Source organism: Chenopodium quinoa, unplaced genomic scaffold (genome assembly GCF_001683475.1).
Source record: "Chenopodium quinoa cultivar QQ74 unplaced genomic scaffold, ASM168347v1, whole genome shotgun sequence".
In the NCBI taxonomy this organism is placed as follows: Eukaryota; Viridiplantae; Streptophyta; class Magnoliopsida; order Caryophyllales; family Amaranthaceae; genus Chenopodium; species Chenopodium quinoa.
This window is the reverse complement of record NW_018742738.1, coordinates 4,130,918-4,203,006: the sequence shown is the minus strand read 5'-3', so window position 1 is coordinate 4,203,006 and position 72,089 is coordinate 4,130,918. Positions and strand designations below refer to the sequence as shown.

At 36.6% G+C, this 72,089-nt stretch overlaps 2 protein-coding genes and 1 long non-coding RNA gene across 5 annotated transcripts; all 3 read left to right on the top strand.

Annotated features, from left to right (window-relative positions):
- The first annotated feature begins 15,912 nt into the window (after positions 1-15,912).
- On the top strand, positions 15,913-18,696 carry LOC110724040 (ATP-dependent DNA helicase PIF1-like). Its single transcript, XM_021903438.1, has 4 exons — positions 15,913-16,833; positions 16,926-17,052; positions 17,293-17,442; positions 18,602-18,696. Exons 1-4 carry the CDS (start codon positions 15,913-15,915, stop codon positions 18,694-18,696), a joined length of 1,293 nt encoding a protein of 430 aa, XP_021759130.1.
- A 15,146-nt stretch (positions 18,697-33,842) lies between these two features.
- Positions 33,843-37,472, top strand: LOC110724152. Its single transcript, XM_021903540.1, has 3 exons — positions 33,843-34,055; positions 34,810-37,110; positions 37,217-37,472. Exons 2-3 carry the CDS (start codon positions 34,861-34,863, stop codon positions 37,418-37,420), a joined length of 2,454 nt encoding a protein of 817 aa, XP_021759232.1. The 5' UTR covers positions 33,843-34,055; positions 34,810-34,860; the 3' UTR covers positions 37,421-37,472.
- Positions 37,473-44,562: 7,090 nt separating this feature from the next.
- LOC110724151 lies at positions 44,563-48,559 on the top strand. 3 transcript variants are annotated; one of them, XR_002511868.1, is made up of 5 exons: positions 44,580-44,979; positions 45,083-45,195; positions 46,071-46,185; positions 47,603-47,893; positions 48,229-48,554. It is a non-coding gene; the product is annotated as an uncharacterized LOC110724151 (long non-coding RNA). The 3 variants fall into 3 exon arrangements; XR_002511869.1 differs by having other exon boundaries at positions 44,563-44,979; positions 45,083-45,165; positions 46,071-47,893; positions 48,229-48,559; XR_002511867.1 differs by having other exon boundaries at positions 44,563-44,979; positions 46,071-47,893; positions 48,229-48,559.
- The last annotated feature ends 23,530 nt before the right edge of the window (positions 48,560-72,089 follow it).

Genomic DNA, 72,089 nt, shown 5'->3' with positions numbered 1-72,089 from the left:
ATTGAATTGACTAGCAAATTGTTTAATTAGAAACAAAGTGATGACTTGAGCAATATACCGAACTGTCGCCAAAACGACAGGACTGGCGCCGCACTTTGCAGTGTAGCACCAGACGACAGAGCTGCCGCCAGGCACTACACTCCACAGAGTGGCGCTGCAGTCCAAATCTCGGCGCCATTACTGGAACGTTGATCTGGAACTGCTTTCGGTATTATTACTCTACAGGGTATGCCTAAAGTCGTACTAAGCCAATTCTGATTAAATTATTAGACTTTAATTACTCTAATTAATTAAATAATTAGGCAAAGTTCTTTTAGTCATTAATCAGTTTATTTAGTCTTAACACAAGTGAAACAAACGGTTAGGAAAAAACACATAGAGTTTGAACAACAAATAATGCACAATTAGTCAAGTTGGCACAATATGAAGCAATGAGTTTGCAACCTAACCATGGCTCTAGTTCTCTAAAGTTTGGGATATGGGTTAGTCAAAGAGGGTCCATGGTTAATTGTCCGGATGCACCGCGCGGAAGCCTTACCTTTAAAGGGTTGGCGCGAGTGGATGGGACACCGTGAGTTAAAAACTCACTTCCATGGTTTGGTGAATTCAACATTCTTGGATGTACCCTTTGTTGCACAGAGCGTTCAATTAGGTAGATGGAGCATGAATTCCCAGAGGGTTATGCCCATATGTAGAACACATATGGGTTTCAGAAAAGTGAGAAAAACTCAATCAGAAAGTAGGATCGAGCAAAACAGTGCTAAAAACTGGTCAAAATTAGAACGCATATTTATGGCTCGGTATTGGAAGAACTTGGCGCCAGCTAATAGAGGTCGGCTCCGCGATTTGGCTCATACGCCTGGTGACAGGAGTGTCGCCTGGCGCCAGAGTCAAATCCTCGGCGCTAGACTCTGTTTTCTGACGCTAGTTCCTACATGCCTCAGCAGCTTTCTGTGCTCGATAAAAGTTTCCAGTTTCACGCAACATTATTTCGATCCTAGTTGTGAAAGATATTCCTCAAATTTCCTACGTGTAAAAATCCTATGTTTTTAACTTATTATGGATGGTCTTTCCAATGTGATATTTTTTATGCATATGAAAATAATGTTAATCAAAATTATGCACATGAAATACTTAGAACTTTTCGAGTCTCATCCACTCATTCTAAATCATTGCCAAAATAAATTTCAGGAATTAAAATAGAAACCCTCCCCAGTGGAGTTGCCGAAAACTGTAGGGAATATTTCAAGAATTACTCAAACTTGAACCCCACTATGATCATACACTTAAGCATGGTGGCGTCCAAAGGGAAGGAAGCTAGAGCAAAAGAGTTACCAACAAGTTTTAGGAACTTGTTAACCGTTCACAAGGTGAAGGTTACACCCCTTAACGATCCAGGAGATCGTCAACCCCAGTAGGTCAGGAACCATGACTGGTAGTTCGGGGATGAAGGTACAAATCAAACCTAAAAGAGATTGAACCTGCCCTAATAATAGGCCTCTACTTTATTCTGGTCGTATTCATGTGCGCTTTCTGACTACCATGCAATCAATAGGTTTAACCCTAAACCTGTTTATCTATGTTAGTTGAATATTAATGCACAAATAAAACTATTATTGGAGATCACTTGAATTATAATCATATTACCCTAAATAAGATTATTAATTATCTTATTAATCGTGATTACAAGTACCAATTCTCTTTAAACATTCATAAAAGGCGTGATCAAGCAATAACAATAATATAATCAAGAAACATAATCATAATTAATTATAAATCATAAAACATAATAACAGTCATGTTAAAGCATAATATTAATAGGAAGATCCTAGGCATGATACTAACAAGATTAATAACAAACCCTAGCATGTCACTAAACAATAAAGATCAAATATATAGCCCTAACATGATATTAACATGAATATTAGGAAAGACAATAAAAGGCATCATAGAAATCACAATTGAGCTAAGAAACTTATTCTTTACCCTAAACATGATACTAGGAAGATCAAAACGCCCTAACATGACACTAGGAATCATAATAACAAGCTAGACATGATTTCTATATAATAATATCAACAAATCAATAAAAGAACTTACTTGGATGCCTCGAACCTCTTTCTAATAACAAAATACACACGTTAGTAACTTCAAGGAAAATAATAAAACCAAACAATTAAATTAAATAATTGAAATAGAGATTTGGGACCAAACCCTCAGAAATTAAAACCTTTCACGTCTAGGGTGAACACAACTTCGAACTTGGCTAGGTGTTTCTAGATCTTGTGAATGCGGAATTTTGTATATAAAAGGCTAGTTTAGGAAAGAGAGAGAGAGAGAGAAATAAAGAGAGTTGGATAAAAAAACTTGAAGAGAGTTGGTGAGAGAAAGAATAAGAACTGATGAGATTTGATGATTGAAAACGGAGGTTTTAGGAGGCTATTATAGAGAAAATCAGCCAGATGGATAAAAAACGAATCATAGTTTCGAAAAGAATAAAACAAATTGGCGCCAAACGCTAGAATTTAGCGCCAGACGCCAGGTCTAGCGCCAGACGCCAAGCCTGGCGCCAGGCGCTGGTCTTGTCATCAGACGCTAGAAAATAGTTTCCACGCATTTTCTTAATTTGATAAAATTTAGCCGTACAGGAGGGAAAAATTGTATTTTCCTCAAAAACACTTCTTTTATTCTGATTAAAACTCTAAAAAGTCAACTAAAGTCAATTTATCAATGCTAATTAAATTAGGAATGAAAAGAATCTTCTAGAAGAATCTAGAAGACTATAATCAATTGTAATTGCATGAGGAATGATAAATCAATATTAGGCCCTCCTCTAGATCATCGGGCTGCATATAAATATTAAATCGGGCCCAATTTAGTAATTTGGCCATAACTTCCTCATTATTCATCGGAATTGGGCTTATAATATATCGTTGGAAAACTCTTTTCGAACCCGACCCAACTACACTATTATTGGACCCTTGCCATGGAACAAACCAAAATGGATTGGCTGTTTTCTTAAAATAGGTTTTCAAAAACAGAAAGAAAGAAAAGAAATAAAAATTAACCGCAACACTAGACTTTCCACACTTTCACCTCATTCGATTATGATTCGACGTGAAAGGTACTCATCACTAGGTTTGGTTTTGGGGAGACACAAAAAAAGTTTAGATAGGAAAAAAAAAAGAGTTTACTGACCTGTTTAGCAAGATCTTTTAAAGTTGAAGTAGACAAAATAAATCTCTTGAAGAAACTATTAATATACTCAGATCTTCCTATAGTTCTCATTCCTCCAAAATAGTAGCTTTGAAGGTATGTCGGAGTCAGAAATTCTTTGATTTGGTACAAACCCTTAACATGTTTATTGTCAAGCAATTTGTATTTGTTAACAATAATGGGCCATTGACTCTCAAAATCTTCAACGGTCTCTAGCTTATAAAGCATATAAAAATCCTTACACCATTCTTGATACTTATCACGCAAAATAAATGTGAACCAACCACTAAATTTTGAAGTGATATGCCATATACAAAAATAATGTTTAGTGTGTGGCAATTCTTAAGAAATTGCTTGGGTCATCATGGATCTTGTTTTGTTATAATGGTTGTTAAGGAATTGCCACAAAAGTCTATAAGGAATAAAATCAGTTGTTAAAATAAATCCTATATACATTGTCATGAGTATATGATAAGAACCATATTTTAAATGGTGATGTCTACTACTCCACTAAACTGACGCCAATGCTTTAAGAATATCACAACAATATCTCATACAATATTGCTTATTAGTTTTTTTTTTTTTTTTTTTTTAAAGAAGTAGCGGTTAGTGCATTAATTCAAAACAAGAGTGTCCATAAGTACATACGGGGATATCTCACTAGGTACGAAGTTATCCCACCATTGTTCATTACCCGTAGGCACTAACCTAGCTAAATGATGGGCAACATAGTTCCCATTTCTCTTAACATGTGACCAGAAAAAGGAAGAAAAATAAGAGCTAGCCAAAGAAATATCCTAAAGGATACTATCTGCTGCAGAAAAAGCGAAGGAATTCTTCTTAATCTTGCTAACCAAGATCAACGAATCTGACTCAAGAATTATGTCTTGTAATCCATATTCTCTTGCTTTCTTCAATCCAAACCATGCTGCCTTACATTCTGCCACCAACGGATCCCAACGTGCTTTGACCCTCTTAACAGCAGCAAACAGCACTTGACCCTTGTAGTCACGAGCCACCGTACTCCAATCCAACCCAACCATCCTTAGCAATCGAAGCATCAACATTAACCTTCACCGCAGCTTGGGGAGGAGGAGACCAAGAGTTGTCTCCAGCAGGACACGAGGGAGGGGTTGTGCCACCATAAATTTTCTCCGTGTATGCTTCAAAATCCACAACAAATCTACTATGTCTCCCAATGATAATGTCATCCAGTTCCCAAGTTTGCTCAAAGAGCCATTTATTGCGGCGAAACCAAATAAACCAAGCCAAAAAAATGCTTCGTTGATACACTTCCTTCGAAAGGTTCTTCGCCCAGCCAAGAAGTATTTCTCCAAAAGAGGCATCTTCCCCAGTGTTTAGTGCCTCCCCGCAGCCACTTCTAGTCCACAATTGTGAGGCACAGGGGCACAAAATAATAGCATGAGCTATTGTTTCACACTCAGCCAAGCAACAGGGGCAACGAGGATCTTCAATTAAGTGTCTATGCTCAAGAACACTACGAGTAGGCAGAGAGTTAGAGCAGCATCTCCAAAGGAAGTGGCGAACCTTCGGAGCAGCTTTCGCCTTCCAAATTTCCACCCAATACTGCTCAAAGTCTTCAAGATCGCATAACAGGTCCGAGGAGATAAGCTGATTTAACTTCATAAAGTCCATCCTTCGACCATGCCCAAGAAAGAGAATCACTCGGGCTACGCTCACTTATAGGAATCGCCAGGATTGCTCTTTTATCCCTCTCATTAAAAATCCTCTCTACCTTCTCCACGTCCCAACTAATCCCACCCTCATCAAGTAATTCATGCACCAAGATGCACTCTTCTCCATTTCTCTCAGTTGTGATAAATCGGCTCACATCATCAATCGCCCAAGGATCACTCCAAATGTTGATGTTCCGCCCATCCCCAACCCTCCATAGCATCCCTTCTTTGACAAGAGCCTTAGAGCTCCACAAGCTTCGCCAAGAGTAGCTAGAGATCGGACCTAAAGCAGCCTCAAAAATAGAAGAGTGAGGGTAGTACTTAGCCTTGAAAACCCGACTGACCAAGAGGTGTTCATTTGCAGCCAGTCTCCATAGTTTTTTACCAAGCAAGGCATCATTAAAGACACCCAAATCGCGAAACCCCATACCCCCTAAAAACTTGGGTCTACAAAGACAATCCCAACTTTTCCAATGCATTTTCCTACCTCTTTCATTCGACCCCCACCAAAATTGTGCCATCAAACCATGGATTTCTTGAATCAACCCCGTCGGAAACTTGTACACCCCCATTAAGTACGTTGGGATTGCTTGAATAACGGACTTGAGTAAAACTTCTTTTCCGGCTCTAGATAGAAGCTTTTCTTTCCACCCTTGTAGTTTCTTCCGAATTCGGTCTTTAATGCAAGCAAAAACCGCTTTCTTCGATCTCCCAATCACAGTAGGCAAACCAAGGTATTTCACGTGGTCTTCAACCATTTCCATACCAAGGACAGAGCTAAAAGTGACCCTCGATGGTAGTGGAACACCTTTACTAAAAGACACCTCCGACTTCACCAAATTAATTTTTTGCCCGGAAGTTGCTTCATATTTGTTGAGGAGTGGCTCTAGTAAATAAAAGACTATCATCTGCAAAAAACAAATGAGTAATCTCAGGGCCATTTCTGCTAGCCCAAACACCATGGATCAATTTTTTCTCCGATGCCATCTGTAACATTCTGGAAAGAACATCAGCAACCAAAATAAAAAGATAGGGAGATATGGGATCCCCTTGTCGAAGTCCTCTAGATGGAGTTAGAGTATCCGACGGAACCCCATTGATAATGAAAGAATAGCTAACAGCGGATACAAAAGTCATGATAGTATCAACCCAAGCTTCGGCAAAACCCATCTTTGTCAGAAGTCTCCTTAAGAATTCCCACTCCACACGATCATAAGCCTTACTCATGTCAAGCTTCATCGCTATTGAACCCCTTCGGCTTTTAGACCTCTTCTTCATAGTGTGAAACAGCTCAAGAGCAATAAGTGCATTATCAGTAATTAATCACTTAGGGACAAAAGCACTTTGATTCTCTGTCACCATACCTTGGAGGAGTGGTTTCAACCTGTTTGCAACAACTTTTGAAGCCAACTTGTACAACACATTACACAGAGAAATAGGCCGGAATTGAGAGATGCAAGTCGGGTCTTTAACCTTCGGGATGAGAGCAACATTGGTACGGTTTACATCACACATAAAAACTCTACCAGAAATGACATTATTAACAAAAGTAGTCACATTATCACCAACAATATGCCAATATTTCTGATAAAAGATAGCATGTAAACCATCGGGCCTTGCAAGGACTCATTTGAGAAAGAGCAGTAAAAATTTCAACTTTGGGGTAAGGACGGCAAAGAGTGTTATTCATACCTTCACTAACCATAGGCGGCACACAATCAAGATCCTCATTCATCAAATTATCATCAATCACACCCCCTTTAAATAATGAGCCATAAAAATTGAGAATAATTTTCTCAACCTCCTGCTTTCCAGTTCGCCACTCACCCTTGTCATCATTGAGGCCCTTGATATAATTTTTGCTCTTTCGTTGCGCCGCTTTGTGATGAAAATACTTCGTGTTTCGATCCCCGTCCTTAATTTCTGAAACTTTCGATCGAAGGAACCAATAGGCTTCAATTTTCTCATGTAAGTCATCCAAAATTGCCTCCAATCTGTTGCATTCCTCGAATTTCGGCTGAGCTTGAGATGATTGCTGAACCTCTTTGAGAGCATCCTCGGTCTCGACTATCTTTTCCCCCAAATTATCAAAAGAATCTTTGCTCCATTTTGTCAACTCATTGGCCATTGATATCAGTTTTTCTGCCATGTTGAGTTGCTTAGCATCACTCCACGAGTTTCTCACCACCTCTTCAATGCCATCCGCAAGAAGCCAGCAGGTTTCAAAGCGAAATCTTTTTTTCCTCCTTTTTTTCTTTTGTTGCACCTTAGCTTCGGTATCCAGAAGAATTGCTGTGTGGTCGGACTTAAACTTAGTCAAGTGTGTCACATGCGCCATGTCAAACCATGTACACCATCTAGTGCAACCCACAAATCTATCCAACCTCTCACGAACAACTTCACCCGGAGGAGTACCCCTCTCCCAAGTAACCCACGAGCCCTCATAACCAAGGTCACGAAGGCTACATTCGTCAAGAACCTCACGAAAATCGTCCATGGAACGCTGATCACGCAGGGCTCCTCCTGACTTCTCATGGTGTCCAAGAATCTCATTGAAATCGCCCCCGAAGACTATAGGAAAAGGAGAGATCAAATAAAGCTCACGAACAAGAGCCCAAGTATTTCTCTTCAAAGCCCTATCAGCCCATCCATAGACCCCGATAAACCTCCAAACTCGTCCTCCCATCTCCTTAATATCCCCACAAATATGATGATCCGAGAGGGATATCAAAGTAAAGTCCATACCCTCCCTCCAATACATACACAAACCACCCGACTTCCCCCTATTATCAACACCAATCGCCATAGGATAATTGAACTTAATTTTTAAATTTTCAGATTTATGTTTACTGATCATAGCCTCCGACAGAAAAATCACATCCGGGCAAACACTACGACTCCAATAACGGAGTGCACGAATTGCACGGGGGTTGCCCGCCCCCCTGCAATTCCAACACAAGAGCTTCATTGCTTTTCAGGGGTTTGGTCCGAACCAACACCCCTTACTTGATTTACCCCGTCTCCGGCCATCGAAACACCACCAGTTTTTTGTTTTTTGTAATTTTGAGAGTCCACACCGAGAGAATCAGCAAGCCCCTCCTCTTCTAAACTTCTCTTCTGCACCTTACCATTCTCATTACTGCCTTTTACATAAGACCCACTACCCCCCGCATGGGAACCCCCAACCTTCCTTTTAAACTTCCTTTGACCCCCCCTTGTTTTCAGTCAGAACATGACTCGAATCATGTTCCATATCAACAGCCTCATCCAAAGTAATCTCAGTCTCCATCCCAGGAACAACGTCTTCAAGAGTTTTATCCAGGTCTGCATTGATGTCCTCTCCCTTATTGTTGCTGCCATCATCTCCTGCCACACTTTTCAATCTCAACACAGGCTTCGAAGTCTTAGGGTCAACAACAGAGATCAGAGTTGCTTCTCTTGGACGAGGGGAGTTGAACAATAGCTTCCTAGCCACCCCTGGAGGTCCAAGTTTGATAGCATCAGGGTCATAGTAATTCGGGGTTCGCTTCCTTCTCACCGAGCACAACTTCTCCCTAAGCAGCTTCTCCTTCTCAATCTCAGATTCAGCACGACGCACAGCTTTCCTAGGGGAAGCTCGCAACCATGGACCATATTGGTACACGATCTCAGCATTGCTTTCTCTTGCTTCATCTTTATAAAGACATCCTGTCTCCGTATGATCCAATCTCCCACAAAAGAAGCAAAAATCAGCCAAACGTTCATATTTTAGGGTCACCCACTTTTAACTAGTCGCACTTACAGCCAAGAACAGACCCCTTCGCAAAGGTTTTTCAATGTCAATCATCACCTTCATACGCATAAACTCACTCCATCCTAAGGGATCAGATTCGTCAAGTTCTAGAAAAGTTCCCAAGAAATCCCCAATTTCAGTTAAAGCTTTCTTATTACGCTTATTAAAAGGAACATCCATTAATCTCACCCACAAAGGGGCATCTCTGAATACGACTTCGGACGGTTGTTCTTCTCCGTTAAACTCCTTAAGAACGAGGAGTTTATTGTCAAAGAACCACGGGCATCCATCAAGAACCAACTCCTTATCAGACTCACTAAAGAATTGAAAAACAAAGAGGTTCATCTCCACCATCTTAATCGATACATTGTCGTGCAATTTCCATACTCCTATTAAAGTTCGTTTCATAGCCTCCACATTGAAAGGCTTTGAAGTTAACAGTTTTCCTACTAAAGACAAGGCAATTTGGTTTTTCGTGTCTTCGTCATCAATTTCATCAGCATGTGAACCAACTACCTTCGTTTCGTCCTCAGTCAACTTGATCTTCTCAAACTCGTTCAACAGATCATCAGCCATGATTAAAAGGGAAAACGAACAGGGAATTTGAGAGCAATTTGCGAGAAAATCGAGGGATTTTGAGCAAAATTATGAGAAAAACGTACGAGCCCTAGACGAGGGACATACGAACCCTAGACGAGGGACTTAATATTTTTTTTCAAATATAATTAGCAATCCAATTAAGTTTATATTGCTTATTAGTTAAGATATGGTCTAGTAATATATGATAAAATTTTATCTTAATCTTAATAAATATCCAAAACCCTTTAAAGTATATGAAGTGCTACTGTAGCTTAGCTACAGTGGTATACCCATATTGCCGCTGTTTTAAAATTAAATGGCGTGTCTGTCCTTGCTTGTGATAATGCTGTTGCGTGACGTGTGAAGCGTTGGGGAGTGCATCCGGCCTGTTTTGGGCTTGTTGGTGCCACGTGGGCGGTTGTTGGAGATGGTTGTTGCTTGAAACTGTTGTGGTTTGTTAACTCCTCCATTTTGTTAGCTACTGCTGTAGCTGGGTCACTGTTTTGGTGCTGCGGAGTTGGCAATGGTTTGCTCTTGTTTGCCGGTTTCCATGGCGTCTTTGGAGTGGTTTGGTTTTCCATATCGTGTATGGCGTCTTCGGTGTGTTTTTGGTTTCGGTTCGTTCAGCATTGGAGGTTTATGGGGTAAGCATATTTTTAGTAGTTGTTTGATTTCATGTTTTTTCTTTTTCCGGTTCATCCAGCAGGGTCGGTGTATCGGGTAAGCATTTTTTAGGCAATGGTTTGTTTAGGATTAGTAATTCAGCTACTTTAATATAATATCTATTAGGTGTTGTTAGTAAGTCTTCTATTTTAATATAATATGTACTTTATAGTATAATGTTACAATTGCTCGTGTGTTTATGTTTTAATGTTTTAATTTGGTATATATTAGGGTGTAATTAAGAATCCATTTTGGTTCGGGTTTTAGTGTGGTGTGTGCCTTGCCTGTAGGAATGGATTTTGGCTTTTTTGTGGTACTTGGATGTCTGTTGGTAAAAAGATTTATTTGTGCTTGGGAGGGTCTTTTTTTGTTTAAGCCTTTACCCTTTTGTCTTTAATAGGGTGGGTTTTGCCTTAATTTGCAGTTTTCTATAAGCCTTTGCCCTTTGCTTTACTGGGGTGGGTCTTATCTTTAGTGGGTGGCTACTTGACCTACATATATATATGTGGATTCTTATAATTTTTTAGGTTGCCTATGTATTTAGTTTTGAGCAAGGTATATTTCGGTGCCATTTATTTTGCTTGAATTTCTTATAATAGTTGTTGCTATTGGATTTCAAGTTAAAGAACAATTTTGGATATCGATCGTGATTTCTATCTAATGTACGCTACTTAAGGTATTTTATTTCGTATCTTTCTGTTGGTGTTCTTAATTATTTATGGATCTTCAGTTCTGAATTTCTTCTGTTGTATTAATTGTTCAAATTAGTATGTTTCTTGTTTTGGAGTGGAGCTTTATAATCTTTCTTCTTTTTGTTGTTGCTGTCAAATTGTGTACTTGGATATGTGGTTGTATTGTTGTGGGTCTTCTGCAGTTGCTTGCAGTGCCTGTTTTTCAGCCCTGCATTTTTTAGAATGTTGTGTGACACCTACTGTAGGTTGTTTGGTACATATTTGGATACAAATGTGGTGTGTGTTTTTTGCTTCAGGGATTTTGGATTCATGAATCTTCTGTACTGTCTGGTTTCTTTGGCTCCCTTTTTTGTTGGGGAGTAAGGGGAGGGTTGGGGGGGTGGCAAAGAAAGGCATTATATTGTCTTTTCTGTTTGATGTTGGAGTAATATTGTGGACTTGGGCATATGATTGTGTAGTTATGATGTTCTGCAATTGCTTACCGTACATGTGTCTGTCTAGTGCTGAATTGTTAGCACATTGTATGTTACTGGTGTTTCTGTGGTTTTGTTGTCGTGTTGGGAGACAAATGCAGTGTGTGTCTCAAATGCAGTGTGTTGGTTTTCAATGTAACTATTTAAGGTTACAGGTATGGCATATGAATTGAAGAGGATTTGCATTCCCTTTCAACCATTGTTGGAGCGGATAACTAAGTGCTTACAGTTCCCAAAGCCTGTTTACGGTGTTAGGCATGTGGGACACAACAGTACGTCCTTATGTACGTGTGCAGCCTGAAATTGGCCCGGGTTGCATATACTTTGTTGGTGGTGATGCCCCTTAGGTTGAGATATCACGTGAAAGGGCAGCCCTGAAAGTTGTTCGACACTTGATAAAGTGGTATGGGGTCCGTATTGATGACTTCACGTCTGATAAGGTCGACATGTGTCGAATCTCTGGTCGGTTCTTTGCTCAGAAGCGTGGAGTTCTTTCGCCGGTGACACATAATTTGTTGGATCCTTTGACAAGGGACCTTCTGTATGGGAAGCCCTTGAATGTTGTTGTTCATGTCTATATGGATTATGTGGCTTTCTTGTCAGTTGTTGCTAAGGTCACTGGTGCTGTAGTGGTTTCGTTTGAGACAGTTACTGTTGATAGTGAGGGTTTTATAGCTTGGATTATGGTAAGCTGTTCTCAAGTTGGAGGCAATTTGGAAATGTTTTTTAGTGATCCTTGTGTGGAGATGGTCACTGCTGAGCAAAAAGCTGCTAAGAAGGCCATGTGTTATTTGGCGCATTGGTTTCATTTAGAGATTATTGATGCGAATTATGGTGGTGCAGTACTTTAACACACTGCTGCTCTTATGTGGAAGGAAAGGTGTCTTTGTGCCAGGACCTCTTTTTTAGTGGTTGGGACTGTAGATTCACATATGATGGGAGAAGCTGAATCGAGGTGTTCTACTCCCACCGATGAGTGTTTGAGAATTTCAACACCGGTTGTTCCCCCTGCACTATCGGTCAGGCGCAAAGTGTTTTGCCTGGATCATGTTCTCTGAATGTAGCTTCCTCATGTACTGTGGTACCTGTGGCTGAAGAGTTAGAGGCTTTTTTCAAGCGTGCAAGGATTGCATAGCTATTTTACTGTCATGCGTTTTGCAATTGCACCATATTACAATCTTCAGTGCATCTTTAGGCACTGGTGTGCTGCGCCCATTTTTTGTGGTGGCATGTTGAAATTAACTGTCTTAGGCTTTTGTTAGTTGTTAGGCGCTTGTTCTACAGCCTTTTCCCGTAGTGCCCGGGTATGATATGTTAGTGTAACAGACAACTGTTTCTTTGCTTTTGTATTATGTGCAACAGTTGGCCTATGTAAATGCTCAGCAAATCCCTGAAATATATTAATATAATGAATTTCACTTTGGTTATTCAGTTATTGGTGTCCAGTTTAATGTTTTGAATTTTACCTAATATATGGTGCAGTTTGCCATTGTATTTTGTTTTTTGGTTTTTTTATATTTTGGAGGTGGGGGATGGGGGGGTTTTTGTTTTTGTTTGTGTATCTATTGCTGTATGAAGATCATTGTTCTTCCATTAGTCACTGAATACATTTTGGGACTACTTACGATTTATTATGGGTGGGTGCTTGGTTGCCCTGTTTGTATTTGTTAATTTCCTGTCTTATTACTTTATAGTTGTTGCAAATGTTGCTTCTTGATGTTTAAGGTAGCTTACTGAGTGCTGCAGACTTAATGCTTTTGTTTTGGGTCCTTTTAATGTGCTGGGTGTAGATGAACCGTAATTCTAAAACACGCCATACAAAGAGAAGTCCATGCTTGTGGGAGAGTCGCTGCCCCTGACAGTCAGGTATAAAAACTATTTTTTTGGTTATGTAGTGAATGCCATACGGTGGCTTGACGTATGTGGTGACTTACAGTAACTTGGGAAATTGTCGACTAAGAGCACCAAAGAGAAGGCGCACTCAGAATGGTAGATATTTCCCTTTAACTTGTGACTGATGTATCTTGGTTTTAATGCATGAATAGTGATGAAGTGTTTACTATTTTTATGATTTGTAGTTGTAGGTGTCCCGGCTGCTACCATTGGACTACAGTTGCCCTCGGAGTCTCTGCAGTTAAAGGCACCTTACTACTGCCATCATTGTTTTGTGAAGCTTTTCGCATCTGAGACTAAATTCTTTTGTTGTGGAGATGGGGATATAGAAATTGCTATGAATGAATACCCTCCAGAGCTTGCTAGGTTGTTTATGTCTGAGGAAGAAGATGCAGTCCATTTCCGGCAATATGCTCGCTTATATAATAATCTGTTTGCATTTAGCTCATTAGGTTGAAAATACGGTGCTAGCACAGAGAAGGGAATCTATGTGTTCAAGTTACATGGACAGTTATATCATTATGTTCCAGATCTGCTCTCAGGTGATGGTGGCGCAAGGTATTTACAACTTTATTTTTATGATGGACAGCAGGAAGCCAAAAGAAGAACTGATTCCTTCCTAGAGGTGCGACAGGATATAATCGATATTTTGATGCGAGTTTCTGAGGCAAATCTGTATGCCTGTTTTTTTCGGTCATTGAGAGGGATTGAGGTAACAGAAGAAACACAAATTATCCTTAATCAAAGTGCAGTGGTTGATCAGCGCGTGTACAATGCTCCAACGACTGATGAAGTTACTGCCATTTGGCCTGATAGCACTTCATCAAGCCACAGATGTAGTCCTCATATTTTGGTGACGGGAAGATCGAGAACACCTCATCGTATTTATCATCATTATGGCTGCTATAACCCGCTACAGTATCCTCTTCTATTTTCTCGAGGAGAAAGTGGCTGGAGCCAAGGGCTGAAAAAGAAGTCCTAGGTGGTCGACAACAACCAATAATACAAGTAGATCCTATGTTATCATGTGCTGTTCACACTGCTGAAGATCTATTGGATGCAGAGGCAACAAGTAAGTGTCACCCCAGTATATTTGCTTTTTGAGTTGCTATACATGCTACTACTATATGGTGTCAGCATTAGTGTTCCAGCTTTCACTTTCTCTCAATGCAGGGGCAGCTGGTAAAAGAACTAAAGCAGACCAGTACATTTCACCAAGAGAGTATTATGCTTACCTATTGCAAATGCGCATAGGTAACATGTTGTTAAGGGTCGGCAGACTTCTTCAGCAATATATTGTCGACATGTATGTGAAAATGGAAAATACTCGACTGGACTATTTTCGGAATAATAAGGCTAGCATCAGGGCTGACCTTTAGTGGAGAGACATTAGCATTTAAAATTGGTCAAAGGGTTATTTTGCCTCCAACTTTTATTGGTGGACCTCGAGATATAAAAAAACGCTATTTAAATGCTATGGCTCTGGTTCAGAGATATGGAAAGCCAGATTTATTTGTCACTATCACATGTAATGCAAATTGGCCTGAGATTAAGGCTGAGTTAGCTCCTGGAGAATTAGCGCTGCATAGGCCTGATTTGGTGGCTAGAGTGTTTCGAGCCAAATTATTGGCCTTGAAAAGGGAGATTATGGACAACCAAGTATTTGGTGAAGTTTCTGCTATGATATATGTCATTGAATTTCAGAAAAGAGGTCTCCCGCATGGTCATTTCCTCTTCATTTTGACAGGTGGAAGCAAGCTTAAATGTCCAGAAGATTATGACAGGTTTGTCTGTGCTGAAATTCCGTCGTCCAGCAATCCAGTTCTTCGTAAGATTGGACTAAAGCATATGATGCATGGTCCATGTGGAGACCTGAATCCGAAATGTTCTTGTATGCGTTAAATAGGGCATAGGGCAACTTGCAAATACTCTTTTCCAAAACAATTTACGCCACACACAACAACAAATGATGATGGTTTTCCTACGTATCGTAGAAGAGACACCGGGGATATGGTGAAAATCAGAGGGGCTAATCTTGATAATAGATGGGTGATTTCATATAATCCTTATCTTTCTATGTTATTCGATTGTCATCTAAATGTGGAGATCTGCTCTACAATCAAAGCTGTGAAATATTTATACAAGTATGTGTACAAGGGTCATGATAAGATTTCGTATAATGTGGTGCCAGCAAATGGTGAACCTACTGATGAGATTAAACAGTTTTAGTCCGATAGATGGGTATCCCCCTGTGAAGCTGCATGGAGATTGTTTGCCTTTGATTTGTTTGAGATGCATCCTCCAGTGCTCTTGTTGCAGGTGCATTTGCCAAAGCAACAAACAATACATCTTCGCCCATCTGAACGACTAAATGCTGTCATTGGAAATTCAAAGCGTTCACGGACTCAACTCACTGAATTTTTTGCTATGAATGCGACTGTACCTGGTGGGCTTGGGTTTTTGTATGGAGAATTTTGTGAGCATTATAAATGGGAAGCATCAAAGAAATAGTGGAGCCAAATATCAATAGATAGAACTCAAATAGGTCGTTTGGCATTTGTTTTTCCATCAGAAGGTGAGCGCTTTTACTTGCGATTGTTGCTTTTGCATGTCCAAAGTCCTAAATCATTTGAACATCTGGGCACTGTAGATGGGTCTGTTTGTTTGACATTTCAAGAAGTGGCTTTAAAATTGGTTTTGCTTGAAAGTGAGGACCTAGCCAACATGTGTCTCTGTGAAGCATGTGAGGTCCAGATGCTAAGTACTTTGCGCCGATTGTTTGCAACAATTTCCAGCCAATTGATCCTGCAGCACTATGGACTAAGTACTATTCCTTCTTGGCTGATGATTTCTGCCATCAGTTTCCAACAGAACCCATGAAGGCTCAACAGTTAACTGTTAGAGATATATAACGGCACTTAGAAGCAATGGGTAAATCACTGAGTGATTTTGGAATTCACGAGGTCTTTCAGCAGGCTAACTTAGAAATTCAACGAACAAAGGACATTATTGATGCTCTAGATGCACCTATTCCTGAAGAGTGTATAGATTGCATACAACGCTTAAATCCAGCTCAAAAGGAAGCATTTACATGCATTATGCAGCATGTAAATGATAAGCAACCAGGTGCTTTTTTCATAGACGGTCCTGGAGGCACGGGCAAAACTTTCCTCTATAATGCATTGTATGCTGAAATTCGCCTTGTGAATAAGATAGTGTTGCCAACAGCTACATCTGATATAGCTGCTGCAAACATTCCTTTTGGTCGTACAACACATTCGAGATTTAAGATTCCTCTAGATTCTAATGCATCGTTGGCGTGTGCTGTTCCAAAACAGGGTAACCTTGCTGCGCTTCTCCGAGAGACGACCTTCATAATATGGGATGAAGCTTCTATGGCTCATAAAGAGAATATGGAATCCTTAGATATGTTGCTGCAAGATTTGTGTGAGAATGATTCCTTGTTCGGTGGTAAGGTGGTGGTGTTTGTGGGAGATTTCCGTCAAGTATTGCCAATTGTTCCACGTAAGACACAACAAGAAGCTGTTAAGGATAGCGTGGTGACTTCGTATTTGTGGCCTAAGCTGAAAACGTTTAAGCTCACAGAAAACATAAGAGCTCGATATGATCCATTATATTCTGCATTTTTATTGTCCTTAGGAAATGGTGAATTGCAGCAAGCAGAGAATGGATATGTTCCACTTTCCATGGAAATTGTCCAGCCTCTTGCAATGGATAAAGATCCTGTGGAGGAAATCATGGCAGCAACATTCCCTGAATTTAAGGGTGGTGGGTTTGGAAGTGATATTTTTACTAAAAGGGCTTTACTTACACCAATGAATGATGATGTAGATCTTATCAACTCTATCATGATTAAAGAATTTCCAGGAGTTCTTGTTATTTATAAAAGTTTTGATGGTATCCTTGATGAAATGTGCAGTACAGTGTTTATCCAAAAGAATTCATAAATAAGTTGTGTCCTTGGGGAATGAGTCCTCATGAACTTGTGTTGAAGAAAGATTATCCTGTGATTTTGCTGCGGAATATACTTCCTTCTGCTGGCCTATGTAATGGCATGCGACTCATATGCAAAAGCTTTTTCCCAAATGTTATTGAATGCGTGATTGTTGTTGGACAATATGTTGGGACACATATTTTCATTCACAGAGTTCGGCTCAGGTCCTCTGCTTCGTCAAAGTATCCATTCCAGTTTGAAAGGAATCAGTTTCCAATCAAATTGAGTTTCGTGATGACCATAAATAAGTCATAGGGCCAGACCCTAAATCAAGTTAGTGTTTACTTGCCAGGGCCGTGTTTCTCCCATGGTCAGCTGTATGTTGCTCTCTCTCGAGCAAAGAAGTCTACCAAAATAGTTGTCTACACTGCAGTTCCTCCTGAACAATACACCGTCAATTTCACTAAGAACATTGTATCGTATGATGTTTTGCAATTAGCTGGTATCATTCATGGAACAGGTGTTGTATAGTGTAGTGTTAATTGCCAAGGGTATTTCACTTAATCAAAACAAAACAATTTGTATAATGTCTGCTATAATTCTTAATTATATAAACACTTACTCGAATTCGTGTTGCTGTTTGCAACAGGTGAATCAGCATTGGTGGTCTTTAAGTGTGAAGTTGCATGGTGGCATTAATTATATATTTAAATCCTCTTGGAACTTTTTGGCAAACTACAACCAAGGGACTTTTGTATTCAACATGCCCTATGTGCCTTTTGCTTCATGACATATCAATTGAATTATTTTGAGTAATGCCATAAATTGATGTATTATTTTGGCTGTCAGCAGGTTATGTATGTTGAAGTTCTTATTTTATTGTTATCTGCGTCAAAAAGAATGTAAAAAGGGCAGGTTTCAAATTTTTAGTGAAAAAAACATATTATGCCTAAAGCCTATTACTTATTATATAGTATTGTTGTCAATATCATGGAAAATATAATATTTTTGGTATTTTAATTAGTCTTCGTATAGATTTTTATATTTGTTCGTTTAAAATGGAATTCCAGTGGTTTGTAGTTGCTTGTTTAAGGAACTTAAAAAATTAACAATTTTATACATATTCAATAATTTTTCATAATTTTGCTCTAGTAATTGGGCTTCAAAAAAAAACTTGGCTAAGCCATGTACTTCCAGTATTATTAGGTAAAGTAACATTTGGATAGTACAAATTTTATTAAAGTTAGAATTTCACTTTGCTTAAATTTAGAGATAAAATCTCTGTATAACTACTTTGATAAACTTCATATTTTCTGTACTATATTGCTTATAAGAGAAGATAAAATCTTCCTTTGGATTTGATAGAAGCTATAGGGAATGTGGTGCTACAGTTCTAGGCACTGTTTTGGGGCTCAGAAACGGTTGTAAAAAAAGTTTTCCCTTGTACGGTCTTGCTAACTAGCTTTATTAAAGTTCTCCTTCAAGTTTTTACCAGCTCTACATCATCAAATGTTTCAGACAATAAATCCGTCTAAAGTTCTTGTTTTTTTCCCACCATTAATCAGGTCCAATTTCAAGCTATATTGATTAAGTCCACAAAAAAATATGAACATTTTAGCTAATATAAAACATCTGTAAAAAAATTGTTATTTCTACTGCAGCTCCCGACAATGATACTAAGGGTGTTGTAACCACTCCATCAATGAAAGATGCAAACAAGGATAACTCACCTCCAGCATCTCTTAATCAGGAATGATCTCCAAATAATCACCCCTAAATGCTGCATTCCACTTTTGTACATAGTTCTCTTTGTAACACTACCACCAATGATTCAGCTGCAGCAAAACACCTCACCATTGCTTTAAATGTGCAGCTGTTTTATATAAACTATGTCAGATTAGTTGTACACGTTCTTTTGGAGCCTTTTTTCACATTGGTGTGTATTGTTAAACAATCCTTATCTATGTAGTTTAGACTAAATATTTTGAGGAGTTTTAAAGGAACATACACAGCCTTGTCTTTAATAATGATATCCTGAATTTGTCAAGCCTTATCCCTTTACAGTTTCACAGCTAAAAGGGTATATAATTTCACAGCCTAGACAAAATACCTTTTAACCTAAGATTACAAGCAAATGTTACCTACAATAATGTTAATAGGCAAAACTAATCTCAAGCAGTCATTATTAAAGACATCCACATACGCTTTTATATCCTCACAATACAAAGAATTAACACTGAAACGTATTATCTATTTCCCAAATTTTGTCGGTATATTAAACATAGATTCCCTCTTACCATAGTCTATAGGAAAAATAGTTCAACAGAATCACACATCATACTAAAATAGTACTTCCATTCAAAGAATACAAAGCGAGTCACTAAAAATATACATACATTAATCAGATATGGCGAGCATGTTAAAATTTTTATACATGGTTCTCCCTAAAACACTACCACCTACATTTCATCCACATCAAATCACCGTGGCATTGCATAAAATCTTAATGATGAGGGAGAGTAAAACTACAAGGAGATTACAGCTAATTTCGTATTGAAAACTACGACATTGAGTTTGTAAAATGAAGATGACCAAACACATGGTACGTGCTTTCCACGCAAATCTGCCTAGCCCCCTGTCCTTTAGCCATTCTACAGGCAAAGCAAATTGTTTGGGTATTGACATTAAATTAATAAACACAGCCTACAGGAAATGCCACCTGGAAACAACAACATTTTTATAGTAGCTCAAAGGCTTGAAAACATTGTTTGCATCATTCTTATACAGTCGTTACAAGTCACGCGCATATCAGTACGGGTGTTGTAATGCACCTTTTGGTTTCTGCAGAGACAAATAGCCTAAGCCAAAGTCATTATTCTTATGAGTACTCTTGTATCTATCTTGCTGTCCATTGTAAGCACTGAAATTAGCCACTTTGTAAATATAATTTCTTCTGGAGAGTTTTTAAATTTTGCATAAATCATACTTCATGCAAACATGCTGTACCTCCGTGCAGTCAAAGACCATGCGGGCATTTGGCTGCAACACAGTGCCACAGCTCCCCACGTTTATATATGCACACTAAGTTCGAACATCAGTCAAAAACACACTTAATGTCATTAAAAATTCCAACTCCTTATTGACTTCAAGTGTAAAATATATATAAATTGCCCATAACTCATTATCTAATTAATCTTTGTAACTGAAAATGCTTTAATACACTACAAAACTCTAAAATATATCATATCATAGTACTAATATAGCTGATTGCATATTAAATCCATATAAAATACATAACTAACTTCAAATAAGTCACAAATTCATACAATAAAATCCATATAAAAGTCCTGACTAATAACTTAACAACATTCCATAGTTTTCCTAAACATTTCATACTAATATAATTGATTACATATATTATTCTAAATCAGCTCCTCAATAGATAATCACACTAGAACTAAATCCACATCAAACACTATAGGGTCACCTTCCTTATACTTGAAAAATGCAGCTTCATCCACTTGAACATTGTAATAATCAACAAATTCTCTGACTCCATTCGTCAAATAACACCAAATGATCATGTTCTTCTTTGTCACAATTTTCAGCTGGGCTTTAAACTGCTCATCGAAATACTGTAAAATTAGATCAGTTGATGGAGAGAGTTCCATGAAACGTGCTTTTGCAAAAGGCAATGGAACATTCTGCCAAGCACATAATAAAACAACATAAGTAAATATAGGCACATATAATAAGCTATTGAAATTATACAGCTCGCAGTAATCACTTTAGTAGCAAACTTACAATGATCCTCTGCTCAAAGTACTTTTTAGTGAAAGAGAACTTAAAGAAAGCTTCACCACAAGCATTTGCAAGCTGATCGAGCCAAGCATTTGCCTCCATCATTTTGTTTGTCCTACTTTCAATAGCTGGCTGACGCCCACACTTCTTACCCGTGTCACCAAACTCAAGAACTTGTTCTCCTGCCACACTCTGTGGAGGTCTAGTGCGATAGATAATTTTAACCATGAAAGTGTTGGTTGGTATGTACTTAAACATTAAGACATCCCAACATTTAAGCCATTCTCATCCATAAAATCTGACCACCCTATATCAAGATACATCTTCCAACCACTATCAGATTCCTCGTGCAACAAAGTAACAAACCAAGAGTCATCAGTGCCATCTAGCACCAACTCAATATTGACAAAACCATCTTTTAGCAACTCTTCTATGAAGGACTAATTAGGAAGACAAGAAAACTCTTATTCGAATCACACTATCAACCCTTATATTCTGTTACATTACATAAAAATAAAAAAAACAGCCTAATTATCCATTCTAAGTGTTAAAATTTAAAAAATGTTTCACTTTATATGAGAGTATTGTCAATTCTCATTTAAATATGGTGCAAGTGAAAGCACAATTACGTTACAGGGAAGCAAATCAACCTATATATTCTTATAATTATTCATACTGTTAGCCCTCCACCATTTCAAATAATTATAAATTACAAAACTAATTCTTTGAATCATTCTGTACTATAGCCAATCTAGAACAACAAGTTTAGAAGCAATGTAGCATATCAACCCTAGAATTAAAGATTAAAAAGGTTATTTCTAAAAATAAAATCAAGGCATATACATTAAAGAAACCCTAATTGTTCCCTTACCAGTTTGTCTCGATTTTCGGCTTCCACACGAATAGTGAATGATAGTGCAAATTCACCCATGGCTCCCGAGATAGCAATAAATACAAGTATGCGTTTTTTCTGAAAAAAAAAATAGGCCTACACAATGACAATGAATCAAGGATATATATAAAGCCATGGGCTTTTAAGCCTTTATATATAAACTTATTTAATAAGTAGTACCCTAACCAAGTAAAAGGCACATATCTCAATGCCTGTTTTTATAACGTTAGGCTCACAGAAAAAAAATCTATAGTACATAAGATTCTTTCTGATGCAATATTTCAAAAGATTCAACTTACTGATGATTAATATTCCCTCTTAGCACTGATGAACTGCAATGAAATAGAATTTATGTATTCAATTAGCAATGATGAACTGCAGCAATGTTCTGCAATATTCCAAATGAAATACCTTATAGTTTCACAACCCAAAGGGTATACAAGTTCACAGTTTACACAAAGTACCCTTTAACCTAAGATCACAAGCAAATGTTACCTAAAATAATAATGATAGGCAAGGTTATTCGCAAGCAGTCATTATTCAAGACATCCATAACTGCTTTTATACCCTCACAATACAAAAAATTAAAACTGAAACATATTATCTACATCTCAAAATTTGTCAGTATATCAAATTCATTATCTAAGTCTATAGAATAGATAGTCCATAATCAAATTTAGTCCGTATATCTTGATATAAGTTTACATACAATGTAGTAGAGGTGGCCTAACTAACTTCAATCATGCCAAGAGCATAAGCTCAATACCCCCCCCCCCACACGCACACACACACCCTTCTCAAGAATGAATGTTGTATAATCATGTGAAGCAGTCCATTCTTCAGTAGAAGTATTCTGAGCTAAGTTGTTTGTTCAGAGGGGGTGCTTGCTTTGGAGTTCTTTTGATATGATTTAGGTAATAAGTTGAGGTTTTGGGAGATGATTTTTTTCCCATTAAGAAATATGTTGAATTCCCTTCGCCATGTCTTGTAGGTTTGGGGTTAGTTCATTTGGGTCAACCTTTTTCCGAGTAATGAAGGGAACATTTTTTTGTGTTTTTTGGCAATTTCATTGTTGTTTTAGAATAATCTATTTGAACAAAGAAACCCATCTACAGTACGCAATAGAATCATCCTTACTCAATATATCAAAATATAAATGATTTCCATCATTACCAACCCATTCTAAATGTCATGGTGCTAAGCTGCTAGCCTACAGGCTACAGACACACAATTATGAAAACTTCAAGTTAGGCTTTAAACAAAACATTGGAATAGTTATCATTTATTAATGATGTTTGTACATCATTTTTCTATAACAAAAGCCTAAAAATGCTTTCAACTTTTATGACACCATGCAACTCTTTCTGAGTCTTTTCCCAAAATCTGAGTTGAAAAATTATCTAAAACTTTCACCCTTATCATTCTACCTAAGATAATTTTAAATGAGTAATATAAAAAGCAACTTCTAAGCTCCATTTATTACCAGCCCACTTCATTCTCTCCCTTCTTCTGAAATCATGAAGGTTTAAATGGCAAACGGCCTACTTGAATTATATCTATTGATCTTTGGCTCCACTGTTTCTTTGATGCTTCCCATTTATAATGCTCACAGAATTCTGCATATAAAAACCCAAGACCACCAGGTAATGCTACATTCATAGCAAAAAACAACAGTGCTGATCTGAACCTAATGGTTCGGTCATTATATTAGCAAAGCAACACCTAAAGTTACAGGCAATCTTGCTACTGGCCTTGGAATAGCATTGTGACAAACCAAGATAATAAGAAAGACGTTAAAAGTCCGTTGCTTTCTATCTTCTAAAGATTATTTAAAAAGAGAACAATACAATGTCAAGCCAACCAAAACTCCCTGATTCAACCAATTCAAATTGAATGAATATCGTAATTAAACCCTAGAAAATTAAATTAAATCAACAGTAAGAAAACTGGTATCTCCGAGAAACCTGTCATTTATTCCCAATACATGTAGATATTAATTCATCAAATGTTGGTCAACTTTTTATAGGCAGGTTTAGAAACTCTGAAGTAGTGAACTCAGTTACTTAGAAAACAATGCTGATCTTATCCTAATGGTTCAGCCATTGTATTAGCAAGCTGTGCAGCAGATCTGACATGCTTCAAATTAATAAGAATTGGCTGAACTTTCACCCTGACATAGTGAACATCAAGCTTTAAGAATTTACTTCTGAACTATTTTCTATTCTCATGAAAACGTGGATTTTCTACGATATGAATTGCAAAAACATTGTCACGGAACATAGTAATAGGAGTAGGAATAAACACACTTAACTGCTTAAGCCAAACAATCTCATCTGTTGTATAACTCATACTTCTATATACTGCCTCATTAGAACTCTTTCAAAAAACCTTAATATAGAGATATCTTCTCTTGACAGATACAAATATAACAGCTTCCCAAATAATCTTCTGTAAATCTCAGGATCTAACAACAAATCACCATCATGGACATTTAATTTTAGCCCTTTAGGTAGGGAAGAGTAACCACCTTGCAATTCTCCATCCCTGATCTCTGGGTAGATCTATTTCCTTTGATTCGATAATATTCTAGAAGTTAATCTAGAAATCTCAAACCCTAAGAAATATTACAGACTACCCAAAGCTTTAATAATAAAAGCAAAATGAAAATCTCCTTTGAGAGAAGAATAATCTTGGCATCATTACCAGTGATGAGTAAATCATCAGCATAAGCAACCACAACATTATTAATCAAATTTGTTCATAATACACAGAGAAATCATGCTCAGACTGTTGTGGTTGTTTATGTTGATGAAATCTGATTGATTATTGTTGTGGGTGCTAGGAACCATCTACTTATAATCAAACGAGAACCATTGAAAGATTATGCGCACTCACTTCACTTATTAAGAGCTTTACTGAGTCTAGAAGAAGTTCTAAGAAGAACAGAAGGTGGATTAATTATAATAAGAGAAATAGAACCTCTCAATAAAAGAATCAAAATTAGGAGAAGGAGAAGAATAGATTGGTCACCATGATTTTGAAGAAAATCAGAATGAGAATCAGAAAAATATGAACTATCAAAAGAAAAGAGCTACAAGTTCAAGATTTACAAACTATGTAATGATCATCATTTTCTTGAATTTTATGTATAGATTAAGAATTCTTTAACACATAATTGAGCTTAAATGATTTGAGGTTCATTAATTGGTAGTATCATTGAACAATAGATTAACGTGCCAAATTAGTCTATTTAGTTAGCTCAAGTTTGACTAATTAGCTAACTGTTAACTTGTTGGTGTTGCCACTACATGGTTGACACTTATAAAATATTATGCAAATAAATTATAATCGTTGTACATTATTTCAGGCATTATTAATTTGACAATATAATCAGAGCAAATGCAAACCTAGGGTATGCTTTTAATGGGTAACCCAAGATATGCTTCAATGGAAGAAAGAGAGATGGAGTTGGACTGTTGGAGTACTCAAGGACGGAGAGAGGACATGAATAAGTAAAAGAGAGGAATTATGGAAAAAGATGATTTTTATGGATGATAATTTTAACCAAATTAGCTACGAAAAAAGGACAGGAGAAAAAACAAAAGAAACAAAGGGCATTTTAGGAAGCACACTACAAATAAGCTACAATAGCAATTCTCACTTTGCTTAACCTTGTGCTTCTTAGAATGAAATTATGCCTATTTATATATAGATCAATCATAATAACTACACTTCAAATCCTTCAGCATAGACTACATAGCATGCTTTACTAATTGTATTGTTGATCTATGATTCAATTTATAAGTTATCCAATATTTATGAACAAAGGTAAACTAAGAAAATTCATTTGATAAGTCTAGAATTGACATGTTCATTCAAAGATCAATTAAACTACAACAAATATATAATGTCACAATTAAAACCATAATACTTATATTCCAACAATGATCAAAGTCCATAGATCATAACATTGATAGGGCATATAATACTGATAATACCAACAGCATAGTTACCTACATAATTAACAAGTTCCAACTTTAACCCAAAAAAACTTACATCAAATTAGATAAAAACCAATATTTTAAGCAACTAATTGGCCCCAAAATCCATATCTACTTAAAAAACAAATACTTAATTAGATTACTCAGAATCAGAATCATAACCTCCACTGTCCTCCTCTGAATCTTCGTCTTCATCATAGTCTTCCTCTTCCTCTGAATCCCACCCATGATTCATTTGTGCCTGTTGCTGCCCCTGCTGCACCACACCAACATCATCTACCCCAACATCAGGTTCCCCTTGCACTTCTTCAGCAAAAGCAGCCACCGTTGCCTCAATGACAAATTTAACATGCTCCTCACCATCGTCCATGTCCTCATTAGTGTCGCTATCAATTATAATAGGATTTGCAAAACTGCTTCCGACTTTAGGTTCCTTACCCTTTCTCTTCCTCTCGACAGCCTCAGCACAATTGGCCTTCCTTTTCTTCCTCTCGGCAACCTCGCGGCACCTGGTTAATTGACCATCGATATCTCTCATCTCCTCTGTCAAATCATTAAGATTCTTAGTCGCTTCTAACCGGGCTTCAGCAGCGGCCAAAAATTGACCTCGGAGATTTTCTTTACGCCTCTCCAAGAATTTTTTTATACCAGTCGTCGAAGATTGTATCATCATCAAAATTTATATCCATACTGATGTTTGATTTTCAATTGAGAATGCGAGACAGAGAAGATGAAAGGGGGAATTAAGACTCTTGAGCTTTCACAGGAAAAACAAAAAACTTTTGGGAAATGTGTGTTGATCAGTTCTTTACTTATAACACAGAGCAAACCGTCACTTATTAATAGTGTCTTTTCAATTGTGTATCATACCATGCAAAAGAAGAAGAAGAGTTGCACTATTACCTGTTACAGTAGTGTCTTTGTTTTTTTTTCCACACATATAAAAAAACACTTACACTAAAGCAAGTCATAATTTTTCCAAAAACGTTTAAATAAAGTGAAATTTTTGTGCGTAGCAAAAAAAAAACATTCCGAAATAGATTAAACCTTAGATTGTAAAAAAAAATGAATTTTAAAATCAAGTACTATTGTAGCTTATCTACAATGCTACACCCATGCTGCCCTTTGTTTAATTTAAAACCCACCTAGGTCCTTCTTTGTAATTACTCTGCTACCGAAATTGCCCTCTTCCTCCTTTTTTTTTAACTACAAGAATGGCCTCTAAAATGGTATTGTGTGATTCGGGTCCTTCTCGTTGGTTTAGGGTTTTCCTCCTTTTCCTCTCTCTTCTGTCAATCTCAAATATTTGAATTCCTTCCTTCACTCTCTTCTTCCCAAAAAGTTCTCACCTTTTTCACTCACCTCTTCCTCCATTTAGAACCGAATTGAAGCCCTCATTCTGTTACTGATTTTAAGTGGATGACAAAATCTTTAACTGGTAACAAAAATGGAATTGGAAACTACTGGTAAATCAAGCTAAATTTGCTACCAAAAGTTTATATACTTCGAAGGTTGAATGATTTTTACGATCCATCTTGGACCTCCAAAGTAATTCCTTTTTCTTCATTTTATTTACTAGCCACAAACAAAAATTCAAAAGCACACCTAATCAACAATACAAACTGTTTTACATATCCATACTCTCAAAATCTTATACGCTCGATAAAAACACCAAATATTCTACAAGACACGTTCAATTACATCAAATTGGGGGGGCGCCCGCGTTGTGAATGTTAAGCATGTTTGAAAATAGTCCTAGCAATGAAGATCGTGAGGTCAAATAAGCATGTCGAAAATCCTTAAGCCAAATCAACGTTTTGAAAATCTTAAGGTCAAAACAACAAGTTGAAAATCCTTAAGCCTAATTCATTTAAACGAATCAAATATCATAAACAAAACAAATGCGCATTTATATGATTGAGTTATGTGTGTCAATTTCCACCGGGAAATTTCAACCTAAATATAACATGCCTACTTTTTGGGTGTGCTCGTGTCAACTAAAGTTATTAATGAATCACAAAATCTGAATTTGGACACGTATATTTTGTGTTGGGATTGTACGGCCTTATTTGGAATGATCAAGTGCAACTATCTACACAGTCAATTTTAATTATTAAATGTGAGACTTATCGATAAGTATATTCTTGTTTCTCAAAACTATGGGTGATTTTTCCTGTGGATGAATAAATTTTAGTACGATATTTCTTTAAAATGTAAAAATATTTGCTTTTAACATTGGATTTTATTATTTAATAAAATTAATCATTAATCGTATGATAATGAATCGCACATGAGTTACGTGTTTCTTTATTTTAATAATTTAAATATGCATGTAAGTGTCATGACTATTACATAGCCTATAGTCTGAATACAAAGGTGCATGTTAACTATTCGTTTTTCTCTGCTTTGCTACATTAGAAGTAGAATTGGAAGAGCTATTTTCAGATTAGACTCATTTAAACTCCTCTTTCTCTGCATTTCTTCACATTCTTCATCACAACCTACGAACCCTAGAATTCTCAGAGTAAAGATTTTATTTGTAATTCCTAAATAAATTCAATGGCAAAAGGTTCCTCATCTAATTGTAAAGAAGAAAGTGCATGTGATCGTAGGCTTAGGGCGGTGGTGAACTTTCGTTTTAATGTGATTAAGATACTTGGTTTGTGGCTAAAAGAAGAGAAAGGTTATAGGATAATGGTAAAAAAATTAATCAGACATTAAGAAGAGGTTGCAAGATACCAAACATGATAAAGCAAGGAGGAGGGAATTGCTGGAAGAATGTGAATGGTATGTACTATACCTTCACCAAGTGGGAATTGGAATGGAGCAAATGCTAAAGGAGCTCCTGAGTCACAAGGATGACCTTGATCAAGCGCTCAGAGAAGAAGAAGCAAGAGAGAAGATGGCTGAAACAGTAAGACAAAAGGAGGAAGAAGAAAGAAAGAGAAAGGAAAGAGCAAAGGAAAAGAAAATTTTAGAGAGGAGGAAGGAGAAAGCTAGGAGAATTAAGAGATGGTATGAGCCCGATTCTCCGGTACAGCTCTCTGAGGAATCAGACTATGACTCTGATAATGATAAGCACTCAATTAATCATTTGGAAAGAATTTATGATGCTGATATCTAAGGTTGATTATGCTTAATCTTAATTTTGTACATGGTGGGTGGTTAATTTTGAACATGAATGCATTTTAATGCAATTTTAGAATATGTAATGGCCTCTCTTTTATTTATAATGCACCTTTTGTAATATGTTAAATACATGTATTCCATATATGAAATGATAATATTTTGGGTATTCTCTTAGTCTCTAATATCATATATCTTCTTCTTATTGGTTTTCTTCGGTACGGTTCTATTCTAAACTTTTATATGATATTATGATCAAATTTGGAATGATTATCAATCGCATTAGATTGTTAGTTGTTTACGATATATGATATTGTGATCAAATTTGGAATGATCAATTTCATTTTCACTTAGGAGTGATCAATTCATTATGAATAAATTTAGAGTGATCAAATTGTGACACTTATGAGTGAATAATTCCAAATTTGAGTTGTTTCACCTATGGTGTTGTCAAAATCAAGTAGCATTATTCATGTATAAATTGACATTTTAATACCATATTGTATTTGATTGTTGGGTACACAAATATAATTTAGCAATGAGTATTGTATTATTTGATGTCACGCTATAATTAAAGTGAATAACGAAACAATATTTTTACCATTTGCTGTTTTAAGAGTGAATATAAATCAATGAATGCCATGTGCTTCTAATTAGTTATGAATGAGCAAAAATTAGGGGACAAAATCAAAAGAAAAAATGTTCTGTTTCAAAGAATAATTTTCTAATAAGTTGTAATCATGTATAAGCCTTATTTTAAGGAATGTGCAAACGTTAGGGGCTGTCCTGTGCTGCTAATAAAATGTTCTGTCCTTAGACATTGAAAATTAATTAGTTAATACAAATGCTTAGAAATTAGAGGTTATACATAATTTCAAGAAATATAATAGCTGAGTTGCTAATAAAATGAAACAGATTGTTGATCATTCATCATTTTTATTCCGCGCTATTCCTGGAATATTGCTGATGGTTTGGCTTCAAACTGACTTTTGATAACTGAGTCATTTTGCTGTTGCCATGTCTTAAAGATGATAGTAATTAAGGCTTTGTAATTAGTTCATTGTTTCCTACTCATGCTTGGTAACCATCTTGTGTTGAATTTCACTTGAGGAACATGTGATAAGCTTGATATTCACTGCATCTTTAGCTATGGATCTTCCCAGCAAAATCAAAAGGCTGAACCAAGACAATGCAGCATCAGATAATGTAAAAGTATTACAGGAAAAGATAGAGTCCTTAGATAAGGAACTGAAGGAAGAAAAACAGACTCGGAGTGCTGCAGAAGAGGCACTGAAGCACTTGAGAGAATCATATTCAGAGGCAGATGCTAGAGCCCAAGAGTTCTCAGCTAAGCTTGTCGAAGGTCAGTTATTCCATTCCTTTCCTTTTTAATGAAAATAATGCATTTATGTGTGACTTGGAAGTTGGAACTGCTCTTCATGTTTAAAAACAGAGGTATGACTTAAGATGTGGGCTTTCTTATAGGGTCTGTTATTTACCCTTTGACCTTTAGATCTGAGTCATAGTATGGCAACTATGTAATATCTGAAGATAAATTGTTAGATGTGGAAGCTATATTAATATATATATATATATATTTTTTTTTTTATTGTTTCTGTTTGCAGCTCAACAAAAGATGGAAAAAATATGTTAAATTCATTGACGAAATAATATAGTTTAGCCTATAAATAGCAACAGCATTCATAGGCACATGCTTACCAACATGTATAAGTTATATTTAGGAAGCATTTTGTTTTATTTGTGGCAAAAAAATCCAAGCCAATATTCAGAATCTTCCAAAATATCAAAACCAAAATTCAGAATCTTCAAAATACCCAAGGCTAAGGTTTGATTAGAGTATTTCTGAAACTATAGATTAATTTCAAAATCTTCAAAATACCATAGGCAAATTTTAAAATCTTCAAAATATCCAAGCCAAATTTCAAAATCTCCTGCAACCTGCCCCTAAAATAAAAAAATTTGTCATTAGATCTGTAATTTGAATATTAACGAACATGGTTAAACAAGTGTGAAGGAAAAAGTGAGTGTGTAACATGCCTATATGCAGTTTGTTCCTAGATGATGCCCGCCTTTTCAAGAATGCTGAAGGATACAACATTTCTGACCATTGTTGTTGAAACCTGATATGTTGTAGGCTTAGATAAAACTTTTTCACTCACCTCTTCCTCCATTTAGAACCGAATTGAAGCCCTCATTCTGTTACTGATTTTGAGTGGATGACAAAATCTTTAAATGGTAACAAAAATGGAATCGGAAACTACTGATAAATCAAGCTAAATTTGCTACCAAAAGTTTATATACTTCGAAGGTTGAATAAATTTTACGATCCATGTTGGACCTCCACAGTAATTCCTTTTTCTTCATTTTATTTACTAGCCACAAACAAAAATTTGAAAGCACTCCTAATCAACAATACAAACTGTTTTACATATCCATACTCTCAAAACCTTATACGCCCGATAAAAACACCAAATATTCTACAAAACATGTTCAATTACAGCAAATTGGGGGTTGCGGGCGCTCCAACAACTAGTGATATGTAAATTTGCTAATATGTAATGCAAGGAAGTTGTGTACCTATATGCACAAGATATTCATAATATATTAGTGAAAAGAACTACTACATAGTAGTTTGTTGTTATCTTGTTAATGATTAGCCAAATATGAATATTGTTTGCCAATATTCGATTGATAAGGAGACACATGTTTATCAACAAATTAAAAATAAGATAGCACAAGAGCTAATATTTACCTTCATTAACCATTTAAAAGTATCAATAGTCTCGTTCCGTAGAAGTTCACATCCAAGTAATATTGTCTTCCCATGATTATTATCACCGACAAATATTCCCAACGGCATGTCATATACATTTACTTTATAAGTAGTGTCGAAGACTGCAACATCCCTATATTTATCATACCACTCAACTTATTGAGCCGGGCACCAAAATAAGTGTCCAATTGTCTCACATGATCAACCTTAACCACATATTGGAAGTTAGAATTTTCTTCTTTACAAGATTTGAATTATTGCAGTAGATTGGCTACATCATCTCCACAAATTGATCTTCTCACTTAAGTAAAAAGATTATGGATATCTTTTTTCAATAAAAGGTAGCTCTCCATGTTCGCTCGAGAACAAGAATAATTTACCTCATTGTAAGACCAACCTCTTTTAAGATAAGAATATGCTTCTCATTTTCTTGACTTATCATTCTATTTGTCGGAAGGAACCGCACTTGTGATTGAGATAAAAGAGGATGATTATGCTCTTTTGTAAATGTAGTTACATGTCATTCTTCATCAAATATTTCATTGCATCTCCTCAATTTAATGCGCAAATGAGCATTGCAATTACATCTAGTGAACACTCTGTTTCTTTGTTCTTTGTTTGGGTCAATTTCCTTTAATGGTTGACTTCGACTACGATGACAATAGAAATCACGCCTGATGATTTTATCATCTTGTTTTTTGGTTCGATCTTTTCAAATGCTAAAACCATGGAGGCGCGCATAATTTTGGTAGAATATCCATGCTTCTCTTCAATAAGAAAAGTTTGACCTACAAATGGCTCACACCATAAGCTCGATTGATCATGATTTTCTTCATCATATGATGAAGGTTCATTTAAATCAAACATTGTTTTCTGTTTTTGTTTTACACGATTTGTATTTGATGGAGGTTCATATGATGGAGGCGTTAAGTGTGCATAATTTTTGTAGAATACCCATCAAATATCAGTTTTTTTATTTTTTGACGATTGAAAGAACAGTGAAATACATGTAAAATAATTTTCTTTTTATCTTCCATTAATTAATGAGAGTTATGGCAGTAATTTTGGTTTGCATTCACATATTACTCAAAGTTTTTTTTTGGGACAATAAAAATATTTAATACAATAGTAACAAATATTGCTATTATCTAGCACCCCTGGCGCCAGTTAATTTTCATTTGGGAAATTCTACATCATATCCCTGAGGTATTGACTATTCCACGTTGTACCCCTCTCTTTGAAAAGTTCCACGCTGTAACCTCAAGGTCCCAAAAGTGATTAAGTTGTACCCCTACTGTTATACCTCCGTTACATGTTGCCGATAGTGGGGCCCACTTTACACCTATTTATTTTTTTCGATTTTCGTGCTTAAATGTCCCATTAAAGGTTTTAGGATCATTTTAGGTGTAAAGGACCAAATTGAGCTCGGATTTTCCAAATAAGGAACATAAAAGCCCTTGTTTTATGAATTATAAATTTAACTATGAGAATTCAAATTCACAAAACGAGACTTTTACGTTACTTTTTTTTCAACATCCGAGCTTAATTTGGTTCCTTTAGGCCTTTAGGATTAAAATGACCCATAAAACTTTTACTGGAATATTTTTTTTAGCATGAAAATCGAGAAAAAAATAAATAGGTGTAAAGTAGGCCCCACTAACGTCAACATGTAACGGAGGGATAACGGCAGGGTACAACTTAATCACTTTTGATACCTTGAGGTTACAGGTTGGAACTTTTCAAAGGGAGGGACACAACATGAAATGGTCAATACCTTAGAGGATATTATGGGTATTATGTAGAATTTTCTCTTTTAATTTTATAGTTTTATGTGTGCACAAAAGTCATACTGACGTACTAGTGTCTATCATTTTAACGGTCCATTGGGATTTGGGACCCACAAAACCCAAAAGGATCTGTGTTAATTTTGGGTCCGACATTCCAGAACCTCGTCCTCTTCCTCCTGATATTACCACCATTTTGCTTTTCACCGTTATTTGACAGCGACATCTCTATAATTTTTTTTGATTAAACTCTCTATCTTTCTATTAATGTGGGTATTAGTATTTAGTAGTGATACTTCCTCTGTTTTTTTTACTTTACCTGTTTATTTTATTACGCTTGTTCATGTAAAACTTCAACGATCAATAACTTAAATTCTCCAAGTAAAAATTATAAAAGTTATATATTATAATAGTACTTATTTAGACGAATCCAAAAATATCATATATGAATATATTTTTTCTTACATATTATTCACAAAAGACGGTTAAAAGAGGGATGGTGAATAGTGTAAAAGTCAAATCGGATCAGAAAGGAGGAATTATAATATAATTGGTACCTTACTTTCCTTTCAATTTACGTACTTACGACATCACTCTTTCGTTTCGTGAGCCACCGGCGACCTCTGTCCAAGATTTAAGTTTTTTTTTTCTGTATTAATTAAAATCAGAATAAGTTTTTTTTTTTTTTTTTTTGAACGGCAATCAGAATAAGTTAAGGTGAGCATAATTTTTTTTTTTTTTTTCTGGTCTAAATTTGTTTTTCATGGCTGAATTTATGTTTTTGGTGCTCAAGTATACTTGTTAAATTAAGGCCTTTTTGACTGATATCTGCTTCTGATGTTTTTATTTGCTGAATTTTATGGTGGTTAATTCTCTTAATCTTTATAATTTCTGTGAAAATTTGTTGCTTGCAAAAAAAAAAAAAAAAAAAAAAAAAAAAAAAAAAAAAAATTGCAAATTCTGCTCATCAAATTGACATTTTTGCTATTAATAAGACATGACAATTCTAGCCTTTTTTTTTCTTCTTCTTAGCTTGTGATTATAAATAATATGAAAATTTTGTGAAAATAAATCATTACAACTGTGATGGTAACTGAGTTAATAATCTGAAATGGCTGATACCTATTTTGGCTTTTGTGTTGATATATTCAATTTGTTTCATCTGTTTTAATTTCTACTAACTATAATGTCTGTTACAATAGACATTTCTATGATGGTTTTGTACGAGAGAGATTTGAACGTGTAATGTCTGGAATGAACTTCACATATTCTATGAACTGAAGTTAACTGATTCCGTCCTTTTATGATTGATTCCGTAATTTTTTTTGTTGTTTTTGATAATGCTATGATAATTTGTGGATTATATAATCGGCTAATCGCATTATGCAATCGCAGATTTGATGAGCCTTTACTGCGTGTTTGATATGAGTTTGCTGGTGTTTTACATCTTTTGTGAAAATGTTATTGCCAGGGAGTATTACGGCACCTATGAGGTTAGAGGAGATCGACTTTTGCTGATACCATGCCTCCGAAAGTACTGTCAAGAAATGAGAGTTCAGCATTATCTAATGACAATCAGCATGGCTTGGAGTACAGAAAGAATGCAAGACAGCACCAAACGTCGAGGTTTGCTAGAGAGAAGTCTTTGTCTCCGCGAGCTAGTCAAGGTTTGAAGTTCAAAGATAAGGCTAAAGTGGATAACTCCATTCGTCCTCCACATTCAGATCTTCCTTTAGAGTTTGTAAAGGATGTTAATAATGAGTTTGTTGTCCGGACAAAGCTTTCTAACAATCAACAACTGCCTCAGGGGAGGAGTGGTATGAGTAAGGAGGAGGAGCTTGTCAAATACATGTCCAAAGTCCCTGCTTTTCTACAAAGAGGAGAAAGACTCCAAGGTAATGCTTTTAATATTGGAGTTCTTGATTGGGGGCATTTAGAGAAATGGACACACAAACACGAAAAAACTTTAGTCAGTGAAAGAAAATCTAGACATGGTGCTGGAAATGGCTCTTCATCTGCTATGTCAAATAATGAGGCTTTATTTCGCTGCAGAGAGCAATCCAGTGTTTCCAATAGTAATACAGGACACGCAGTTGATTTTTCTACAGTTGGTAAACGCCATAGTAGAAAGAAATTGAACCACCCAGGGTTACAGACTTCATCAAAAACAGATATTGACCAGAAGCAGAAAACATGCAAGAATGACACAACTAAAATACAAGATGATGTAAGTAAGTCTTCCAAATGCAAGGACAAGTATTCAAGTCACGATGACTGTGTGTTGATAGGGAAATCATTATCCAGCTCGAGTAACTATGATCATGAGATTTTAAAGCGCATGGGCAGAAAAGTCAGCAATTCAGATGGTGAAGCGTTAAAGTTTTCAGACAACATTGGAGGACATGTAATTGATACTCCAGAGCTATATATCTCTGGTTACCAGGAGAGCATTGTTCTTATTTTGCCCAAAGATTTCTCAGGTTCTGGAAGCTCAGGGGTGCATAATAGCGCATCACTTGATGGCAAATCAGCTTCACATAAGTGGGGTAGCTTTTCTGATATTTTCTCCGTCGATGAGATCCACCCTGATGAGTCACTTTCTGATATCACATATTCATGCCCCATAAATCATATAGTTGAGACAGAAATGGAATTGGACATTAAGCTTGATACGTTGGTCAAAGCTCAGGGCCTTGAGAGTCCAGTCGACTCATCAGATATGCCTTCCCATGCAACTGAAGAATCAGCAACGGGTACTTCATTTGAAATGTTTGCAGATAGCTTGAGGCATCGGCGATTCAGCTTTGATATATCTAGGATGACAAAAAGCCTCAGCTTTAGAAAGAGGTCAGTTCAACCTCCCATTAGCTCTACTTATGTGAGTACCAAGTCTGGTCCTGCTAAACCTGGGTTTTCCAGTTTTACCGATTCTCAAAACAGAAATAAAGCAAGTATGAGTGGCAGAGCAAAAGCTAGCCCTTTCAGAAGATTGCTTGATCCATTATTGAAGTCCAAGTTTGCTAACCAATTAAATGATAAGTCAAATGACTTGAGAATGAATCCCCCCATTCCAATACAAGTGTCTGAGAACGAAAAATGCGAGGCAACAACAATCAAAGCACTTTTGCATTTATCAGATAAGAGTGGGCTACCTTTGTTCAAGTTTGTGGTTGAAATCAATAATGAGATCTTTGCATCCACAGTGAAAAATTTTAGCACACTCGACAAGGATGACATTAGCTGGTTATACACTTTTTATTCTCTTAATAGATTCAGAAAGAGGAGTGGAAGCTGGAAAAATCCAAGAGTTAAACCTTCTGGATTTGGGTACAATGTTGTAGGTCAAATGAAGGTTTCAGAACCTTATTTTCCAAGTTGGTGCAACCAGGAATTCCGAGAAAAAATTATGGTCAAAGAGTCAGTCTTGTATAGTGTTGATATGAGCAAAGAAGATGCTGCAACTTCAGAATTCACGATAAGCAGGGAGCTGGCAGCGATAGTTGTAAACCTGCCAGGTACTGTTGGCAAATGCAGCAACTATGACTGGTTTCCTGACTTTGAACATGACAAATTGGGCAATGTAGCTGTCATACTACCAGGTGCTGACCACAGCTTGCCTCGTAAAGGACTGCCTTCATCTTTGATTAATCGTTGGAGAACTGGTGGGTTATGTGATTGTGGAGGTTGGGATATTGGTTGCAAATTGAGGATTCTGACAGACAAATGGCAACACTACAAGGACTTACAAGCTCCATGTGATCTTTATGATCAGGTGTGTTCTATAGTTCTTCACTTCTGCTGCCTCTGCTCCTTGTTTAATAATAAATCGTATATCTCATGCTCATTTTCTGATAAATGCTCTTTTTCTTTTCATTTAGGGGGATGCTAAGCAATGCAGACCATTCTTTAGCTTGATTCCACTTCGAGATGGACTCTTTTCAGTGGAATTTGATGTCAAAATTTCTTCTTTGCAAGCATTTTCGTTATCTGTTGCACTGATTAATAGTCTTAACCCGGTTCATTCCGCAAACACAACTGAGCAAGTTGTGTACAAAAACTGGACCGGACCTGAACCGACCTGATCCGGACCGGACCTGACCCGGACCTGTTGATTCAGGTCCGGTCCCGGTCCTTAAAAATCAAGGTTCCCGGTTCCGGTCCGGACCCGGTCTAAACCCGGGGTTTTCAGGTCCGGACCTGAAACCCGGAAAAATTGTATTTTTTTAAAAAAAAAAAAAAAAAAAAAATCAAAAGTCAAATTAACGCTGCTTGCTGCTTTGCTTGAGTGACGAACTGACGATTCTGTTCTCTTTCATTTCTAACCCTAAGTCCCTAACGCTATCTCCAAGACTCCAATCTCCAAACTCCCTGGCTGTTTCCCCCTCTCCCTCACTCTCACTATCTCTCAGCCAGTCAGCCCAACGCCCACCGCCGGCAGTGACACCTCCCTGCCTTCCTCACTCTCTCAGGCGAAGCCCAGGCGCCCACCGCATGAGACAGCTGCCGCGCGATTCTCCATTTCTCCGGTAAGTTAATTTTTTTTTTTTTTTTTTAATGTAAATCTAAATTATCTAATTATGTTTGGGTATTTTGTATTCGAAATAATGAATTAAGTGTTAGAATTTATATGTTTATTCATGTTTCAATTGCTTATAATGATTGTTTGATGTTTGCATGTTGAATTTCTTTTTTTTTAGTTCATTTGTTTCGAATTTATGTTTTTTTTTTGGTTTTCTTGAGTTTAGGGTTTACGGTTTTAGGGTTTAGGGGTTAGAATTGATAAGAAGTATGGTTTATTTTCGAATTTTTTTCGAATTTATGTTTTTTTTTTTTTTTGGTTTTTTGAGTTTAGGGTTTAGAATTGATAACAAGTATGGTTTGTCTTCGAATTTATGTTTTTTTTTTTGGTTTTTTTGAGTTTAGGGTTCAGGTTTTAGAATTGATCACACTATCACAGATTCACAGCCTTTGAATCTCTGTTTAGGCCAAATTTAAATAAATAAATAAATAAATAAACGTAGTGCATGATTTGTAAGAGACTCAGATGATTAAATAAGTTGGCTAACTTGTATCAAAATTGATAAGACATGGTTGTATGCAGTTCAGAATTCATATTTGAGTTGGCTAACTTGTTTAGAATTGATAAGACATAGTTGTATGCAGTTCAGGGATTCTTATTCTTGTTCTTATTCTTGCAGACTTGCCTAGGGCTAACAAGGGATTGGAGGAACCACGGATTCTTATTCTTGCAATGTAAGTTGCTCTTAATTTTTTTTATAAAATGGTATGTGTATATAATTGTTACTTTAAAATTACTTATATTGTCTATAATTATATTGTAGATGGAGAGCTCTCAATCCAAACGGTCTGCTTCTTTTTCTGAACAAACGTCACAACCACTTTCTGAAAAGGATATGGAAGAATTGCAATCTACTTTGCCTCCTGATAAGAAGCTAAAAGCGGGGCGGGAGTATATATGGAACAGAAAAAGTAAGAGGAAAGCTGAGTATTGGAAATATTACTTAGAGTACGTCGAGAATGGAAAACTACGAGCTGAATGTAAGTTTTGTCCTAAAACTTTTGCTGCTGATGGTAATCTTAATGGTTCCAAAAATGTTAAAAATCATGCAGAATCATGTCTCGGTAATCCTATTAATATAGAAAAAGAAAAGGGCAAAGAAAAGCAAACTAAATTGTATTTTGATCAAGAACATGAGAGTGGTGAATTAAAGTGTGGGAGTAGGATTATTAACTTGAATGATGTTAGAGAGGCAATGGTTCACATGATTATTGTTGATGAGTTACCATTTAAGCATGTGGAAAAACCCGGTTTTAGGCACTTTGTGCAAGTTGCATGTCCACAATTTCACATTCCATCTCGTGTTACCATTGCTCGTGATTGTTTAAAGTTGTATTATAGTGAAAAAGAGAAATTGAGAGAAATGTTTAAGACATGTCAAAGAATTTCTGTGACCACTGATACTTGGACTTCAATACAAAGAATTAATTATATGTGTCTTGCAGCTCATTTCATTGATAATGACTGGAAATTAAATAAAAAGATCATAAATTTTTGTCCAATTTCTAGTCATAAAGGAGAGGCTATTGGAAAAGCAGTTGAGGCATGTTTAGAGTATTGGGGTATTGATGATAAACTTTTTACTGTCACTGTTGATAATGCTTCTTCAAATGATGTTGCTTGTGCACACTTGAGTAGAATGGTTAGAAGAACAGGATGTATTAATGATGGAAAAAATCTTCATGTTAGATGCATTGCTCATATCATTAATTTAATTGTGTGGGATGGTATTAAAGAACATGGTGTGTGCATTGATAGAGTTAGAAATGCTATGAAATATGTTAAAAATTCCCCTGCAAGAATACTTAGATTCAAAGATCTTGTGCAAAAAGCAAACATAGATTCAAAATCTTCTTTATCCTTTGATGTCCCCACTCGTTGGAACTCCACATACATAATGTTGGAAACGGCTTTGAAGTTTCGACGTGTTTTTAGTGGGTTATCTCTTCCTGATGGAGAGCATTTGAATGACAATGAAAGGCCTCCCGAACCCAAAGATTGGGAAAAAGTGGAGAGGTTAGTTTTGTTTCTAGAGGGGTTTTATCTGTTGACTAAACGAATTTCTGGTTCCCATTATGTGACAGCTAATAAAGGTTTAGGAGAAATTGCTTCTATGTATGATATGTTGAATAATTGGGAACAAAGTGAGGACTTGAATTTTCAAGCTATGGCCATTGCAATGAAAAAAAAGTTTGATAAGTATTGGGGGGATGTGGATAAGATGAATAAATTCATTTATGTTGCTCTTCTTCTCGACCCTCACTTTAAGATGGTCATTGTTGAATTGACACTAACGGATATGCATGGACCGGAAAAGGGTACAAAACTTGCTAATGATGTGAAGGAGTTCGCTTACTCTTTATTTGAGGAATATAGAAAAATGTATGCTATCTAATATTCCAGATTGTGGAGATAATATGTCAATGGATATTGATAATAGTAAAGGAGTGGGTTCCGAATATGTGAGGAAACTAAAAGAAAGAGCAAAACGATTGAAGGGGACAAGTGGGTATGCGATAAGTGAGTTGGATAGGTACTTAAATGATCAATTAGGGCCGGAGGAGGAAGAACAAGATGCATTGACATGGTGGGGTAAGAATGGTCAGCGTTATGTGATTCTTAATCGCATGGCACGTGACATACTAGCCATCCCATTATCGACCGTTGCATCGGAATATGCTTTTAGTACGGGAGGTCGTACTCTAGATCCATTTCGGAGTTCTTTAACTCCTAAGGTAATGCATCGTTATCTTTTTATTTTATAAAATCAAGTTTGCTTATATCTTAATATGACTTTGTTTATACATATTTGTGTAATATTTTTGTATTGAAGATGGTTCAAGCGCTACTTTGCACACAAGATTGGCTTAGAGCTAAGGAAGTGCCAATTGTTGATGTGGAAGAAAATTTGAAAGAGTTAGAGGAAATAGAGAAAGGTAGTAATAATTTTATGTACTTGAAATTTTGTTACACCAAATTTATTATTTCATTGTTATCAATCATTAATATATTCTATATTGTATTTTATTTAGAGGTGCAACGTGGTGAATCTAACGATGTAGACGATGAAGTTGTTTTCGTGGACTCATTAGTGTGAATCACGCGATCAAAGAGAAAACAACTCGTTGGAGAATTTTTGTATTTCTAGTACTTGAGACTTTGAGAGTTGAGACTTAAGAGAATTTATGTAATGTTATGAGTTTTCGTGGACTTATTTGTATTTTCGGTGGATTCAATTGTATTTTTGGTGTTTGAGAATCAGGACTTTATAGACTTTATTTAGTTTTGTGATTGATAATTTTGGTTTGTATGTAATTATTAAATTATGCAACAGGTCTAAAAATCACAAAACAGGTCCATATGCAGGTCCAATAGGTTTTTTATTAAAAAAAAAAACGAAAAAAAACACAAAACAGGTCCATTCAGGTCTAAACCTGGACCGGACCTGATTTTTCAGGTCTGGCCCGGAACCGGACCTGTTAATTCAGGTTCGGTCCTGGGTCCTCATAATTACCCAATTCAGGTCCCCGGTCCAAACAGGTCCGGTCCAGGTCCGGTCCGGTTTTGGACCGGTGTACACCCCTAATTAGAAATGAAGGCCCTGAAAAGCATGCCCCGCATCCACCTCTGTCCCCTGTTGGCAGAATGTAAGTCATACTAGCTGTAGAAGTAAACTCGCGAGGCAATTACGTTGCTTCAGAAATGAGTTGGGTTGTAGAGATCAGTAAGTATTTTATCTTTGTATCCAGTATAATGTTAAACGTTATTAGACATTTAGACATACCAGTAATAAAGGGTTATACATGTGCAGAAGATTTACCAAGCCCAAAATTTCAGTTTTGATGATCACCAAAGCATAGATTTTCTCTTGCTATATACTTCGTACATATTACCTCCGATTTTTTTTAGTTGTAACTTTGAAATATTTTATATCTCTTAAATAATAACTCAAAGTCGCAACTAAAAAAAACGGAGGTAGTATATATATATATATATATATATATATATACTTCCTCCATTTTTTTATTATTGCACCATAGGAATTGAGTCAAATATTTTGGTAGTGGAAAAAAGTAAGAGAGAGAAAGGTTAAAATACAAAATTACCCATGTGACATATTGATAAACTAAAAAATAAGTGTGAGAAAAGCAAGGGTATGTTGGGTATTTTCAGTGTGAACACAAATAATTTTTTTTCTAAAGAGGAAATGGTGCAATATTTGTGAAAATTCTTAAAAAGGCAAGTGGTGCAATAATAAAAGAACGGAGGAAGTATATATATATATATATATATATATAAAAGAGGGATCCGGTAAAAACCCCTTCTTATTTAAGAACCCTTTCTTATGTAAGAATACCTTATGTTCTAAACTTTTTCCTATGTTCTAAATTTTTTTCTGCCTATGTTCTAAAGTTTTTACAATATCTTATTGTAATTTTTTTCTACTTATGTTCCAAATTATTTCCTATGTTCTAAACTTTTATTTTTAGCTTATGTTCTTAATTTGTTCAAATGTTCTAAATTTTTTTTTCAGCTTATGTTCTAAAGTTTTTCCTATGTTCTAATTATATTTTCAGCTTATGTTCTAAATTTATTTCCTAATTATTTTTTTCAACTTATGTTTAAAATTTTAGTTTGCTTATGTTCTAAAGTTTTGCTATGTTCGAATTTTTTTTTTTCTTTTTTAGGTTCTAAATTTTTTCTGCTTATGTTCTAAATTTTTTCCTATGTTCTAATTTTTTTTCTTCAATGTTCTAAATATGAACTATTCAAAATTACAGAAATGTCATTACTAAAGGATCATTTTAAATGGTTAGATCAAAACTAATAAAGGGTTGAGATTGGTCTTATATACGATTGGGTTCTTATATAGAAGAGGGTTCTTAGATTAGCCTTCTTTAGTCAGGTCACGAGGCAGTGACACTTGGCGTTCCAACTTTTTGCTAAATGTCGCGCCACGTTGGATATATTTAAATAGATTTAATCAGATAAAAAATTAGTTTAGAATTCTGTTTGGATAGAATTTTAGGATAAAATTGTTAGTTTAGATTTTTATTTTCGATACCAGTTTTGGGTATTTTTGTCCCTTGGAAAAGTTACGTCACAAAGTCTGATCCGGCGTGAGCTGTACCTGCAAAACAAACGGAGACTCCGGGTGGTTGGAGCTCCACCTCCAACAATCAAGTTAGTAACTTGAATAGGAGTAAAAAGGTGCGGAAATTTAGGTGGGTATCAGCTTGGATTTCAAGCTCAAGATGTCTCTTTCAAAGAGTAAAATGTGTAATCAATGGAAAAAACGTGCCTCCAAATGGAGGAAATCTCCCTATTTATAGGGTCCTTGGGAATTGTGCCCCTGATTAGTTCATCAAACCCTAATCATTGGTGGGCTGCGCCGCATTGCGGCTTTCTCGGTATTTGGGCCATGAAGGCCGCCTTTTTCCCATTTCTCTGGAATGACACGTGTCAAATAGGGGTTGGTCCATTTGGACTAACCCTGGGGTGACATGTGTCACTTTCTGGTTGGACCACATGGCAGGGTAAAATTACCCCAAACACTACCAATATTTCACAGATACAAATCATATAACTGATACATAAAGCTAAATTTTTTAGCCTGGTCACGGGACAACAACACTTGGCGTTCCAACTTCTGTCAGGTTTCGCGCCAAGTTGGATAGATTTAAATAGATTTCGTAAGATAAAAAAGTTAGCTTAGAATTCTATTTGGATAGAATTTTATGATAAAATAATATACTTCACAATCTAATTACTATGTAGACTTGTTAATTAGAGTCGATCATGAGTCATTTCGGATTGGGTCATTTTAGGTTACGAATCAAGAAATGTTCAACCCTTACCCAAAGTTTTGGATTCAGGTCAACCCAACATAGTTTGAACATTTATTTTATTTTATTTTTTTTTTGCTATTGTTTACACACACATGTATATATATAATACTTTAATAATGCGTAATTAAATTGAAATTAGCAAGAAATTCAAAAGAGAAACTTTTTAAATTAAAATAAAAAGCATATCAAGGGGTACGTTCGTAAACTTCGCTACTAAAAAGGGAACAAGAATGTAATTCTTGCTCCACATCTGCTATTGCGTATTAGGTGACATGTTACTAAGGCCACATCAGCTGCTTATGTGGATGTTCAAGTTCAGGACGTCCTAGCTAATGTCATTTCTGTGTCTTTTTTTCGGGATTTACTACACTCACTTACATGTTTAAAAAAATTTCGATCTCCCAAATTTTTAACCAACCGACATTCTTTGTTAGGGTTTTATCAAATTGGAAAATTTCGCAACCTTCTTCCTAAAATTTCCCAAAATTTATTTGGAAAATACGGGTTTATTCTAAATCGTCGACATCTTCTCATAGGCTTTTCTAAAAACTCACCTCAATTTTATCAAAAATCAAAATCCAAATTTGATTCCACTTACAAGATTCTTCACCAATTTGATTCCATTTACAAGATTGTAGATCTGCAGTTAATATCCTGCCAAAGAAGATTCAATTTAAAAGATTCCAAGGTCAATTCCAATTTCAATTTGCTCCTTTGCCCAGTATATCACTACTACATTTTCGATCAAATGCAACGTCAGGAAAAGAGCTAATGCAACGGTTACATACACTACCGTGGCAATAAAAGAATCTAATACAACGACTCTTTATAACCGTTGCAACAGCATACCCTACTGCAACGGCTACATTCTAATGCAACGATATATTTACAACCGTTGTGTTAGAGGGGTCTAATGCGACGTTCAATGAGGTAAAAAAAAATATTAAGTACGGAATACTACATAGGCATCGTATCTTTTAATTAATTTCCCTCCTTTATTTTCCCCATATTTCAAAACCTATTGGGTTAATTTTGTGAGTTTATTTTCTCTCTCTCCTCATTTACTTCCATCTTCTTTCTTTTCCTAAGTCGTCGTCCTACTCAAAAAAAAAAAAAAAAAAAAAAAAAAAAAATCACCGTTGTCTCAACGCCGGTTGAAGCTCTGAATACCGAGCTCGAAGGTTCATCTACCTTTACTAAAGATAACTACGAGGTAAACCCTTACATTTAGCTTCCAATTTCGTTATTTGAGTATTATAGAACATTCTGGGGTTTCTAATTTTGGTTTCTTATTTTTATTTTATGCCGGTGTATAGGTGAATTGATATAAAGTTGGCAATTTGGATAGCAAATTATTGAGCGAATTGTTCCCCTCAACCTCAATTTTCGTCACCAGATTGTATGTGAGCTTCGACTTATCTCAACAAAGGTGTTCTTTCTTAGTCATGGATGGAGTGGAATAAAATCTTAAAAATATAATGTTTGCTCGCCTTATTTAACTTGTTGACATCAATGCTTGTATTACTCTTCTTTTAAGCCAAATTCGAGGTATTAATTACTAAATTTCCCTTAATTATCTACAGAAAATATAATTTTCGATTAGTTAGCTTAATAATTGATCGATTTTTGTTGAATATATCTTTGTTTTCTTCATGGTTTTCCATATTTTATATTATGTTTTTTAGTTTAAATTTTCTGTTAGAAATCAGTTTTTTAATAGCTTTGTGTTGAGAACTTCAATTAAATTATTGAATTTGTATTTAATATGGATATCTTAAAGGATGATTATTGTGAAGGATGAATTTATGCTCTTAGAATAGAGTAGTAGATTTGTGGGTTATCTAAAATATTATAACCATTTGACATATTTTGATAAGTTCATGTTATTCTTTTTTTTTTCATGGAAAAGGCTCTAGTTATAAATTAATCTTATGGCTGAAATTTTATTTAATCAGCCCCAACAACCTATGTCATAGTATCCAAAACACTCACACTCTTAATTAAACCGAGTGACTAGGGAAAGCATGTAAATTTTGATGGGTTTTGCTAATAAAGTTGGGGTTTTTGTGTTTTATGGTTTTAATTTTGATGGTTTTTGTTGATAATTTAAATGTTTTGTGGGTTTTTTTTATTTTATTTTATTTTTTATCAGATTTATTTGTACTATGAACTTGACTCAAGTAATGTATTTGGGTAATTTTCGAAGGGGTGGAAATTAATTTCTCCTGTCCTATGTGTGCTGTGATTTCTCACTTTATAGCCTCAGCAGGAAACATTGTGGAACTTATTCATTATGATTTGTAGGAACTAGTAGTGGAATGGTAGCAGCCAATGCAACAACTAGGAGCTTACTAGGGGAATGAAGCTACAGTTGTTACTCTTACATTCAATCTATAGAAATGCCAAGCCCAAAAAAAAGGTAACATACTCACTAATGCAGTTTAAATAGCTTCAATTCATGAGAACACCCTTTAGATGCATTTTTTGGGAGTAATGTGGTTTGGTTTTAGCTTGTTTTAAAAATGAATTTGAGTGTGTTTGTGTGTATTTGTACACTAGAGAGAAAGTGGAAAGAAATTTTGTAAGCCCCAAAATGTAGTGATAGGTTTAAAATGTTCATGGAAATTATTACTATTACCGTAATGGTCATGAACTGGCCTTAAATAATTCTTGGATTGTATCAAGTCTAGAAACTACTCATTTTATCCTATAGAATGTGTCATGGAGTATTGAGTATGTGTTGGTCTTTGTCGCAACTTGTGATATTGAGTCTAGCTCTCGAGCACTGATCAAGCACTATCTACTTATTTGCAAAGACACTACTCAAACAGGACTGTAGTGGAGCTTGAAATTGCAGTTCATGGAGAAATGAGAATTACAGAACTACACCTTTGCAAACTAACATTTATTGGAAAAACCAAGCACTGACGCAACTACTAAATATTTATAAGTATTTGTCACCACAAAAGCTAATGGTAATGCTGTCATGTTTCATTAGAAGGATTTTCCTTAATCATCCCCTGTATGTCTGCAGGATCAGAGAAATTATTCATTCTTTTCTCATTTTCCCCTGGCATTATGTTATACCTCCATTGAAGTGCACTCAAAGTTCTCCATTAAAGCAGTTATTGTGTGCAGGGAGGTGTTGCACACAATTTAAATCATAGAAACTTAAAAAGACGAACTTATAGTAACAAAATAAAACACTTATTTTGTATGAATTTATACGGTTACATTTATATTGATTTCCCTTCCTCAATAATTTCCCTTACTCATTTTTCTTTACATTAAGGTTGTCATTGCAGCTAGAGCCAATGTTAAAGGTCACTTTTCATCACAACAAAACCATGGGACTACTGATATTTAAGATAGACCCTAACCATTTCTATTATGCAGGTTCTTTGTACCTCTTTAACCTCAAAATTTTTGTGATTTCTCTCTGAAAAATTATCATACTAGATATCTAGGCTATCTAGGCTAATTGTATATCTAGCCATGTAAGTATGATAAATGAGATTGATTTTGTCTGTGTGAGATTTGAACTTTTTTTTGTTATATGTGTGGATGAAATAGAATACATAACGCTTAGCTTTTGCTTGGGAGTTAGTTTTCAATTGTTTAGAGTAGGTGTGTTTGCCTTATCTTCTTATGGTGTTTCTTGTCTGCATTTATAATTCCTTGCCAATTACATCATAATTGTAGTGGCTTTATATTAAAGTAAGCTAAGTTTAACCTCTGGAGTGTCTATTTTTATTGAGTTGGATAGGTTCCAAGAAGCTAATCCTTGAATATTTTTGGTGATTATTCCTGAATTTTTTAAACCATCAATTCCAAAGGATGCGCAATTATAAAAATGCGCAATGGAGTTAGAGTTGATTGTTTATAAAAATGCAATGGTCAATTATATGATAGTAAGAAGCAGTTTAGCAGCTTGGAGGATATTGTATAATTCGGGTGATGAAACGCTCTGAAGAGGAAGCTAACAACCCCAAATCATAAGTCAAAGATTGGGTTCACTCGGGGCCCAAGCTCATCTATTATCTTCTCAGAGGAAGGAAATAAGAGTGAGAAACACCACAATCAAGGAAATTGAAGTTAAATTCAAGTTGCTATCTGAGGCTTATGATGTAAGTCTTTGATTGCCTTTTTTCTCTTTCTGTAGTTGGAATTAATTTGTAAAGAGGATGGAGTTTTTTATATTTAAGATTTGCGTTTTTGTTGTATAGAGGTTGAAATCAAGGTTGATTTTCTACTAAATATGTATTATTGTGTTATGATCTTAAATTAAGTCACAAAAGAACCACAAGAAGATTATTGTGATCGATCTAGGACCTCATCTCTGTCTTCTAGGCTGTTTTAGTCATCTATCTCACTACTCAAACCTACTTCCCTTTTTGCTTTTTATTGTATTAAATAGGTATGTGATATACTGACATGCACTATCTTCTTGTATTAAATGCAGATCGGGCTATTTGCGAATATTCATTTGTTGTAGTAGGCCTGAATATTACCTTCACGCTGATGAAGTTGTTAGATCTTGTTACATTTCGACTAGGTTTAAGACATGCAAGCAAATGTAGTGCAAGTCTTCTCTGATGTAAACATAGGTGGAGAGCCAGGTAGAGGAATTTTGGGCTTAGTTGAAGATTTTTGAACTTGTAATTTAGTTTTTCTAACAATATCAAAATCATGTTCCGACGAATAAACATGTAGTTTTAAGTGATATTTGAATATGTAACCTAATTTTTCTGAGTGCGAAATTGTATAAATATACTCTTAATTTTTAAATTTCAATAAAAATTTCCTTTATTTTGATACATTTATATAGCTTCATGTGTAATTATTATTATTATTATTATTATTATTATTATTATTATTATTATTATAATTATAATTATTATTATTATTATTATTATTATTATTATTATTATTATTATTATTATTATTATTATTATTATTATTTATTATTATTATTATTATTATTATTATTATTATTATTATTATTATTATTATTATTATTATTATTATTATTATTATTATTATTATTATTATTATTATTATTATTATTATTATTATTATTATTATTATTATTATTATTATTATTATGCACTGTGGCATTAGGTATAGGAAACCGTGGCATTAAGTATTATAGCTATTGCCACGACAATGATATTGCCGTTGCATCAGGTATTGATGTAACGCAACGGAACATTGATGCCGTGGCATTAGGTATCATATGCCTGATGCCTAATATAACGAATTTAGGGGTTGCAATAGATCAAAAATGTAGTAGTGTATCACCTTTTAAATTTGGACAGCTGTAAGGAGGGTGTACCCATCGTAGAAAATCTTTCTCCTTAAATGCCCATGGCCCTTTAAAAACCTATGACTTTATATTTGTTAGGGTGTATTAAGATTTGAATTCCTGACTATTTGAGGGACCTTGAATTAGAATTGATTATGTCATTACGCATTTTTGTAAAATCAAGTAGGAGTCGCCAATGAGTTTTAGGAAAACTCATAAACCTCGTTCATGTATTTCTCCCAAGTAGAGTTGATAAGTATCATTTAAGACACATTTTAGGGCGTTTTTCTCCTTTTGTTTTAGGTTTATTTTGGTCTTTCACGTTATTTCTTGTCCATTTAGTCTCGTTTTTGTTAATCATGCTTTAGTTTATGTTTTAAGGCCTTAATTTGCAATTCTATGCATTTTGCTCGGTTTCCAGCTTGTTTTGCGTTCTTTTGTTTGTGATCTTTCACTCTCTCTCGTGTTCTATACTGTCTAGGTAATTGCATTTTCCTTGATATTTATGACCTGAGAGAAGGCCGGAGTCTTCATGAGAAAAAGCGTTAAAGCAAAGTAAGCTATGAAGCAACCACGAGCAGCCTAAGGAGCAGCCAGGCAGCAGCCTACGAGCAGCAAGCAGCGCAGCCCACAGTAGCAAGCAGCGCCGCCGCGGGTGCGGCCCAGCCACTACGGGCGCGACTGCTGCCACCGCGAGCGCAGCCCCTTGCACTCCTAGCCACTCCAAATTTTAGTAGATGGCTGGGAGATGCCAGCCAGTGGGTGCGACTCTCCGGCCACCGTGGTCGCGGCCCTTGCCCCGCAGGTGCCGCTTTTTGGGTTTTTCTCAAGGTTTTGTTTCATTTTTTCTCAGTTTTTCGGGATGTATATATATTGTACGACCTTCTTAAGACATTTTATCATCCAATTTCTTAGTTCTGTCTTACTTTCTCTTTGATCTAATTAGGATTAGGGTTATATTAGAGTAATCTAGAGAGAGATAGTAGTGAAGATTAGGATTTTCTCCAGTGTTGCACTTTGATTTTCTTTAAGCTTTGTCAATTCAAATCTTCCATTAGTAATCTCTTCTTCTTATCTCTTTACTTTTGTTTATTGCTTTCATTTTGTTTATTTATTATTTTGTTATTTCGTTACTGCTTAATTGTTCTTGCTGGTTTGATTTCCATGTTTAACCTTATTACTTATGCTTTCTTACATTGTTAGTTTCTCTCCCCTAGGCTGAGTTTTTTTGCTAGGGATAGGGGGTGAAAAGCATGTATTAATATTGATGATTGATGATGATTTGGTTGAGATCATGCTATAAGTTCGTGAATGTATGATTTTGATGACTTAAGATTATTAGTAGCACATTGTTTGATGTTCCCTAATTTAGATGCATAAGAGATTTAAATTAAGATTAGATCACCTTTACGTTAGTGAATGCATGAAAATGAATTGTTGAAGTAGAGTTTTATGTATTAAGAACTCTTAATCTCTCAATTTGATAAGTGTCTAATTGGATGCATGAAAGTGATCTCGATTAGGTTAAGAGATTTGCTTAGACAATTGCGTGAGAGTGAGTTGTTTAAGTAGAATTTAGTATTCTATGGCTTGTTCTTCATGATAATAATTGTTGTCCATCTTTATTTAATCGTGTTTGACACCCCCGTATCCCCCCCTAGCGTTGTTTCCCTTTGGTTTAATCCTTCTATATCTTTTTTTCTTAATTGTTTTAGTGTTTTTAATCAAAGAAACTCAACAAATATATACTTCCATTGACTCTTGCATTAGTGAATTTGGTGTTTAAACTAGTTTGCTTCCTTTTGGGTTCGACCCTTTACTTGCCACCAACTAGTTTAGTGTAAGTTTAGGTATTAAAAATTTCTAATTTGGTTAGGGTTAGTAGTCCTTACGACCTACTTGACCTCGATCAAATTTTAGCGTCGTTGCCGGGGAAGCGGCTTATTTAGCATTTATTTTTGCTATTGTTAGAGTCATTTTATTTTCTTTTCATGTTGTTTTGATTGTTTAACCCTACTTGTCATTGCTAATCATGTGCTTAGCTTTGTCGTGTTCAAAGAAAGATATGGCAAGGCAAGAGAATGACCTTTATTTTAGAGAGTTTGGAAATCCAGAAATCTATGAGCTCACGAGTGGTATACTTCTCCCAACCACTGAGACTAATTAAAAAATCCATCCACAATATGCTAGGATGGTACAAATTGAGCAATTTTTTGCAGGTGCAAGTGAAGACCCTATTGAGCATTTGGACGGGTTCCTTGAGTTGTGTGCAATGATGCAAACAAATGAAGTGAGCTAAGAATATATTCGTATCCATCTCTTTTGGCAATCTCTCACCAGAAGAGTAAAGAAATGGTTCAAGCTTTTGAAGCCCAACTCTCTCACCACATGGAAGGAAGTTGCGAAGACGTTTCTCAAGAGGTTCATTTTCGATGAGCAAACCGCACAAATGAGGAGGAAGATAGCTTCCTTTGAGCAAGATCTGGATGAAACTCTTGGGGAAGCTTGGGAAAGGTTTAAGGATTTGATTAGAGCATGTTCTCATCATGAATTCAACCATAATTTGCTTATGAGATTTTTTTATGATGGCTTGGAGCCAATGTAAAGGATTATTCTAGATGCGGGTACCGGTGGCCAATTGATTAAAATCCCTCAAAGCCAAATTGAAGCAACAATTGAAGAACTGGCAACTAGCTATTCTTGGGGATGTCAAAGAAGGTCCCAAGTAAAAGCAAGAAGATCTTTATGAGTTGGAGAAAGTCGGCCAACTTAAGCACATAGTTGAGCTCTTGAATAAGGGTCTTTCCAAGTTGAACTCAAGTGTTGGTTTAGGTTCAAAATTTTCACAAATCATTGATTTCTCATGTGCTTGTTGTGGTGGGACGGATCATGATGCATCCTATTGTAGAGAGTTCAATCCCAAGCATGGTGAGGTTTTGACTTTGAGAGAAGAAGAGTTTGTAACCCAAGCTCAATCCCAACAACTTCAACAACCTCTAAGGGAAGAAAGCTCCTACCCCCAAGATGAACCTCTCTTCAATCCACCAACCCAAAATTGTTCCTACCCTTCCAACCAAATATGGAACTTTCAAGATCAACATCATGACCTATATCCTCAAGCATATGAAGAACAATCCCCACCCGACCACACACAAACCCAAAATTTTCAACAAACTCAAAATATTACTCAACAAATCCAAGAGAAAAAATCTCACAATGAAGTTGTTGATTCCCAACTAGCCGAAATTTCTTCTCTCCACTCAACCCCAAAACTCCCCTTACAATCATCAACTAACCATTCTCATACTTTCCAACCTAAATTTTGCAAGGAGGATGAGAGCAAGAAGGGCAAGGGTGTAGAGGATGTGGTTGAGAAGAAGTTTCAAAAACAAGATGAGAAGACATTTGATTTTAGCGAACCAAACGAGTTTGAAGGCTCGATTCCCTTTCCTAGTTAGCTAGTTGGTAATGTTGCTTTGAGGATCCGTATGGCGGTGAGTGTATGTAGAGTCGATGTGGTCGATTGTGAGATGGTTACTGAGAGCTTACTTCCATGCGATGTAAGTAATTCAAACCAAGAAAATCTTGAGGTGGCATGTGATGTTAGTATTAATTGTGGTCTTGACAAGGAAGTTATGGAAAAGGATAAGGAGACCATGAGGTGTGATGACTTCCTAGAAGTTCCCGCTTGGTTTGAAGACTCTCTTGAGAAAGGTAAGGTTGCCCTTCCTAATATTGATGATTCCAATATTAATCCCCCTCTTATAAGGAAAAGAAAAAAGAGAGAAAAGAGAAGAAGAAACAACAAGAAGAAGAAAAAGAAAAAAGATGAGCCACTATTGGCTCTTGATTCATCCCCTCCTTTCCCTTGTGGTGATGTGAGACCTCAAGGATTGATTGTTCTCAAGAATAGGGGCATCTATGATTCCATACTCAATTTGATGAAGGTAATCTTCTTTAATACACCTTGAATGAGGTGAAGGGTCAAGCTAGAGACTATAAATAAGCGCTTCTTGGGAGGCAACCCGGAGGATTTCTAACCCTTTTTCTCCCCCTTCTTTCTTTTTCCTTTTTTTTTTCTTTCTTTGTTCCCTTTTAATACTTTATTTTGCGTCTTGTCTTGCCTTATAGGTTGCTTTTTGGAAGCTTAGAGCGGAGTGACTTTTGGTGATTTCAATTTCATGTTCCTTTATTCTTGTAAGCCAACCTCTCGGTGAGACCTTTCTTGTTTTTACTCTTTTACTTTTTCTTTGAGTGCTTAGTATAGGATTAGTTTAAGAAGAAGTTTAATAGTTCGATGTTATTTGCATTGGTTCTATGGAACCTGGGATCGTTGATGTTGTTATCAAACGATCATTTGTTTGACGATTGAGATTTATTTGGATTATATGCCTCATTTGTGAACCTTTTGATTTCTTCTTACTTCTTTAGCTTTGTTTTCCTTTTTTCTGTGTGACATGCATGACCATGGCAAGTTGATATGCATATGTTTTGGAATTTACTTTTAATTTGGGACTTGTATCCTTGGATGTTTTTCTTCCTAAGTGGTAAATGTGTGCACGGTTTGAGAGTGTCGTCATTGGTTGACTCTAGGATATTATATGCTAAGGTAGCCGGTTTAAGAACTTTTTGGTTCCATGAAGCCTTAGTTCATTTCTTGTGGTAAGATGAAGTTGCTCTTCATAGTGGATTTAAAACCCTTGGTCGGTAATTGCTATATATCCCTTGTGAGCCTTCATTTGTTCTAGCCTTCATCACCTTGTTAAGCGGCAATTTAGGATCTTTGGATATGCATCTACTAATCCTTGTTTTAACCTCTAGCTCTTGAGATCGTGATCGAGCCACTCTAGGGAGGAAAGGGGCACCCTTTTTTTTTTAATATTTCTTTACTTTCTTTTTGTTTTGTTACAAATTTGGTTTTCTATTTTGCATCAACCTTCTTGCAAACCAATTTAGGTCTAATTTTCCCTTTCTTGTCTTAACCATATTACAAACCCAATGGCTTATCTTTACCAACCCTTTTAGTGAGTGAAGCATTTAGCATGTAAGGTTTGAGTTTTGAGTGCGTTGTATATGAGCAAGAAACTCTTTGAGAATTGGTTTAAGTAAGGTATTGAAGGTTAAGCTTGATATGAATATACAAGAAATGTTTCAAAAGAAAGATGCAATTCAAAAAAATCAAACGAAGTCTAAAGAAAAAGTCGTTGTAGACACTTAAATATGTCTCTACGAAACCAAATTCGATGATAAACAACCTTTCACCTTTATTATTGGTCGGGTTGAGTATTTAATCCCAGGAGTGCTTACAATTCATATTCAATCAAACTCAAATCATAAAATCAGTCCTAATGTTTAGTCAAAGCATAGTCCAAATTATATTTTGGCCTATGATTTTTTTATTCAATTCATATTATATTATTTTATCCCAATTAATAAGTAATAAACCTAAATAGCCCAAAATTATGAAACGACACTTAAAAATACTGAGTGTAATTAGGGTTAAAATGAATTTGGACGTAAAAGTGGAAAAAATTCCACTGCGTCACGGCATTCTGTGCCGCGCCATGGTCATATTTCCCGCGTCGCGGCAGTGTTTGCCGTGTCACGGTACACATGTCGTGACACGGGAATTTCCCGTGTTTTCTTCGCGTAAACCTGAACACGCTTTATCCGTTTTTAGGGCTACTGATTTCCTGTGTTACGCTAAATTCTCCTGTATCACGGCATATTTTTTCGTGTCGCGACAATTATTTTTAGGGTTTTATCTTTTTAGGGTTCCGTCTGTTCCCTCTACTCATTTTCCCTATAAATACCCCCTCATTTATGCAGTTCAGGGCATCAATTAATTCTCTCTTCTATCTTCTATACTCTAGCCGAAACACTAACCTACCTTATTCTTCAAAATACATCCTTTAAGCACTCCAAGGAGTCCGTACTTTATTCGAGGTTATGTCCTTAAACCAAGGCGTGAAAGGTAGAACTGTTTGTGGTTTGGCCCCAAATCAACTCTATTTAATTTAATTTGAATTACTGTTTTATTTATTTCCTTGAAGTTACTAACTCGTTTATTGTTTTATAGTTACAAGCAAGCAAAATCAAAGTAAGGAATCATGTTCCTTTTATTTCTATTATACTTCTAACGATTTTATATTGTTGGATTATGGTTAAATTGCTTCCAATATTAATTTTGGTTTTATTCTATTACATTTTTTATTGATCACCATATTGCAGGTTAAAGGGAATATGTAATTAAAAATCACGACTAACAAGATAATTTGGACAACCGATTTATGTTCCTTTTTAAATCTTTATATTAATTAAAGTGATCACGATATTTTAGAATTATGTGTTGCATTAATATTCAACCAATTTAGCATAATAATAGTTGGAGCAAATTGAATATTTTGTTTGCATGCCTTTGAGATCGCAGGAATTACTTTTCACTATAAGAATCGAGTAGAGGCTAATACGGGCGAATGTGACTCCATGAATCACTTCGTACCATCATCCCCGATCCTCCTTTCGTGGTTCCAAACCATATAGAGTTAGTAATATTAGGGATTTGAATGGAGTGTAACCTTCACGGGTCAATCGTTGTTGCCTATCATTTTCCCTTTATTTGTGGTTGCCTTTTATGATCCGTGAACGGTTTAAAAGTTCCTTAAAAACTTGTTGGCGGCTCCCTACTTTCCTTGTCCCTAATCGTATAATGTCAATTCCCAATTCCTATGAGTTCCAAGCATATTAACAAATGCTTTAACGTAGGCGCACTTCAAACGACGCCTACAATTTAGCGACTCCACTGGGGAGGATTCTTAGTTATTTATCGATTTGAGTGATCAGTATTTAATTAATATGAGTGGATGAGACTTGAAAGATTCTTGAAAAGTATTGATGTGATTAATTTTGCATTTTGCATAAGCATAGACATTTTAACATCGCATTCAGGTCCACCCCGTAGGAAAAATTGAATAACCTAATCGCAAACGAAGAAAAAGAAAAAGCACCAGTCAGATATCCTTACTGCCGCGCCACGACAGATCCTACCATGTCATGGCGCAGACCACCGTTACACGGTGTTCTGCACCGTGATATGGTACATTCTGTCGTGTCGCAGCAGTCCTAAAATCTTTCCGGTGACTTTATTTCTCTTCTCACATTCAGCTTCCTTCGATTTTTCTGAAAGAAAGATTGTGTTCTACATACGTCTTAGCCCCGGGGGATTTAAGCTCTATCAACCCAAAAACTCTCATGGCAATAAGGGTTCATCCGAGTTATTAAATCCACCCAAACCATGGCTTCGAGTTTGATTTCATCACGAACTCGCGGAGCCGCCCGTTCGCTTACATCCTCAAGGGAGGTTGCCTTGCTAATGCGTCCAAACTCTTTACCATGATACCCTTTGACACCAAAAGGCTTGACCATAGTTGAACATAGATCTGGACCTTAGGTTGCGAACTTTTTGTATCATCGTGACTAAGTGCTAAGTGGTTTATTTGGTGATAACCCCACATGTTTTTCCTCATTTTGTTTTTTGGAGTAACCTATGACCGAGGGTTTTTATTTCCACATAGTAATTAGTACGGACTTTAAATTGAATAAAATTTTGAAAATTCTCAAAACCGAACCATGAACTGCGCATCGTGTCACGGCAGCTCTGCCGCGCCACGGTCTGATGGTATACTGCACTATGTCACAATGCTGTCAGCACTGTGACACAGTGCCCAGGAAAAGTGTCCTGTTAGTCACCTTTTGGTCTTTGTGTGTACTTATGTGGTTCGTATGTCCGGTCTTGTGTCATGTTTGGCTGTACGGTTATAACACATGTCCATAACTTCACTTATCACTCACAAGTCATGTAGAGTCTACACACCTCTTGAGTCATGCACCATGTAATTATAACCGTAATTTAGGATGGTATTGTGCCATTTTTTCCAGTTTTTTTAGGAGTAAGTCGGATGGTATCCTCCCATACACACTTTTATTTTTCTAAAATTTTTGTGTCTTTTCTATTCCGAATGGGTCAAGGTTAAGTCTAGTCATTAAAAGTGTGTTTGTTTTTAATATCGCAGCACTTGGTCAAAAAGCAGAGGTAGATTGTAATGAATGCTCTTGTGAAGATAGGAATTGATAGTGACATGACTTCTCAAGGGCTAGTCAGCTTTCTCATTACTGAATTGCCAAGTCCCAATAATCTGATTTTTTTTTTCCGATAAGGATTTGCCCCCGGAAGGGGATCAACATAACAAGGCCTTACACCTTATTGTGGTGTGTAGGCAGATGAATGTTCCCATTGTTGGGTTTCGGTGAGTCCGACCCACCGCGGAAGGAAACTTGAGCCAAGACCACACTCACAATAATTACAACCATAAAGCATAATTAACTTAAACAACAAGACTAAGAAAGAGATTAATACCTTTGGCGTGTGCCTTTGTTCACTAATTGAGCTCTTATTTCAAAAGCTCTTAGCCCTGCTCACACGAAGACTTCCAACGAAGTCCACCCGCAACCTGAGCCCCGAAAATGGTCTATTGCTTAGGAGTTAGCTAAGCCCGACCTAAACTCGAGTAATTATTGTGTTCAAAGGTTTTCACAATGGTGATGCCTTTTTCAACACTTACTTAAGTGAACAATCCCAAGGCATGCCATGGGTATTTATAAGGAAAGCTTCCTTGTGAATTTCACTCATCTTTCAATGTGGGACTTTTTCACAAAAAGATCCCACATGGAAAGATTGGTGAATTCAATCCTTAGTTTAATAAACCAAGGAATAACTAAGTATTAAGTGTCACATGCTAAGGTGAGGACCACTTCCTCGCTTGCTAACCAAGGCAATTCACATGCATTGTAAGCTAACCATGTGTCACCCAACCTTGAGCACCCAATTAGGTTCGGTTGGGCCACTCACTTTTTAGTTACACTTCACCCGGGTCCACGTCCCATACTATATGGCGCCACCACCGTGGTGCGCTGCCAACGTGGCACGCTGCCACTTGGCGGCTGCAAATGTGTTGCTGCCACTTGGTGGCTGCCAATGTGGTCGCCACGTGGCACTACCACGTGAGCTACCATGTGTGCTGCCCCATGGCGTGCTACCATGTGCGCTGCCACATGGCACGCACCTATTTGGCGCGCTTCCCTAGCCTTTTGCGTGGCTAGGGTTTTAATTATTACTTGAAGCATTTTCCCGTCTCGCCAATTCCTACATTTTTACTTGACTTTTGACGCTTGGATTCGACGCTCCAAGCTCGAATTTTCGACGTCCAAATATTAATCACTCGGGTGACTCATTAATTATTCCTTCCGAATTAATTCTTCGTGTCGGTTCGTTAGTTGCTTGGGTGTGACCCGAATGGTTCAGTCAAGATTAAGCTGTAATATTAATTATTCATTAATATTACCGATCGGAAGCGACCTCCACCCAGGCATTCCGATCCCTTGAAATCACTGAATAATTAGCTTTCTAATAATTTTGAACCCTCTATTGGAATAATACACTTTTTCGAAGGACATCATTCCTTTCAATCTCCCACTTGTCCTTCCGAACAAGTGCACTTTTTGTGTATAGCCTTCTTCCTATGCCACTTAATGTCTCTTCATGAACTATAAGGTAAGATTTATTCGTCATCCTTATTATGTCTAGAAGTGTTTCTCGATCCAGAGTTCGACTGTCAATAGATGATTTCTAAAATCCATCCGAGCACGGCCATGCATTTTACAGTCTCGCTCTTTGAGAGGCCTTGTAAAGAACAAAGACATCTTCCCAATTTTTAGTAGGGGACATTCCTAGTTTTCTAATGCAGCTCCTCTTACTGAGAGGACCTAGCCGCCCAAGTGTTGCCGTTATAATTAATCCCCTTTTACGGCAGATGTTTAACAACATCAAAGCGGACTAGTACTCAAACAAGAGAACTCACAATACTCATGGTCGAGGAAATAGGTTCCGATAGCCATAATGAGAAGTATACTACTTATGACGATTTTTAATCTCTTAAAGTATTCTCATAGGTCGATCCAGTATGGTTCTAAACCATTACATGTGCAAATGATTTATGACACTCATGTTCTTGTAGCACAAGAAACGGTGCTATAAATCAAACTACACACTAATCTCAAGTGGTCATTAATCGTCCATTTTTTAAATGACCTAGATTAGGGATAATTTTTTATTATAATATTTAACGTTCACTTAATAGGTGTTTCCTTATCAAGACTGGTCTTGATACCCTATTTTTAATGTTCTCAGAAACGAATGGACTCATTATTTCATCCCAAACCATAATTAAATAGCAATTAGAGTGATAAATTGCATGAAATTTTAAATTACTCCAAAACCAGAATGGTTTATGATAAATGGTTTTTTCGAATGTTTTAAGAGTAACACTCTTTATAAAACATTTATAAAAATTACACTGTAGACACCCATTTGTGTCTCCCCAAAACCAAACCCGGTGATGAGTACCTTTCACATCGAATCATAATCAAATGAAGTGAAAGTGTAGTGTTGCGGTTAGTTTTTAATTCTTTTCTTTCTCTTTGTTTTCAAAAACCTATTTTATGAAAATAGCCAATAAATTTTAGTTTGGTCCATGGCTAGGGTCCAATAATGGTGTATTTGGATCGGGTTTGAAAAGAACTTTCCAAAGATATATTATTAGCCCAATTCCGATGAATAATGAGGAAGTTATGGCCAAATTACTAAACTGGGCCCGATTTGATTTTTATATGCGACCCAATGATCTAGAGGATGGCCTATTATGATTTATCATTCCTAATGCAATTAGAATTGATTATAGTCTTCTAGAATCTTCTAGAAGGTTCTTTTGAATCCTAATGTTATTAGCATTGATAATTGAATTTCAAGAGTTTTATTTAGAATAAAAGAAGAGTTTTTAAAGGAAATTACAGTTTTACCCTTCGTACGCTTAAATTTTATAAAAATATGAAAACGCGTGGAAAAAACTGACTGTAGCGCCGCACTATAGGATGTCGCCTGGCGATAGGCCTGGCGTCGCGGCGATACGTCTGTCACCTGGCAACAGGCTATGTCATTTGGCGACAGGGGCGTGTTTGGCGATAGCATCGTGTTTTATTCTTTTCGAAACTATGATTCTTATTTATCATAATCCGGCTGATTTTCGTTATAAATAGCCTCCTAAAACCTCCGTTTTCAATCATCAACTCTCATCAAGAAATTCTTGATACTCTCTCTCATTTCTAAACTAACCTTCTCTCAAATACAAAATCCCGCATTCACAAGATCTAGACACACTAGTATAATTAAAAGTTGTCTTCATCCTTGACGTAAAAGGTTTGATTTCTGAGGGTTTGGTCCCAAATCTAGCCTAAACTTTCTTAATTCTTTTTTTCAATTATTTGATTTAATTTTTTTGATATTATTATTTTCCTTGAAGTTACTAACGTGTGTATTTTGTTATTAGAAAGAGGTACGAGGCATCCAAGTAAGTGCTTTAATTGCTTATTAATATTATGATATAGAAATCATGTCTGGGTTGTTATTTTGATTCCTAGTATCATGTTAGGATGCTTTTCTTAATATGATGTTTAGGGTGACAACAATAAGTTCCTAGTATCATGTTTAGGGTAAAGAATATAATGTTAATTATGATTTCTATGATGCCTTTTATTCTCTTTCCTAATATTCATGTTAGTATCATGTTAGGGCTAAATATTTGATCTTTGATGCTTAGTGACATGCTAGGGTTTGTTATAAATCTTGTTAGTTCATGCTTGGATCTTGCTATTATTATGCTTCAACATGATGGTGATTAATTTTTCTATTCATGATTATTATTATGATGATTATTATTATTATAATTATTATTATAATTCTTAATATTATGTTGTTTGATATTATACTTTATTATTGTTATTGCTTGATCACGCCTTTTATGCATGTTTACAAAGAATTGGTACTTGTAATCACGCTTAATAAGATAATTAATAATCTTGTTTAGGGTTAATATGATTATAATTCAAGTGATCGCCAATAATAGTTTTATTTGTGCATTAATATTCAACCAACATAGATTAAACAGGTTTAGGGTAAACCTATTGATTGCATGTTAGTCAGAAAGCGCACATGAATACGAGAAGAATAAAGTAGAGGCCTATTATTAGAGCAGATTCTTTCTCTTTTAGATTGGATTTGTACCTTCATCCCCGAACTTCCAGTCATAGTTCTAGACCAATTGGAGTTAACGATCTCTTGGATCGTTAAGGGGTATTAACCTTCACCCTGTGAACGGTTTACAAGTTCCTAAAACTTGTTGGCGACTCTTTTGCTCTAGCTTCCTTCCCTTTCGACGCCACCATGCTTAAGTGTGTGATCACAGTGGGGTTCAAGTTTGGGGTAATGCTTGAAATATTCCCTACAGTTTTTTGGCGACTCCACTGGGGAGGATTTCTATTTTAATTCCTGATATTTATTTCGGCAATGATTTAAAATGAGTGGATGAGACTTGAAAAGTTCTAAGTATTTCATGTGCATAATTTTGATTAACATTATTGTCATATGCATAAAAAATATCTCATTGGAAAGACCATCCTTAATGAGTTAAAAACATATGATTTTTACACGTAGGAAATTTGAGGAATATATTTCACAACTAGGATCGAAATAATGCTACGCGAAACTGGAAACTTTTATCGAGCACAGAAAGCTGCTGAGGCATGTAGGAACTGGCGTCTAGAAAATAGAGCCTGTCGCCGACGATATGGCTCTGTCGCCGAGCGATAATTCTGTCGCCAGGCAACAGGGCTATTTGCGGCGACGATCTCTGTTGGCTGGCGCTGCGTTCTTCCAATATCGAGCCAGAAATACGAGTTCTAATTTCGACCAGTGCTAGCACTGTTGGCTCGATTCTACTTCCTGATTGAGTTTTACTCACTTTTCTGAAACCCATATGTGTTCTACATATGGACATAACCCTCTGGGAATTCATACTCCATCTACCTGATTGAACGCTTTGTGCAACAAAGCGTACATCCGAGAATGTTGAATTCACCAAACCATGGAAGCGAGTTTCTAACTCGCGTGGTCCCTTCCACTCGCGCCAACCCTTCCAAAGGTAAGGCTTCAGCGCGGTGCATGCTGACTCATAACCATAGACCCTCTTTGACTAACCCATATCCCAAACTTTAGACAATTAGAGCCATGGTTAGGTTGCAAACTCATTGCATCATATTGTGCCTACTTGACTAATTGTGCATTATTTGTTGTACTCTATGTGTTTTTCCTAACCATTTGTTTGACTTGTGTTTAAGCCTTAATTAATGACTAAAAAGACTTTGCCTAATTAATTAATTAATTAGAGTAATTAAAGTCTAATAATTTAATCAGAATTGACTTAGTTCGACTTTAGGCATGTACCGTAGAGTAAAAATACTGAAAGCAGTTCAAGATTAATGCTCTAGTAATGGCGCAAAAATTGTGACTGCAGCGCCACACGCTGCTGTGCAACGCCGAGCGACAACGCTTTCGTCTGGCGCTGCACTGCAGTGTGCGGCGATAATTCAGCATATTTCTCGAGTCATCACGACGAGTCTAATTAAACAGTTTGCTAATCAGTTCGATTATTTTGTTAACAACAGTTCCTTTGTTTAGTCCTTAATTGAGTCTAGGAACTAAGTCCCACGGTCTTACACAAGAGTCTTAACATGTCACAAACACTCACTAGTCTTAGCACACACTTTGTGTATATGTCACCATGACCATGTCTTAGGTTCATGCATGAGTCGGTTTTTTTCCATCATTTGAGTTGGGGGTACATTCTATTCCTAATTTTTTCATCTCTCTCCATCTACATCTTTTTTCCATCCCCCATATCACAATATTCATTCTTCCAACCTCTTTCCATCCATGCATGTTGAATAGAGTATAAGTCAAATAATTAACAGTGAATATCCCTAATTTCCCTTTCCACAGTACTTGGTCAAGGAGAGAAGGGCGATTAATCAAGGACAACACCTTCGTCCAAGTTCAACTTTTTGATAATCCAGTGAGTCGGAAAAGGAAAGCTAAGAAGACAATGGCGAGTCAAGAAGAAGTCAATGAGCTCAAGAAGCAAATAGCTTGTGTTACTGAGTTGCTAAAGACCTTAACCCTCCAAACCAATGACCCTGTAAAGTAACAACAAATGGAGCTCATGCAAGAGAGCTTGAGCAAGATATCTAATGATTACAGGTTCCAGGGCATTAGCTCGCAAGGAGTCTCAGTGGACAAGGATCTTCTGCCGTAGAAGTTCAATGCCAATGACATCCCTAATTTTAAGCCAACTGACAATCCTTACCTTCATTTAAGGTCCTTTGAAACTGTAATGAATATAAAAAGGATTGATAAGAATATTTTTCACTCTTTATTCTCACTATCTCTTGAAACCATTTGTCAACATTGGTTTTTCTCCCTCGATAAAGAGAAGACCTCTACCTGGGATGAAATAAAAATGCTTTCATTGATAGATACAAGTGTAATATTCAAATCGAAACTGATCATAGACAACTTGAAATGCTAAAACAAAAAGAAAACGAAGGGTTCACCTCCTTCTTCAACAAGTGGAGGGAAGCTTCCGCTAACATGATCGAAGTCCCTACTGAAAAAGAATCCGTGAGGATGTTCATCAAAAATTTACAAGAAAAGTATTCAAAGCACTTAAAATATCAACACAACTAATACTTTCAAGGTCGTCTATGACATAGGCATTGAGATCAAAGATGACCTCGCAAAGCAAAAAGCTACTAACAATAGTAACTACATTGGCTGGAAAGGAAAGAAGAACAATAATCCTTCTTCTTCCGAAAAACGCCCACTCTAGTAACAATGTTAATACCTTTGATCTCAGTGAAGTTTTAGCCATGGATAACCAAGGATCTAAGAAGCAACTAAGGAAAGACTTCACCCCCATTGGAATGAGCTATGATATGGCCTTCGATCGACTCCATACTAAGGGAATCATTACTCCCATTGGACCTATTCAAGATCCCGCACCTAAAAAGAGATTGCCTAGTTGGAATCCAGATGCACATTGTAAGTACCATCAAGGTAGGGGTCATACTACTAAGAGCTGTTGGAAGCTAAAAGAGGCTATCCAACATTTGATCAATAGTAACAAGCTTCCCATGCCTCCAGCTAGCAAGAAGAGTGAGTGATGATAAAGCAAACGACACAAGACAAGAGGCGAGCTTCAACGACAAGATTTCATGACCTCTTTTTTCTTTTTCATTTTTTCCTTTCCCCAATAAGTCTAGCATAGGCACCTTTTTATTCCCCCTAGATTTATTTTGTAAGATTGTTCTTTCTTAAAATGAGCATTTATTTTTGCATATGATCATTGTATTACATCGCAAAAAAAAAATAAAAAATTCATTGTTAAACTAAGCACAAGGTATACCAATGATTTGAGGCATCCCTTATAGCCACATCATATTACCTTTCACCCTTCAAATATACAATCCTTTCTTGATAAGCAACTTTGAGCCTCATCTAACAATAGACCTTTCATTTTTCAACCCATATCTACCTAACCTTGGGATAGGATGGTGTGTAACTTATGCAATTTCAAAAGCTTGAGTGATTCAAAATATTAAAATACAAAAAATAAGCAAAAAAAAATAAAATAAAAGTGTACAAAAGGGCAAGTGTTCCAATGTCTTTGATATGAAAATGTCTTTGATATGAACACGTCTCAGATTACGTCTCTTATCGAGTGCTCGATACTGTGCCTGAGAAATATGAATGTCAAGTGAGTGATAGACCGCATGATCGGGATTGCCCACACTTATAAAAATAAAATAAATGCTAAATCAAAAGAGAGAGAAAAATACAAAAAATAAAAAATAAATAAAAAGAGAGAAAAGAGAGCTAAAAAAAGAGTTAAAAGCCTCATGCATAAAAATATAAAGATTCAAAAGCAAGGTTTCACACCTTGGGGGCTTATCGAGGGTCTTGAGCATTTATCCCTTTCTTCTATAACCTTTAACTTAACCACGTTACAACCCTCAAAAGACCTCTTTGAGAAATACACACACTTGTGCGAGGTTCGGTTAAGAGCTACGTTTGGCCTGATTCCTAACGGATACGTAGGCAACCTCAAAATGGGGTGCGGCCGTAATAAAAATGCATTCACATTCACACATGATGATCATATCAAGGGATCTCCTATGCTCATCCCTATCTATTTAGAACTAGACTTGGGGGCTTCATCCTTACATCATTAGCTTACCTAGCCTAAGAGTCACCATTATTTGACTCTTCCAAAAATAATATCTTTTCATACACTTAGCCTTTGCGGCCTAACTTTAGTGTCACTATCACACACATCACAAATACATGACCAAATATACTTCCCATAGGAACTCTTTGTCATGAAATCTTAACACAACGCTAAAGCATGCCTTGTCATATCAAGATCAATCATCATTGCATCACAAAATATAAAGTACTTAGCCTCCGCACCTAAGTCACCTAAATACTTTCATTATCAAGTCAACTAGGATAGTCTAAGATGTTACAATCCTTGTACTATGAGAGAAAACATTAACGAATTAAGCTCATTCAACATGCACCTTCAAAAACTTTGCTTCTTTCTTTTTTCGCGTCTTTCTTTTTCGGGAGAAAGTAGGTACCCTCCACAAAAATGACAAAATTTTATTGCTTTTTTGCATTTTCGAATTGCACGATCACATTACAATGCACACACGAGTCATGTACATATTGAGTCATGTCGTGTTATCACATTGAGTCAACACTATGCACACACGAGTCACACGAAGTGAGTCATCATTAAGTCAAGTTTATGCCTCGAGTCATGTCAAGTCAATGAGTCAAGAAAACACTAAGCCTTAGTTCAACCCTAAAGAAAGAGATGAGAAAAGTCCTATAGTCAAAAATATAAATGCAGGTGCATCATAGCAAGCGGGGACATTCCCAGATTTTTTTTTCGAAAAAGACCGCGAATATGACACATGAAATTCTCCCAAGATGAGAGAAGTTTGAGCATAATAACATAGAGCACTAAGTTAGAGATGAAGAGATTTAATTTACAAAAGATTTGAGCGGATTTGGTTGAGAAGAAACGACCAGGTTCAAAGTTCGGAGTGAAACCGAGCAATGAATAGCAGCAGCACGAGAAAAACCCGACTCCAGCGCCAGATGACAAGGCTGTCGCCTGGCGACAACATCTGTCGCCTGGCGACAGAAGCAAGGTGCGGCGCCTGAGTCTTCCAGCAGGCGCTGGTGTAGGGACATAATGCGTGGCCCCCACATTAGATTATGCGGACCTAGTGTAGCAATTTCCAGGTTCCTGATGAGTGGCATTTATGCCACTCTTTTATCCTTTTTTCTCTAATGATTCTCCCCTCATTTGAACTTGTTTGGCCCTTTTTTAAGCATTTTTACTTAGTTTTGTTTCCTCCTTTCCCTTCTCTTTTATCTTCCTTTTTCTTAGTCTTTTTGCCTTCTCTTTATTTTGATTTCCATGCTTGTGTTTTGTAGGTATCATGTGCCGAAAGAAAGAGGAATTCAAGGAGCCAAGAAAACTGTTTTGTGCAGGATACTATGCGGCTACTGCGCGGGCGCGCAACCCTATCAGAACCTGCGCAGCCAAGCTGATGAAACAGAGCCAAACCAGAGAGTTTGTGCGACCTACTGTGCGGCCTCCGTGCGGGCGCGCGACCTGCTGCGCGGGCACGAAGGTTTACTGTACCGGCGGTGCCTCATTTCCCCGTACCCTCAAAGTTGCTGTCGCGTAATATGCTGAGAGGGCATACATTACTACTGCGCGGGTGCGCATACTTCGTGTGCGGGCGCGCACCGTTAGGTTTTTGATTTCTTTACGCCTTGTTGCTCAACTTTCTTTCGTTTGGGGGGAGCCACATATATATAGTCGTGACTCTTTTTAATGAAAAATACTTAGTTTTAATTCATAGAATATTAGCCTAATCTAGAGATATAAAGTAGATTGTTATTCAAGCTTCCTTTTTGTATTAAACTTTTCTCAAGTTTAATCTTCAATCAAGCAAGAATCCAAGTTTTCATCTTTCATTAATCCTTTCTTTAGTAATCTCTAATCCTTTCCTTTAGCTTTATTTATTTCATTTGTTGTTGCTTATTTTTGTTAATCTTATTAGCTCATCTAGTTGTTATTGAGATAATTGTTTTTAATCATGTTTTGTTTTGAGTTTCTTGAGTTTGTTTCTAGTTTTGATATTATGTTCACTCTCCCTTCTCTAGGCTAATCATTTAGCTAAGGGAAGGGGGTGGAAAATATGAGTTTATATTGGATGAATGATGATGGTTGGATTCAACTCATGCCATAAATTGATGAAAGATAAGATTTTTGATAGCTTGAGATTATTGTTGCACTCTATTTGATGTTTTCTAGTTTAAATGCATGAAAGTGATTTGAACTATATTAAGATCATCTCTATTTTAATGATTGCATGAGAATGAGTTATTAAAGTGGAGTTTTATCGATTTTGTTTCTTTATTCTCTTGATTTGATTGTAACTAATTGCATGAGAATGATCCTTATTAGTGTAGACCTCTTTCATTTATTTGCCTAGACTACATGAGAATGAATTGTTTAGGTAGAATCTTGTGTTCTTTGTCATGTGTTTCATGATAATCATTATTATTCCCCTCTTTCTAATCATATTTGACACCCCGTATCCCTAGCGTCATTTTCCCTTGATTTAAATCATCATTTTCGTGCTTATTTGTAGTTTTAGTGTTCTTACTCAACAAAACCAACAAAAACAATCCCCTTTTTAATCTTGCATAGTGATTATTGATGTGGAATTAGTGTGCTTCCCTAGTGGTTCGACCCTTTAGTTTCCACTAACTAGTTTTGTGTAAGTTTAGGTATTATAAATGATTAATTTGATTAGGGTAGTAGCCTAACGACCTATATAACCCTTGATCAAATTTTTGCGAGCCGAACGACCTATATAACCCTTGATCAAATTTTGGCGTCGTTGCCGGGGAAGCGGCTTGTTTAGCGTCTACTATTGCTTTTGTTAGAGTAATTTTACTTGCTTTTATTTTTGTTTTGTTTGTTTTATCATCCTTGTCATTGCTAATTATTTGCTTAGATTTGGTGAATGCTTAGGAGGTCAACCGAACCTTGAGACAAGTTGGTAGGCTTTATCAAGACGAGGGAAGAGGTTTTGGTGATATAATTGATAGTGAGAGTGATACTTACTCTGCAAGTTCACAAAGCGGATCAATGGCGGGACAAGAAGATGATGTTTTGTTCCGTGAGTTCGAAAATCCGGAGGATTATGAGCTCACGGGAGGGATTTTTCTACCCGTCACGGAAACCAACTTTTCTATCCATCCTCAATATACTAGAATGGTCCAATCAGAGCAATTTTCCAGAAGTGCAAGTGAGGACCCTATTGAACATTTGGACCGATTCCTTGAATTGTGCGCAATGATGCAAACCAATGAAGTGAGCCAAGACTACATTCGTATGGACCTTTTCCGGCAATCTCTCACCGGATGAGCAAAGAAATGGCTAAAAAAGTAAAGCCTAACACTCTCACAACATGGAGGGAGGTGGTAAAGGCATTCTTGAAGCGATTTATCTCCGAGGAGAAGACCGCCGAAATGAGAAGGAAAATCGCATCATTTGAGCAAGAAGCCGATGAAAGTCTTGGTGAAGCTTGGGAGAGATTCAAAGAGTTGGTGCAAGCGTGTCCCCACCATGAGTACAATCAAGGGTTTCTTATGCGGTTTTTCTACGACGGATTGGAGCCCATGTCAAGAGCCAATTTGGATGCGGGGGCGAGTGGTCAATTAATCAAAATCCCTCAAAATCAAGTTGAAGCCACAATAGAAGAGGTAGCAAAGAATTACTCTTGGGGGGGCTGAAGAAGAAATGCTCCAAAGAAAGGTGGTATTTACGAATTCGAGAAACTTGATCAATTACAACATCAAATTGATCAACTAACAAAAGGGCTTCCCAAGTTGAACATGAGTGTGAACGCAAGTTCAAGCGGTGGAGCAAGCTCCTCTCAAGTTAACTCTTTCTCTTGTCAAAATTGTGGAGGGACGAACCATGATACATCTTATTGTGGAGGCTTGAGCCTCGAGCATGTAGCGGCATACTACACAAGGCAAGAGGGATTTAGAGGAAGCAGTGGTGGAGTAGCTTGGAGACAACCACCACCGGGTTTGCAACTTAACCTCAACAATGGAACCAACAAGCTCAACCTTCCTACAACTCCAACCCTTAATATCAAAATCCACCTCCATCTCAACCCCACCACCCAAGAGGAAGCTATCTAAGGAACAACCAATACAACAATCAAACCCAAGCACCTCAAAGAAATCATCAAGAACAAGCACCTCAAGCGGAGCTAACACAAACTCAACTCCTTAAAGCCATGCATGCTCAAATGCAAACTTTTGGGCAACAAATGCAAGAGATAAGAGCTGACAACAAGATGGTTGATTCACAACTAGCTCAATTGGCCGAGAGAACTCCTTTCAATTCACCATCTACTCTACCAGAAAACCACAATCTAACCCTTCTCACAACTCAAAACCCGACACATGCAAGGAAATCACATTGAGGTCGGGAACATCCTATGAAGGGCCAAATGAGGGGGATAGTGAGGAAAAGAAGGGAGGAGAGGAGAGTGTGAATGAAAACAAGGGAGGTGAGAAAGAAAAAGTTGATGAGATAGAAGGAGGTTCAGAGAAGAAGAAGCTTGACAATGAGAAGACAACTTCAATTCCTAGTGAGGCTAGGAATCTTGATGCACCGGTTCCTTTTCCTGGTCGGCTTGCGGAGAGGAAGTTGAATGACAAGTTTGCAAAATTCCTTAGTGTCATGAAGAATTTGCACATCAACCTCCCTTTCCTTGAAGTTGTGACACAAATGCCATCTTACTCCAAGTTCCTCAAAGATATTCTCACCAACAAGAGGAAGCTCAATGATGAGCTTATCACCCTTCCATATCAAGTGAGTGCTCTTGTCCAACATAAGATGCCCAAGAAGGAAAAAGACCCAGGAAGCTTCACTTTGCCGGTGAAAATTGGGAACATGGAAGCTAGGGGCGCCTTAGCCGATCTTGGAGCAAGTGTTAGTTTAATCCCTCTATCCATTTCTCAAAAACTCAATATAAACATGATCCCTAAAAGGAAGACAATTCAATTGGCCTATTGGTCGGTGAAATTACCTTGTGGAGAGCTTGAGAATGTTCCAATTCAAGTGGGACACATCTACGTGCCTTGTGACTTTGTAGTGATGGATATGGAGGAAGATGTTAACACTCCTTTGATTTTGGGATGTGAAGCTCTTAAAACTTTGGGGGGCGGTCATCAATTGTAAGAACAACACCACCACATGTGAGGTGGCTGATGAGAAGATTGTCTTTGAGTTTTCTAAGTTGCTCAAGACCCCCATGGTTGAAAAATGCTATAGAGTTGATGTTGTGAATGAGGAGCTAGATCGCTTGGGGAGGGTTGTGATGAGGCCTCAAGATCCAATGATAGAAGCTCTAACATGCAAAGAAGAATTCCACTATCAAGAGGCAAAAGAGTTTGTCATGGCAATGGAGGAATCCTCAAAGGAGGAGGTTGAACAACAAGTTGAGATCGAGCTTGAGTCCAAGGAGGAGAAATTGGAGGAGAGTTCTAAGCCTCCTCCCAAGGTAGAACTCAATCCCCTTCCCCCTTCTTTGAAATATGCTTATCTTGATAAATAGGGAAAATACCCTATTATTGTCAATGCTACCCTAAATGGTCTTAATTTGGAAAAACTACTTGATGTTTTGAGAAAATATAAGGATGTGATAGGGTATAGCATTGATGATATCAAAGGTATTATCCCTTCTTTATGCATGTATCATTTTCATCTTGAAGATGATCATTCCACCTCCATTGAACCTCAAAGAAGATTGAACCCCAACCTTCAAGAGGTTGTGAAGAAAGAAATTTTGAAACTACGTGAGGCGGGCATCAACTATGCTATCTCTGATAGCAAGTGGGTTAGCCCAGTTCATGTAGTTCCAAAAAAGGTGGGATGACCATAATCAAAGGTGAAGGAGGAGAGGAAATCTCCACCCGAACGGTGACCGGGTGGAGAATGTGTATTGATTATAGGAGATTGAACAAAAACACCAAAAAAGATCGTTTCCCTCTCCCATTCATGGACCAAATGTTTGAAAGGCTCTCTTAACATGCTTTATTTTGTTTCTTGGATGGGTATTCTGGATTCTTCCAAATCCCTATCCATCCAAGCAATCAAGAGAAAACTACTTTCACATGTCCATATGGGACATTTGCATACCGAAGAATGCCATTCAGTTTATGCAATGCTCCTTCTACCTTTCAAAGATGAATGACCTCCATTTTATCCGAGATGCTTGAAAAAGAAATTGAAGTTTTCATGGATGATTTTAGTGTTGGTGGCTCGTCTTTTCACAATTGTCTTTTTAACCTTGAAAAAGTTTTGAAAAGGTGTCAAGAGACGAGTTTGGTTTTGAATTAGGAAAAATTCCACTTCATGGTCGAGGAGGGAATCGTCCTCGACCATAAAATTTCAAAAAATGGCATTGAGGTTGTTCCGGCCAAAGTTTTGGTGATTGAGAAATTGCCCCCTCCTACTTCTATCACGGGAGTACGAGATTTTCTTGGGCATTCCGGTTTCTACCGGAGATTTATCTAATATTTTCTGTCAATCGCCAAACCTTTGACCGAATTACTTAAAAAGGATTTTGCTTTTAACTTCAATGAGGCTTTCCTTTAAACATTCCGTAAGCTCAAGGAAGCTCTTATTTCCTCTCCCGTTGTGCGAGCTCCGGATTGGAGCTTGCCTTTTGAGCTAATGTGCGATGCGAGTGATTTTGCAGTGGGTGTCGTGCTTGGACAAAAGAAAGAAGGAAAATCATGTGTCATCTACTATGCAAGTAGGACTCTTTATGAAGCTCAAAAGAACTATACAACAACGGAGAAGGAAATGCTAGCGGTTGTTTTTGCCTTTGATAAGTTT

What these genes read in the sequence shown, in the direction of transcription:
- LOC110724152 (XM_021903540.1), top strand. Translation starts at nt 34,861, where the DNA reads ATGCCTCCGAAAGTACTGTCAAGAAATGAGAGTTCAGCATTATCTAAT. An exon ending in CATGTGATCTTTATGATCAG is followed by an intron (nt 37,111 to 37,216) that starts GTGTGTTCTATA and finishes CTTTTCATTTAG; the next exon opens with GGGGATGCTAAGCAATGCAG.
- LOC110724040 (XM_021903438.1), top strand. Translation starts at nt 15,913, where the DNA reads ATGGGTAAATCACTGAGTGATTTTGGAATTCACGAGGTCTTTCAGCAG. An exon ending in TTACACCAATGAATGATGAT is followed by an intron (nt 16,834 to 16,925) that starts GTAGATCTTATC and finishes TGAAATGTGCAG; the next exon opens with TACAGTGTTTATCCAAAAGA. An exon ending in TGATGTTTTGCAATTAGCTG is followed by an intron (nt 17,443 to 18,601) that starts GTATCATTCATG and finishes TTTCTACTGCAG; the next exon opens with CTCCCGACAATGATACTAAG.